The sequence below is a fragment of the Benincasa hispida genome, chromosome 6 (genome assembly GCF_027475165.1).
Source record: "Benincasa hispida cultivar pf3 chromosome 6, pf3_genome.v1.1, whole genome shotgun sequence".
NCBI lineage: Eukaryota > Viridiplantae > Streptophyta > Magnoliopsida > Cucurbitales > Cucurbitaceae > Benincasa > Benincasa hispida.
The window spans coordinates 16,678,356-16,750,444 of NC_143483.1; the positions used below are offsets into that span (position 1 = coordinate 16,678,356).

The 72,089-nt window shown below is 32.2% G+C and overlaps 2 protein-coding genes and 1 non-coding gene across 4 annotated transcripts; 1 reads left to right on the top strand and 2 right to left on the bottom strand.

The window, feature by feature from the left end:
• Positions 1 to 29,253: 29,253 nt before the first annotated feature.
• LOC120080649 (U12 minor spliceosomal RNA) lies at positions 29,254 to 29,406 on the bottom strand. Its single transcript, XR_005482601.1, has one exon. It is a non-coding gene; the product is annotated as a U12 minor spliceosomal RNA (small nuclear RNA).
• A 1,561-nt stretch (positions 29,407 to 30,967) lies between these two features.
• PPL1 (PsbP-like protein 1) lies at positions 30,968 to 34,590 on the top strand. Of its 2 annotated transcripts, none has more exons than XM_039034288.2 (8): positions 30,968 to 31,201; positions 31,303 to 31,408; positions 32,333 to 32,413; positions 32,586 to 32,668; positions 32,795 to 32,917; positions 32,995 to 33,066; positions 33,861 to 33,957; positions 34,260 to 34,590. In XM_039034288.2, exons 1-8 carry the CDS (start codon positions 31,139 to 31,141, stop codon positions 34,361 to 34,363), a joined length of 729 nt encoding a protein of 242 aa, XP_038890216.1. In that variant the 5' UTR covers positions 30,968 to 31,138; the 3' UTR covers positions 34,364 to 34,590. The 2 variants fall into 2 exon arrangements, with proteins under 2 accessions (XP_038890216.1, XP_038890215.1); XM_039034287.2 differs by having other exon boundaries at positions 30,998 to 31,201; positions 31,303 to 31,439; positions 32,337 to 32,413.
• Positions 34,591 to 35,051: 461 nt separating this feature from the next.
• On the bottom strand, positions 35,052 to 37,187 carry LOC120079856 (large ribosomal subunit protein uL23). Its single transcript, XM_039034289.2, has 4 exons — positions 37,072 to 37,187; positions 36,825 to 36,869; positions 35,537 to 35,900; positions 35,052 to 35,229 (listed from the first exon to the last, which is right to left on the bottom strand). The coding sequence occupies exons 2-4, from the start codon at positions 36,835 to 36,837 to the stop codon at positions 35,145 to 35,147; spliced, it is 462 nt and encodes a 153-aa protein (XP_038890217.1). The 5' UTR covers positions 36,838 to 36,869; positions 37,072 to 37,187; the 3' UTR covers positions 35,052 to 35,144.
• Positions 37,188 to 72,089: the final 34,902 nt, after the last annotated feature.

Sequence of the window (72,089 nt, forward strand, 5' to 3'; positions counted from 1 at the left end):
GATAGACATAAATAGTAGTTTATCGTAGATAAACGATGATATTTTGCTATTATTTGTAAGTTTTTTTTAGTAATTTTATTATTTAAAATAATTTTTCTTTAAAAAATGCATTACCTTTTTTTCTTTATAATGAAGTATACAAATGGACCCTACAACTTACTATGTAGATTGAAAGACGTAAAAATTATTGTTACTCGATTTTCTACACATTCACAAAACAAATTTTACACACTATTGGCCATGTCTTTATCTAAATGATATCAATAATGTGTTTCAATATGTATACTTATATGTTGTCAATTTTCCTTGAAAAATTCTCTTAAGAGTGTTTTGTTTGGAACAATTTTCAAGATGCAAGAGTGTTAAAACTTATCTTAGGATATGTTGTATTATTTAATCTTGTTATTTCTCATTTGAGTTTATTGAGGCATACGTGAATCTCAAAAACATATGTATCACCTTTTGTCCTTATCTTTTTTGTTTTATAGTACAAATTTTTTAGGGAAAAATACAAAATATGTTAAATGACTTATTGAAGATATAAAATAAAATTTAAGGACGACAAGACTCGTAAGCATGATAAGCCTTTATCAAAAAGAAAAAGAAAGATCCCACAAGCAATGGCGTATTTGATATAAATTGACGAGACGAGAAAAAATCTCATTAGAGTATAGCATGTTGCAAACTCTTGCTTTTAATCAAGAATAATACTTTCAAGAACATCCATGAAATGACGCTGAAACCCAACTGTCGTCAATCTATGCCCTATATTTTTTTGAGTTAAATCTCACAAAGTTTTCACCTCCATCATTAACTTGGTTAAATTTAGAACCTTTCACAAACTATATCTATGACAAACAAAATAAGGTAAAAATGATATCAAGTCATCACACTCATGGGTTATCTAAAAATTATCTACTACAATCTAAGCACGATATAATGGTTAAGACAAATATAACACTTACTACCTTCCTGGTTGATTATGTAGTGTTATTTTATTTTATCAAAATACATGTCTAAGAGCCAACGTGAGCATAACCCTATTGGCATAAGACGTATACTCTCAACTAAGAGTTGAAAGTTTCAAATCTCTCACACTCATATTGTTGTATGTACTAAAAAAAAAGAAGAAAAAGAATATATATGTAATGTCCCAAGTCTGGAGATGAACCCTATGAACATGATAGTATGATTAAGAAACACTTAAAAGAATGAATAACTACTACCTATGCAAACATTTTTGGTAACTCAATCATAAGAATTCCAAAGTTAAGAATGTTTGGTTCAAAACAATCTCATATTGGATGATTTCCGAAAAGTTTTCCCAAGAAACATGTAAGGGAAAAGCATGCTAAAAATCTCTGTTAGTTTGTCGACAAATCTTCACTCTTAGATGTAGCTTAAGATAAGTAAGAATGACTTTGTGGTATCACAAGAAAATATTGAAGCCATTAATTTCCAATTTCAAATTTCGAATCATGGTCCCAAAATATTACTAACATGTCTAAGAAGGCATGCCTTTGGCAAAGTAAGTTGTCCTTTCCTAAAAGGTAGTTTTGAGGTATTGATAAAGATGTCCATTAATCCTATGAGGATCCGTCCCGAACGGAACTGAAATCTCCGGTTAGACGGAGAATAAGGAAGGGAGCGGGGATAATTTTTTTCCTGTTGATTAAACAAGGATGGGAATTATATTCCCCATCCTATGAATATAATAATAATAATAATAATTATTATTATTATTATTTTTAAATGGAATATGAGTTCATAATTATAATTATAATTACAATTACAATTATTTATTTATTTATATACACTACACAAAAATAGTGGTATAAAACATTAGTCATTTTCTAATTTTCATTTCAACTTTTTTTTTTTTTTTTTTTTTTTTTGTACTTTAACACATTTCTGAGTTGTTTTAACATTTAAGATTTTCTTTATAATGATTATAAATGTTGTAGTATTTAAATGAAAGACTAGACCATGATATTGTAATATTTAAATTTTAACTTTTAGAAATTATAGGTTTAAGTTATATTTTGCACTAATAGTATTATTCCTATTAAAAAAAATATAGTATATATTTTTCTTTGAATAAAAAATATGCTGAAAATAACCCATTTGATATATAAAATTTATTTTGGTTGAGAATAAACTTAAAAATTACTAAAAATGAATATATAAAAAAAGAAAACGAAAAAATTTCTCAATGGAAACCCGAATCCTCGCGAAAATCTCCACTCCGATTCTCACAATTTTTTTTTGTAAGAATGGACACACAAATAGGTCCCCTCACCCCCTAGATATCTCTAGGGATGGATGCAAAATATGATGATTTGATTAACCCTACCTCTTAAGATTTCAATTATATTCTTTTTACCCATCCCCTTTTTAAATAAAATACCCTTTTCACTTCAAAAATATTAAATTATTAAATTCGGGATTAGGGTCAATAATAAAACTTGGATCTATTTTGACAATATAAGCCTGTCTAATAATTCAAGTCGTGTCACTCTCTTTCATGCTACTTTTATTTCCTTCATCTTATATTCTAATCATAGGTATTTTCATTATTTGGAAACAAAAAAACAAAAAAAAAAAATCTGAATTTTGATCAAACTCCAAATCATGTTATCAAAGAGTCAATCTAACTATAATTTAGCGGGTTGAGGCTATACTATACTCTCGATCAAGAGGTTATAGATTTGAATTTCTCGACTCAACATGTCTCTAGAAAAACAATGTCAACTTAAGCACAACTCAACTAATTAATGCATATACTCTTGATCAATAGGTCAAAAGTTTGAATCAACCAATGTTGCATGTTAAACTACAAAAAATGATAATAATTAGGTGCTATCTATCCTATGCAACCATCTTTTATTACATAGGGGAAAAAACAATTCAATCTTTATTGAAAAAAAAATGCAAACATTTACGGAGGTTATACAAAGATAGATGCAAAACACCCAAATTATTTTAAAAAACGAAAAATAGGGGTAGAAAGACATAAAAACAAGAGGTTGTTGCATATATAATAACCAGACTCAAACTATTAGTAAATATAACACAATACAAAAAATTACAAATACGACAAAATTTACATCTAGCTTTCAAGAGTCTATCCATGGAGAACTATATCGCTTGTAGGAGTTTGTTATATTTATCATTATTTTAAAATGTTGCTGTACACTTAATTATTAACCTTAAGAGACTATCACCGATAGATTTTGTTATATTTTTATAATTATTTTAAAATGTTACTATACACTTGACTATTAGATTTAAAATCTGATGGGCAATAACTTAGGAACAAGTGACCTTGAAAGGAAAAGAAAATATTGCATTTGAGATTATAACCAGAAAGGCAATAGAAATATTGAGGTTTAAACAAGGAACTAAGAATGGAAATTGCAAAGGGGCAGAATAAAAAAAAAAAAAAAAAAAAAAAAAAAAAAAAAAAAAAAAAAAAAAAAAAAGAGAGAACAAATTTTAGAGAAAAGAATAACTGGGGAATTTTGGTTGAATAGGAATTGATGCAATAGTTTAGTTGAACAAAGTAAATAGAAAAATTAGAAGCCTCGTACTTTTTGTCTTTGCACTTGTCCTTATTTCTTTGCCACCAAATTCAAAAGCCAGTATTGTCAACATCGTAAAAAGAACACATAGACAAAACATAGAATACGCTGATACATTTCAATTAATCACATTAAATTAAATCAAAAAACATAAATACATATGATGGTTTCACTAATTAAGTCTACCAGGTGAACAATCTTCTATTCATTTTAATCTACGAAATAAAAAATAAAAATAAAAAAATTTAAGGCCCGTTTAGATTGACTTGAAAAAAAAGTTTTTTTCTTTCAAAATATTCATTTTTATTTTGATGAAACGTATACATATGTTTGGAAAAAAAAAAACGGATCTAAAATACTCTAATTAGGTTAATTACAAAGGATAAACATGCAATTAAAACAAGTATAAAAGGCAAAGTAGAAATACAATCTTTGTAGTCTCTAGTCTTTTAGCTCCAACCTCCTCACGAATAGTTCGTAGACCACCACGAGAGTCTTCCTGACTAATCTCTGGCCTTAGAATGGGATGGTGAGATCCGGTGAGTGACTAATTTGGAGAGGAAAAAACTAAGTATTTGAGAGAAAACAACTCATGAGATTATCACATAATCTCATCAATTTTCCACTTGGCCAAGAGTTCTAAACAAACAAGAAACTCTTCCTTTTAAAGATCATTACATGCAAAACATGCACTTTTGAGTTTAATGAGATTTGACGCTAAAAAATCTACTAACTCAAAGTGGGATTTAGTGAGACAAGTGTATTCAAATGAAGACAACAATTAGCAATGTAAAAGTTGATATTTTCCACTCACAAATATTAGATCTTTCCACTAACTTGGTCAAAGGTCAAAGCTTGACTCTAAAAGCCCAAAGTCAACAAATTTGATTTTTTAACTTCAAAGTCAAAAGTCAACAATTTGACTTTCATTTCGTTTTTTGACATAGTCAACAATTTGACTTTTAATGCAATTTTGACCAATTCTATTTAAGTTCAAAATTAATTCTAATAATCAATTTTAAAAATTAAATTAATATTAATTAATTTAATTTAATTTAATATTAAATCCAACACTATCCCAATCAATATGAATCACTATTCATAATCTTGATGTTTAAATCTTATTTAAATAACTCATATTTTCTCTCTCTTTATGTTTAATCCATAATTAAATATATCATATATATTTAACGCTTTGCTCCAAAAATCGAATTTGAACACTTCAAATTCATTCGTCGCACGTTCTAAGGTTTAATTTGATATGGGCTAGTAGGGACCTCATGGACCTATAATCATGGGCTCCAACAATCTGCAATTAACCGGCTAAACTCTTTAACCTAATAAACCACCATTCGTTAACTACCAGGTCACTCCACTAAAGCCCAATAGTTGCACTCTCCTCACTGATATATTATGTCCGTTCGATATAACCATGATTAGTAAGTTAACTCTTCATAAGTTGTTTGTAATAACGACTAGGCCAAAATCTGTTTGACCCCCGAGATTACATCTTGCTCTTTAAGTCCCACTGATCCCCTAATGAACAATTGGTTTGTGATCCAATCACTAAATCGAGTCCCTCTCGGACCAATGAGAGGGTGGAGTCCCTTGTTCAAGACTTGGAGTCAGCACTTAAGGGAACAACATCTCTACTATACCTAAAAGCGAGTAGGAGTGAATTCCGTCTTGCACCTTATGTCCCCAATTATCTACTCGATTTTACCCTTGAAATGGGAGACTTATTGAGTCGACGTTGTTGAGCAAACCCTCATCCATGCAAATAAGGATAATCATGAATAAACAGGAGTTCATAATTAGCTAAAGATTAAGATCAAGTTATCTAGGTCATTGCTTTGAAATAGTCAGTTTTAAACGGTAAACAACGTTATAAAATAAGAGTGACTTAATTCTTGGTCCAATCTTATGCAAACTCATTGTATAGGATGCCCTCACTTCTTATATCAATACATGATTAAATCAGGATCACTTCGTTTGTAGCACTTTACAATAAATTGTAACAACTAAAGAGTGGGTTGGATCCGATAGTGTTACCGCATCCGATAGCCTTATTCGTATATAGACCATTTTGGCTATTTACTGAATTTGATCCACTCTTATGTCTCTACATAAAGTTCATGTATTCAAATAATAGCCATAGATCTTTAGTTTATTGGATATAATCTTTATATGTGCAATTCACATATTTAATAACAGTTTTATTGAATAAACGTCAATAACATCTTTATTGATAATAAAATATGTTTAACATTACAAACTGCGAGTTTTAGGACATACAACACAATATATTTAAACATTTTTTTTATAAAAACTGATTAAAATATACTTGAAAAACTATTTTGAGTGGTTACTCAACACTCAAATTTCTTGCAAAATGACTTATCTTTTAAATTAAACTCTTAAAAATGTAATCCAAATACACCTTTAATCTACAAGAACAAATTATAATCCATGACGAAAAAGAGAAAAACTTCAATGCTTAACAACTCACATAAACCCAAAAACTTACCCATTTTATAACAGCAAACACTAAGAAGATGTTTGGAATGCTGGATTGGTTATTATATTTAATAGTTATTATATTATGTAGATTATAATAGTTTGAGTTTGAGATGTAGATTATTTTAGTTTGAGTTATAATAGTATTTTAATTTGGATTTTAATAGTTAATAGTATGTGTTTGAGTTGTAAACTATTTTAGTTTAAATAGAAAATAGTAAACATTATAACAAAGAATAAAAAGGAAAATTGCTATTTTTAACCTAAAAGAATTTTCTTTTCAGATTAAAAAATTAACATCTTTTCCAAAAAATACCTTTTCTAACATATTTTTTACTTTTTAATATTTTAAGTGGAGGATTCCAGAGGATGAAAATACCATTTTATCCCTTGTCTTCAATTTTACCTTTTTCTAAAACAACTTTTCAAACCCAATTTCAATTTTAAACCTTAAACTTCATTTTTTTCTTTTATTTTTTTACCATGTTTTTGCCCATTTTCAACCGATATTTTGTGGTAGATCTGTTGTTATTTTTAAAATAAAAATTGATTTTTTTTTTTTTTTTTTTTTAGATTTCTGAAATCTTGTGTGAAATTTTCCCAAAAATTTTAATTTTTACCATAAATTTGTGAGTTTTTTTTTTTTTCCCAACTCAAGACTAGAATGGTAAATAAGAAAATTTTTATAAAAAAAAACTTAAAAAGTTATCTCCTCAGAAGAATCCCCGTAAATTTAAGTTTAAAAAAATAACTTAAACTTACAAGAAAAATTGGAGATGAAATTTACCATAAAATATTGGAAAATGGAGAAATTTTCGTAAATTTCATTTGATATAGAAAATTTATGGGAGTTTTTTTTTTCTCTAACTAAAAATGTTAAATAAAACAATTATTTTTTTAAAAAAAAAAAAACCTTAAACTACCTCCATACAGAAAATTTCCGTAAGTTTAAGTGAAATTAAAATGGATTAAGTTTACGTAATTGGAATTGGTTAACTTGAACTAACTAAATTTAGGTTTAAAAAATTGGAATTGGTTTAAGTTAAAAAAAAAAATGAAATTGGCTAAAAAAATCAACAAACCTAAACTTATGGAAAAGATTGGAATTGGAATTGAGTAAAAAAAATTAAATTAACTTAAATTTAAAGACAAAAAATGTAATTGGTAAAAAAAGAAAAAAGAAAAAAAAGCTACTGAAAAGTTTTCAATAAGTTTACAATGAAAATTTTAGTTAGGCTTAGGTTTAAAATTAAAGAAATTTAACTAGTAACCATTCTTTGAAACTTTTCCTTAAAAAAAAAAAAAAAAATCAAAGTGAAAGTCAATCTTATAAGACTTTCTTGTAATATTGACCTTCTCGTAAGTTTGACTTTCTCATAATGTTAACTCTCCCATAAGGTTGACTTCTCGTAAAGTTGACTTTGACTTTGATCAACTTTTTTTTTTTTTTTTTTTTTTTTTTTTTTTTTTTTTTTTTTTAAAGAAAAATTTCAAGGAATGGTTACCAATTAAATTTCTTTAATTTAAAACCTAAGCCTAATAAAATTTTTCCTTGTAAGCTTAATGGAAAATTTCCAATGAACTTCTTAGGAGGAAATGAGCTTATTTGAAATTTTCCACTAGTTTTTTTTTTCTTTTTACCAATTCTACTTTTTGTCATTAAACTTAAGTTAATTTATTTATTTTTTACTCAATTCCAATTCCAAATTTTTACTGATAAGTTTAATTTGGTTTAGTTTTTGGTAAGAATAGGAATTTTATTGGATTTCCCCCTATTTAAAATTTTAAGGAAAATTTAAGAACTTTTTTTTCCTAGAAAATTTTCAACCTGTACAAGAAATCCCAACAAAACTTTGTTTCCAATTTTTATTTTTTTTAAAAAAAAAAATAGCAACAAATCTACTGCAAATATTGATTGAAACTTAAAAAATATGGTGAAAAACAAAATGGAATGTTAAGTTTAAGGTTTAAAATTGAAATTGGGTTTGAAAAGTTGTATTAGAAAAAGGTAAAATTGAAGATAAGAGATAAAATGGTATTTTCACCATGTAGGACCCTTCACTTAAAATCTCACCAAGTAAGAAAGATTAGAAAATGTAGTTTTTAGAAAAGAGGTTAGTTTTGTCAGATGAATTTTTTTTAAAGTTAAAAATAGCAATTTTCCGAATAAAAAGAGAATGAATGTAAAATAGTAAAAACTGTAACAAATAGTAAATATTATAGTAAGAAAGATTTTGAAGTAATGTAAATTGTAACTAATTGGAGGATTACAAAATAATATTTATAATAGAAATGGATGGTTTTAATAGTTGGAGCCCCAAACGCTCTACCAACATGTAATTGAGGTCCAAACGGTCCCTAGGACTTAAAAAATCAACATAATGCTACTTCATATTTTCCAATGTTTGGGTTACCATCTACAGACTAAAAAGTTGGGCTTTTATATAGACAGTTCATATTAAGACTCATATTTTAAGATGAAAAAAATTTGGGTGCAATTCATCTTTTGCTATCCAAGTTGTTCCAATAAAAATATATCATGTGACAATTTTTCTAAAATTATTATTATTATTATTACTACTATTTGTTTTCACTATATTAGAAAAATGGAACATTAAATTAGGTGCAACTAGCCAAAATGTAACATCCCGAGTTGTGGTGTTTTAGTTTTCTTTAGTTTTTGGATTTTGGAGCCAACTTAAAACAATGGAGGAATTAAATAATTTTATGTGATTTAAAAAAAATCAAATATTTAAATCAAATTAAAACCACATAAAATTAATTATCTTTTAAGTTACTCCAAAATCTAAAAATTAAATGAAATTAAAGTCCAACAATTTAAGATATTCAACCCAATTTATTCGTAACTTGAGATGTTAAACAAAACCAAAAACCGCCCTTTTTTTTATAGAAAGATATTGTAATTAAAGTGTGACGAGATTAATAGTATGAACACTATGCTAGTTGAGCTACGTTCTATTTATTACGGCAAATAATATAAAATTTTCACTAATTATTACTAGTAGCCAACAAGTCTTAACTATGAAGTGGTTCCATTTACTGTTTAGCCCTTTTTCAATAATTTAAAAGTATACATATTAAATATAATCTAAATAAGCTTTCCCTACCGAAATTTTAATAATAAGAAACGTTCACCGACATATTTCTTAAAGAAGATTTCAGAGAAGAAAAAAAAAATGTCAAATACCGAGAACCAAACCGATAATAAACTGAACCAAATAAAAATCAATCCATTTGTTTTGTTCCTATTGGACATTGATTTGGATGATTATGTTTTATAAAACCAAGGGTGGTTTTAATAATTTTTTGAGCTGACAAATTGTATTTTCCTCAACTTACTGTTTTCAATTGCAACTTACCATTGATCATATTTATGAGCGGTGAGTTTTAGACTTTAGTTGAATGATGTGAATGCAATGAGGAAAGAAGGAGGAGAATATATATATGTAAGGGCTTTTAGGATGTTTATTGTGCTGCAAATGATTATTGTTTCATTCTAACTTGTTTAGATGTATCCTAAAAATAGCTTAATAGAGTAGAGAAGGAAAAAGGACTCATCCTTTGTTGCATCTGGCACGAGATGATAAAGAGAGAGCTTCGTCTATCAATGAACAGAAGATTGACGAAACTCTTGGCATTACTTTGTTTTTCTCTCCTTTTCTATCAGCGAGTGTCGGAACGCTAAGAAAGAGAAAACATTCTTTTCATTCACTTTTTTTTGGTATGGAAGAGAGACTAAAGACAATAAACAAGTTGTTCTCAATAAAAAAAAAATGTTTGAGGTTCCTTACTTTCATTGTTTTTTCTTTTGTCTCCATATTTATGCCTTATGATTGCATAGTTACTTATTTTTTTTTTGCTTTTCATGGTTAATTTAGTTAATCTGGTTAAACTCTACTTTGAGTAAGGAAGTTGAAGTGGAAATGCAATTACTAATGAGTGAAATGATTGAGAAGAAAGACATGAAAATTTCATTGGAGAAATTAGAATTCCCAAACAAGATAGTTAGAACAAAATCTCAATAGAAATTTGGGCCTTTTTTAGGGATTCAATGATATACACACATTGATTTTGTTAGCTTGTTTATGTTAGTATTTTGCTCATTTTCTGTTGTTTTTTCTTGAAGATTTTGAGAGTACTTGAAGTTTTCTCCAGTTCAAGTTTTGAGTTCAGCTTTATGGTTGGAGATATCTTGTGAGGTTTTATGGCGTCTCACTCTTTAAAAAAGATAAAAGTGTAGCTACGACTGTAGTAATCTACCATATTGTAGTGACTACAATGATCTACAATTTTAAATACACTTACTAAATTTTGTATTTTGAGAACTAAGTTATGTTGGATTACATTTTGTGAATATTTTATCTTGTACCGTTTGAATAACTTTTTTATTCTAGGAAATTACTCAATACTATTTATTTGTTAGTGTAAATAGATTATAAAATTTCAATTAGGATAGAAGTTATGTTATTTAATGTGTTATGAAGTATTTCATGTGCTTACATTTAGTTAAAAGTGAGTACTTGAAGTGAATTTTATCAAAATGTATTTAATTTGAGTGATATTTTAAAAATAAAGTGAATTTATTTCTAGCACAAAATGTAAATTATATATATATATATATAATATATAGTTAAAATAAAAGTTATGCCTTTTATAGCTATTAGTGAAAGTTATAACAAATTTATATAGTGAAAATGTAATGCTGTAAAAGGCTATTGCAATAATATAGTAATTAGAAAAGACTAAGTAACTTTATTATAGCATCATATTAAAGCTATAAATACTATATTATAGCATTAAAAATACTATTACAAGTTATAGATAGCACATATTTTAGCTATATAAACATATCATAGCTTTAATAAAAAGACTATAAAATGTTTTCATAGTAATAGATATAAGCTATATCTTATACTCTATTATAACATCTATTATAGCTTCCAAAAACACTATAAAAAATCATAAACTTTTAATAACATAAAGACTTTAAAAAAAAAGCTATAAAAAGTCATTTTGCTATATTTGAAAATATTTTCAACGATTTTATCATTTAAAATAATTATTTATAAACTAAATAAAAAAAATGAAATATTTAGGATCTTAAAAAAAAACTTACAACCCCAAACCCAAACCAAAAAATCATAAGAATGGATCACACTCATTGCACCACTAAAAATTATAATTAAGATGTCATTTTCCTACTTTGGAACCAACTATACAATGTCTAATTTCAAAGCAAAATGTGAACTTACTAGAATAGGGGATGGAGATCAATAGTACAATCAATGGACGTTTTCGATGTGAATGTTTGTGAGCCATTTCTGGTTAATATGGATGCACTCATCCTCTTTGTACATCCCTTCTCACTATTCACATTAAAAAAAAAGGTTAAGATAATCTTAAAAAAAGAAAATTTTCCATATAAAAAGTTATAGTTGGACAATTTAGTGTGATGTACAAAGATAGATACAGTTTAAGATGCGCCTAAGTATTTTCCTTTTAAAATAGTTAAAATCATTTTTTTTGTTTAAAGTCATTCTAGAAAACACACCTTTAATCATTCAAAATAAATTTAATATTTAATTTTACACTTTTAAACGCATTTTTCATATTATTAAAATTGATTTTTGAATGATTAAAAATATTTTAGTACTTTTTAGAGGCAGTTGGAAATACAATAATTATGCCCAAAGTATAACAAACATAACACGATACAAAAGAATTTGTAGATATAACAAAATTTAGATGTAACTCTTGGACTCTGTAGATTGTATCGCTAATATGGGTCTATTAAAACATTGTTATACACTTAATTATACACTTAATACATTACCATCTTGTGTCTTCAAGGAAGTATGTAGCTTTAGGAGTTTAGAAGTCTTTTGGTTGTTGGTGACTTCTCTTGGGCTCCCAGAAATATAGAATTTTCTCTCTCACAAATGAGGGGAGCTCCTTTATTTATAGAGTTCTCCGGTAAGCCTCATGGGCTTGGGCTTGGTTGGCCTAGAAGGTCTGATTAGTTGGACTTGGGCTTAATTGGTCCATGGGTCAGGCCTTTATGCCCATTTAATAGGACTGAGATTTGATTGGTCCATGGGCCTGATTTGATGTTTAGGTCAAATTCAACCTACTTTCAGGCATAGTTGGACTTTAATCTAAATAATATTAAATTAAACCAAATTAATTTTATTTGATTCAACGGTCATGATGAAAATACGGGACGTCATCAGAACTTATCTTCAATTTCAATTTCAGACATATGTCATCTCCTAATTGGTCTCAAATTTAATGATTTGGAATTTTGTCATTAATTTAGGAAATAATGTGGAAATTTGTGATTGGCAAGAAATTTATCCTTAAACAAATTGATGGGGTCGATGTCCTGAATCTCATAGGGTTCTTGTAGTTTGTAAACATCTATATGAACAAACAGTTTTGTGATATATAATATGAGATATTTTATTCACTTTAGTCTATGAAATATGAGTTATTTTAGTTGCATTAACCCAAACCAATAAACTAAGATAACTGGTTATCGTTGTAACTTAAGCATGTAGGTTATCGTTGTAACTTAAGCATGTATGTGGAGACATACAAGTGGATCGTACTTTAAGTGATAATCTAAATGGTATGTAGTATATGGATAAAGGTGGGAAACCTTATCCTGGTGACACTATGAGTGTGGCCCGCTTTGTAGGTGTTACAATTGTTGTAAAGTACTACAAATGGTCGGATCCTTATCATTTGTGTATTAGACATGCGAGCGGGGATACTCTATACAAAGGAGTTTGTATAAGACCGGACCACAAAATGTTCAGTCTTTTTATATAACAGCATTCATGACAGAGACTTTCATTTCACTAGGATGACTATAGGTAACATGACCTTAATCTTGAGTGAGTTGTGAACTTCTGCATATGAGGAAGGTCCTTTGATTTGCATGGGTGCGAATGGCCAGATCGCCGATTCAAACCTACCACTTTGGGGATTCTTTGATTGGGGAGCTGGGAACTCAGCTACACAAGACGGAATTCACTCCTTCCCCTAAGCAGGGGTAAGTAGATAAATTGTTCCCTTAAGGGTTGATTCTGGGGCTTGAACAATGTGATGCCACACCTTTTCTTGGCCCGAGAAGGGTTTAGTCATAGTGGGACTGTGATGTATTATTTATTAGAGGGATCAGTGGTACTTAAGGAGTTAAATCTAACTATAGTGGAAAAACGGTAAATTGGCCTAGTTGTACTTACGAGCGATTTGTGAAGGGTCGTCGTACTGTTGATTGCTTATATTCGATAGACACTGAAATATATTTGTAGTGTAAAGAGTGAGTTGTCGGTTTTTAGTGGAGTGCCTGACAGTTAACAAATGTTGTATATCATGATTAAAGAGTTTAGTCAGTTATTCACATACCATTGGAGCTTAGCTATAGGTTCATAAGGTCCCCTTGGTAGCTCAATGGATTCAAGTTGAGAATTAGTTTTTGGGTTAGTTTGAAGTATTCAAATTAACAAGAGGGAATTCGATTATATATGATATAATTAAATTAATTCAATTATATGTGATATAATTGATATAATGTATTTAATACATTATTTGATTGGAGGAATTAATATAAATATGATTTATATTAAATGCCATAAAGGAGAAAAAGAACTATGGTTTATATGTTGCTTATGATGTGATATTAAAACTATAGGTTATGAATATAATATGATAAATTAGTTATTATATTTATAATAAATTAATTATGAGATAATTGATTTTCAGTTTTCTCCAAATAACAACCTTAGTGGGAGGTTTTAATCAGTTTATGGCAACTGTTGGATAAAAATGAAATTGTTTTCATTTTTTCATATACGCGCAAAGAGATCAAGTTATCAAATAACTTGTTGAGAGAGTAAACGATCAGTCGAGTTTTTCTATACAATAGTTACCCGCTACTAAATGATCAAGTACTTAAGTCTATACGATAGACTTCTTTCTACTGTCGCCTACTCGATCGCTTACTCGATCATCTAGTTCTTCTTCCCTCTTCCCAAATCCATACAAAACCCACAACTCCTGGATTCTCACATCAAGAATACCTAAGTAACCGAGTGATGGTGTCGAGTTTTTGTTCGAGGGTCGAGGATCGAGTTTTACTCGATTGTGATCGAGGTTCTACTAGTTCGTGTTGTTTGCTGATTTGCTCGTTTTGTTCGTGCTGATCAACGCGTTCGAGTTTGATCGAGGGAAATACTAGAAGAAAAGGATTCTTTAAAGGTATTGTACTCGATCCCTTTGTGTTTATTCTTTGATGCATGCTGTAATTTTATTCTTGATGCATAACTGTTATGTTTGATTGTAAATGTGTATGTTCTTTCATAATGGGGCTTGAAACGATCTTCTTCTCTAGATTTATAGTTCCTTCATAAATACCCCCTTTTCGAGATTTATGCACATTTACGGGTGGGTGAATCTCGAAAAAGATGAGATTTGAACCAAAAGACAAGTTATATGTTCTTGATTTTAATTGTTACAAAAGTTATAAAGTGTTACAAAATATTTGATCGTAATCTTTTATATGGAAACATGCGAGAAGGGGTATCCTATAAAAGGAGTTTGTATAAGACCAGATCGCAATATGATTAATCTCTCTTTATAACACAGTTGACTGAAGAGATTACCATTTCATAGAATGAACATAGGTGACTCGAACTTAATCCTGAGTAAGTTATGAACTCATGTCTATGAGGAAAGTCTTTTGATCTATATGGGTGAAAGTGCCCAGATTCGTCGACTCAATATACCCACCATTTTGTGGATTTTTCTGAGTAGGGAGCTGGGAATATAGCTACAGAAGATGGATTCACTTCTTTCCATCTTTAGGGTAAGTAAATGAATTGCTTCCTTAAGTGTTAACTCCAAGTCTTGAATAATGGGGCCCTTCATTAAGCCGATTTTACATCGTCCATAAACTCAAACCTAAGCAAATATATTTTTAATACTCCGTTTCTCCCGACAAATACTTAAAAAAGGTAATAAAAGTAGAAAGAACGAGTCGATCCACAGATGACCAATTGAATAATTAAATCAACAACAAATCTCGGAGGTTGGGGGGAGGGGGGATTTAGTTTGTAAAAGAAATAAAAAAATAATTTCAAAATCTTTAATGTTTTGTAGACATATAAAAATCGAGCACAAAAATATACTTGTAAAATCTATAGAAAGAATCTTGGGAAGTTAATCAATAGGTATAGTTCTATCATTGAATTCAAACACATTATGAATTTTACACAACTCACAACCTATCAAGCATAGCCCAATAGCCCCAAGTAGTTAATTAGGGAAATTCAATTCCAATTAACCCTAAACTAGTCAAAAACACATCTTTGAAAGCAATTATCACGTTTTTGTCTTAATTCGCAATAGATCAAGGGTACTTTATTGTGACATTCTTCAAGATGGAAATCCTATTCTTAAAGATCGACTAATTGGATGGTTCTAAACTAGCTTAGTCATGCAAGAACTCAAAAAAAGTCTTGATTCAATGCAAGAAAACCTAATTTTTTGCAAGCTATTCTATTATTATGCAAAGTAACCTAGTAGAAATTGCTAACAAGAAATTAAGATTTTCAATTCATCAATCCATCACAATTAACTTCTATTTAATATTTAATGCAAGAATCAATCCAAAAATTGAAAAAATTCATAGAAAAATATATAAGAATTCTTAAGAACTAACCTAATTGACAAAATTCCCAATAAATTGAACTTACCTAGCCTTGCATAATATTGAATTCTTCCTTCAATCCAATGAAATTACAAGAAAAGAATTAAGGAATACAAAATTTGGACAAAATTTCCCTAAGGTGCTCTAAATTTTTTAGAAATTTGGTCTCCCCTTCATGCAAAAACTAAATTTTGGCTTTTATATTCAAGTCGCGGTGTTGCAATGCTGAAGAGAGCATTGCAACTCTCTTATCAGCATAAGACCTCGAGCGTTGATGCAGCGTTGCGACTGTGGCTAGCGTGAGGCGCGTGTGCGCATTTTTTAAAAAAAATATTTTCGTCATTTTACATAGCATTACAACGCCACGGGATAGCGTTATGACGCTGCACTGTTTTAAAGCTATTGCCTTCAAGTGTTGAACTGAAGCATTGAGGTGGGTTGTGACATTGTTCCTATTACCAAATACTCCAATTGAGTGGCATTTTGATAATTTTGACGACTCCTTTGATTTAGATGCTTTTAGGCTTTATTTTGACACCATTTTGAGGTATTTTTCTTCTAAGTGACTCCATTGGCCCTCGAGATGATTTTACCTATAAAACAAACATATTATGCATAAGAATTGTATAAAATAGGTGGAATTAGGGATAAAAAAATAGCTCTTTTTAGAGCTATCACCTTTCCCTCTCATTGGCTCGAGAGGATTTTGATGATGATAAATGGGTTGTTGATTAGAGAATTAGTGGGACTTAAGGAGTTAGATGTAATTACAGGAGTAAAACAATAATTTTGACCTCAGTTATAAGTACGAGCGATTTGCGAAGCGTCAACTTGTTAATCGGTTATATCCATAGACACAAAAATATATCTACAGTGCGGAATGCACCTGTGGATCTTTAGTGGGTTGACTTACAATTAATAAATGTTGAATTAATATAATTAAAGAGTTTAGCTAATTAGTCTCATATCATTGAAGCTTCTAATATTTAGGTCCATTAGGTCCCCTTGCTAGCTCACTGGGTAAAACAAGAATCATCTAATTTTAGATTAATTTGATTTTTTTCAAATTAAATAAGAGAGTTAATTGTATGAGATACAATTAATATAATATATATAGATACATTATAATATAAAGTTAATTTTGAATGAGATTCAAAATTATACATTATTTTATGAGAGAGATAAATATTTGAATAAGATTCAAATATTATTTAAATATGAATAAGATTCAATCAATATAATATATATAGATACATTATAATATAAAGTTAATTTTGAATGAGATTCAAAATTATACATTATTTTATGAGAGAGATAAATATTTGAATAAGATTCAAATATTATTTATATGAATGAGATTCATATAAAACTATATATTAAATTTAATATGAACAAGATTCATATTAAAACTATAGGTTATATGAAAGAAATAAATATTTGAATAAGATTCAAATGTTATTTATATGAATGAGATTCATATTAAAGCTATACGTTATAATGAGAGGATATTATTTGAATTTGATTCAAATATAATTAAATATATGGTATTTAATTATTTATTTATTATTAATAATATTGATTTAATTATAAATTAAATAGGATTTTATACATACATACATACGTACATACATATACACACACACACACACACACACACATATATATATCCATATTTCTCTCTTTTTTTTTTGTTGAGTATGTCCTAAAACTCGCAGTTTCTAAACATTAAACATATTATATTCACAATAAAGTTGTTGTTGAAGTTTTTATCAATAAATATATTATTGAATTACATTCTTTTATAACATCTAATAAACGAACCCATGGCTATAATATGAATACTTAAACTTTATGTAGAGACATAAAAGATGATCAAGTTTTAGTATATAGCCAAAAAGGTCTATAAGTATATGGATGAGGTTGGGTACCTTATCCTAGGGACACTATGGATGCGGCCTACTTTGTATATTGATATAAATGATGTGATCCCAAAATTAATCATATGGAGACACACGAGTGGAGGCATCCTATGCAAAAGACGTTTACATAAGACCGAACCACGAAATAGTCATTTTTCTTTATAGCAACTATTTATTGTTAAAACTGACTATTTCAAATTGATGACCCAAGGTAACTCGATCTTAATCCTGAACTAACTATGAACTCTTGTTTATTCAGGATCATCCTTTAATCTGCATAGGTGAGAGTGGTTCAATATCATCACCCAATAAACCTCCCATTTTAGGGGTAAGACGAGATAGATAGTAGGGACATAATCATGCAAGAAGGAATTCACTCCTACCCATCTTAGGGTTAGCAGATAGGTTGTTCCTTTAAGTACTGGTTTTTAGTCTTGAACAAAGGGGCCTCGACTTCTCATGACAGAGAGGGATTTGGTTTATTGGTTGGACGATAATCCAATTTTTCAATAGAGGATTAATGGAGATTTAAGAAGCAAGATGTATTACAGGGGTAAATGGTAATTTTGACCTAACTATAAATATGAATGATCTGTGAAGGATCGACTAACTGATTATGGTTAAATCAAGTGAAAAAAAAATATATCTACAGTGAGGACTAGGAGAGTGCAACTACTGAGCTATAGTGGTATGTCTTGGTAGTTAATGAATATTGATTAATTTAGTTTAAAGAATTAGGCAATTAATCTCAAATCGTTGAAGTTCATGATCTGTAGGTCCATTAGGTCTCTCTACTAGCTCGTAAAATGATTAAACCTTAGATTAGAATATTTAGTGAATTTGAAATGTTCAAATTCAAATTAGGGTTTGAATAATTATATTCGATGTAATTAACTTTTAAATTTACTAAAATTAAACGTATTTAGAGAGTTCAGTATATTTAAATAATGATTTAAATATTGATTACATGAATATGGATTCATGTGTGAATTAAGTATTTTTATCAAATTAATATTTGAATTTAAATCATTATTATTTAATTAATTAGATTTGTTTAATTATTTATTTAATAAATTAAATCAATTTCAATTTCAGAAATTGAATTTAGATTGTATTTAATTTAATTATGATTGAAAATTTTAAATAAAATTAAAATTGAAAAATTGTTTTTTTAAAATACATAGTGGATTTTCCCCAAATTGAACACCTAGCCCACTAATTTGGTGATATTTGAAGTGTCAAATAGTTAGTTAATTGATTTTTCATGTTTAATTTGATTAAATACCTTAGAATTCATTTGAATTTGAGGCATGAGAAATTGGTTTCTGTCTAACCCTCCAATCCAATCCAAATTCCCTCTCAATTAGAATTCCATCACTCAATCCAAGGTCTGAGATTAGTAGAGAAGACTTTTGTGGAGGTCTACTACAAAGCTTGTGTTGGATTTTATGTCCTAAAACTCGCAGTTTGTAAAATTAAATATATTCTATTATCAATAAAAGATGTTATTCAATATTTCTTCAATAAAGATATTGAATCTATTAATTACATTCATAAAATCTAAATCCAATAAACTAAGATCCATGACTATTATATGAATACTTGAACTTTATATAGAGACATAGAAATGGATCAAGTTCGAGTAAATAACCAAAATGGTCTATAGTATATGATTAAGGTTGGGTGCCTTATTCTGGTAACACTATTGGATGCAGCCTACTCTGTAGCTGTTACAAGTTGTTGTAAAGGTACTACACACAAAGTGACCCTGATTCATTCATGTAATGACATGAGGAGTAAGGGCGTTCTATGCAATGAGTTTGCATAAGATTGAACCAAGAAATAAGACACTCTTATTTTATAACGTTGTTTACTGTTTAAGACTGACTATTTCACTTAGATGACCTAGGTAACTCGATCTTAATCCTGAGCTAACTATGAACTCCTGTTTATTCGGGATTATCCTTAGATTTGCATAGGTGAGGGTTGGTTTAACAGCACCGATTTAATACCCCTCCCATTTCAGGAGTAAGACTAAGTAGATAGCCGGGAACATAATACACCTCTCCTAGCTCTTCTTGGCCTGAAAGTATGTAATTCTCAGTTAAACCACTTAGAATTCTTAGCAAAATACCTCAAATAGTTCATTTACTAATGGAAATTTCATCATCAAAGACAGCTTTACTAGCGAGATTCTCCTCATGAGCGAGATCAAGCTTTTCCTAGCGATACTCCCTTACCAGCGATACTCAGCTCAATTTCTAGCGAGATTCCCTTCTAGAGCGAGATCCACAACACAAAGTTAGCGAGATTGCCTTCATAAGCGAGATCCTCCTTCTCCAAATGAGCTATTTGCTTGTTCCTCCCAAGCAGTTGTCTATTTATGCACAGATCCTCTGTTACAAATTCAAAAATTTATAACTCAAAATTCAGCCCTCTTTTGAAAAAACTTCCTTCTACAAACATGTTTAGAATTGAGTTAGCAACATTACCTTAAAAGCTCAGCTCAAAATTCCTCGTTATTTAATCTAGAGATTCAAAACTTCATCATTGGCCCCAATTTAAGCAGCTGCCTACTTGTTCAATAATTTCTAGTTCGAACTTCAAAATTATATAACTCGATTTCCAAGCCTCATCTTAAAAAGTTTCATTCTACAAAGTTGTTTATAAATGAGTTAACAATATTACTCAAATGTTTAGCTCAAAACACTTTGTAATTCGTCCTGGAGCCCCAATTCTTCACTAATGGCCTAGATTCACCCGAGAAACGAACCCATCGTATTTATTTTGCCCCTCTGACCTTATTCCAGCGAGTTTTCCTTCCAGAGCACAGCCACATAAAATAGACACATAGAGCTTTCAAATGCCACTGAAATTACACAAATAGCCTAAGTAGTTTGTCCAAACCGACCCAATGAATTCGACCTTCTTACTTATATTACCGCCCAAAATCCAGCATGAACCCTCCTTATGCCACCTGGCCCACTATTGGTGATGAAGGGCTAGGATTTAGCAAATTTCCTTTTGCTAACTTCACTCACAATATTACTTCAGCACTACACCTCACTAGATGGCATGGTCTAATTCATATGCTTATTATGCATTCCATCATCAAGCTTGACCTTCCTTAGCCTAGCCAGGTTTTGTCCTACTTTTACACTTAGCTACCCAAGAGCCTATTTCTTCTTGCTTCCATCTTCCAGCCTTCCTAATACATGGTTTCATTTAGCTCATTAAGAAACATCTCATTACTTACTCTTACTTAAAGTAGTTAAGGTTTAGGTTTTACACTAAATCTTCTTGTAATCTCGTAGTTTGTAAACATTGTATAAATATATTGTTGTTAATAAAATAAGTGTTATTTTATAAGTATATACTCAATCCAATAAACTAAGATCCTTGGTTATTTTATGTAATTTAAATAAGTATGTAGAGACACACAAGTGGATCTTGTTTAAATAATAACCTAAATGGTCTGTAAGATGGATAAGGCTAGGTGCCTTATCCTTGTGACACTATGGATATGGCTCACTTTGTAGGTGTTACAAATGTTGTAACATGCTACAAATGATCTGATCCTGATCATTCATGTATAGACATGTGAGCGGGAATATCCTATATAAAGAGTTTGTATAAGACCAGACCACGAAATGATTAATCTCGTTATATAACGTTATGAATAATAGAGACCTACATTTCACTAGGATGACCATAGGTGACATGACCCGAATCCTAAGTGAGTTGTAAACTCCTGCTCATAAAGGCAGTCCTTTGATTTGTATGGGTGAGAATGGTCAGATTTCCAACTCAATAAGCCTACCATTTTAGGGATTCGTCTGACTAGGGAGCTGGGAACATAGCTACACGAGACAAAATTCACTCCTTCCCCGATGCAAGGGCAAGTAGATAAATTGCTCCCATAAGAGCTGATTCCAGGGCTTGAACATAGTGGCCACACCCTCTCCTGGCCAAGAGGGACTTGGACATAGTTGGACTATGAATTATTGTTCATTAGAGTGACCAATGGTATTTAAGGAGTTAGATGTAACTACATGGGCAAAACAATAATTTTGGTCCAGCTGTACTTACGAGTAATTTTTGAAGGGTCATCGCATTGTTGATTGGTTATATCCAATGGACATAGAAATTTATCTGTAGTACGAAGAGTGCAACTATCGATCGTTAGTAGAATGATCAGCAGTTAACGGATGTTGGGTAATTTAATTAAAGAGTTTAATTAATTATCCAAGTACCATTGAAGCTTCAATCTACAGGTGCATAAGATCTTCTCTGTAGCTCAACAGGAATTTAATTGAGAATTATTTTTGGATTAATTTGAAGTGTCCAAATTAATTGAGGAAATTAATTATATATGTGATATAATTAATATAATGTATTTGATACATTATAATATAAGGTAATATGAGAGCAATTTGAATATGATTCAAATACTAATTATATGAATGAGATTTATGTAATTAAATTTAATATAAATATGATTTATATTAAATACCATAAATAAGTTGAGAGGAATTAAATATTTGGATATGATCCAAATATCAATTATAGAATAAGATTCATATAAGTGAGTTTAGTATAAATGTGATTTATATTAAATGTCATGTATGGTTGAGAGAAAATATATCTATAGGTTATATTGTATTTGATACAATATGTAACTATAGATTATGTGTTATATGGGATATAATATATAGTTTATATACATATAATAAAGTTGTTGTATAATTATTATTAATTTAATTTTATTAAATTAATATTAATTAATTAAAGGGGGAGTTACAACTAGAGATATCCACGGGACGGGGCCCCCTATTTCTTTCCCCATCCCTGTGAAATTCCCCATCTGAATCAGGCCGCGGATTCCTCGCGGGGAATTCGTGGGGATCGGGTTCCTCACCGGAAAAATTTCTCCATTTGTTTTTTTTAATATATTCATTTTTAGCAATTTTGTTTATTCTCAAGAAAATAGAATTATATATATATTAAATGATTATTTCCAATAAATTTTTCATTCAAAGAAAATAGTATAAAAATAATATTATTATATGTGTAAAAATATAATTTCTAAAAGTTAAAATTTAAATATTATAATATCATAGTCAAGCTTTCCATTTAAATACTACAACATTTATGGTTTAAGGTAGAAAGTCTTAAATGTTAAAACAATTTAGAAATGTATTAAAGTAGGAAAATGTTGAAATGAAAAATAGAAAATAACTAACTTTTCACACCACAATTTCTGTAAAAAGTATATAGATAAAATAATAATCATTATTATTATTATTATAAACTCATATTTTGTTTATGTAAACAGAATATGAGTTGATAATAATAGTAGTAGTAGTAATAATAATAATAAGTAATTATTATTATATAATATATTTGGGGAGGGGTGGGGATGGGGACGGGGAATATAATCCTCGTTCCCATCCCCGTTTAGCCAACGAGGAAAAACTATCCTCGTTCCCTCCCCCATTCCCCATTTAATCGAGGATTTTCCACTCCGTTCGGGGCGGATCCCAACCCCACGGGGTAAATGAACATCCCTAGTTATAACTCCCTCCCCCTAATTTCTCTCAGAAAATACGTGATGAGAGGGGTCAGAGAAAAATGATGGTGCTAATTCATCTTCCTCCATGAAACACTGAGAGAATAGTTCTCTCTGGAAAAACGAAAAAAGAAGCAAAGTTCTTCACATCCTCTCTGTCTTCTTCCCTCTTCCAAAACCTTAAGGCAGAGTCCACACCTCATGCTATTCTCAATCTATAAGGAGAAAACAAGAGGCTCCATTTGGTGATGTCCTTTTTGGAGAAGGAGATCCGTTCGTGACTTGTTCGAGGGATTCTTGAAGAATAGTCTTCAAAGGTAAGGGTTTCTGAAACTCCAAGTTTTCTTTTATTAATTCATGCTATATTTTATTTAAATGCTTATCCTGTTCTTAATTTACTGTAAAACTTACATTCAATAAAAAATGGATTTGGGATAATCTTGCTTCCGCACAAAGGTTCTCCTCATAGAGTTCCTTCAGCTATGAACTTACTTGACATGGATAAAATTTCGTAAGCACAAACCTATAATATGGGAACTTTTTTTACGCATATAGTATTAACAAACAGATTAAAGTGAAATGGAAACGAAAGTACATACCTGGAATGCAAGTGCAAATCCCTTTATACAATAATATGAGGCATGATGAGCATTTTCTGCTTTCTTTGTCTCATATGCCTCCTTCTTCTTGCTTATGATAGTCTTTATGCTATGCAAGGTACGTTTGAAAAAGATGGACGACCAGTCATAATGTCTAAAGACTTCAAGGTCATCAATAATCCCAAATATCTTCACATCAAATTGGGTTTTTTTGTCTTTTCTAATCATTACTGTTTCGATGAATAATGCCTATGCAACCTTGACGGCATCTTCATCGCCTGTAGAATGCATCCTTCACGTTCTTGCAAGAACTATCCTTATCATTTGGGTCCTTCGGTCCAAAAATGAGTTGTCGCAGTCTTTCACCGCTTGTTTCTCTTTCTACAATTTCCTTGGCCAACCACAACCTAGTTATCAGATTAAAATCATCTTAGGAGAATGTGACCTTTTTCCCCAACAAATGATATAATGTCTGGGTTCACATCCGTTACCTCCCTCAACAAAAAATGGTGAAAAAATTTCCCATTAAATACAAGATCTACGTCCAACAGTGGACCAAAGGTCATTGTCCTAAACATTCTCATCTGCTATTCTGTTAACTTATTCTTAATAACGGATGCAGTTTTGTGGACTTGGCAAGAAACTATAGTAGGAAAATATTTCTCAGCAGGGATGGTCATCTTAGCAACCTGTAACAAACGCATACATTACCACAATAAGCGAACAATCACATAATAAAAACTGAATGATCGCATAACAAATAACTAAACGATCGCATAACATAAAACAAAACGATCGAATAACAAACAACTAAACGATCGCATAACAAATAACTAAACAATCACATTACAAACACCTAAACGATCACGTAACAAACAACTAAACAATTGCATTACAAATATCTAAATAATCGTGTAACTAAATCACATAATGTAAAACAAAACGATCGAACAACGAACAACTAAACAATCGTAAGAAACAACTAAACAATCACATTATAAATACCTAAATGATCGCGTAACAAACAACTAAACAATCGCATTGCAAATACCTAAATGATCATGTAACAAACAACTAATTGATTGTTTAAAGAATACTAAATGCTCGCCTAGGATTATCTAAGTGATCTCTTAAGAACAAATACACATCATTTAACAAAAACTGAGAGTCCGTTTAACAAATGGTAGGCATGGACCCTTTGCGAACCCTAAACGATCGGCAAGAATCCTAAACAAATATCAACATGCATTCAAAGAGAAGAGTCACATACCTTTTAGAGATAGACGATGGCGGAAAATGTGTACAAACGACCAGTGAGAAGTGGTCAGATGTTCGAATGAAGATGAAAGGCAACGAGTCAGGTACAAGAGCAAAAACAAGAACAAGAGTTAAAATCGCATAATGAGAGAAGATGTAAGTGAGAAAGTGGGGTGAACGATGCTTCGTAGCGCAGTTTGAAGAGTTTTTTAAATTGGGGGTAAATTTGGTATTTCACAAGGGCAAAAGGTCAATCATATATAAGATTTTAGGAAAAGGTCATCCATAGAAAAGTTTTTGAGATTTGGATCATTTCCTGAAATTTTCCATTTGGGATTGCGTTTGAAATTGTAAAAAACTATTATGGGAAAATCTTAACTACCTTCCTTGTTTGGTAAAATGAATTATTTAATAATCTATCAGAATCACATCTTAATTTTAACTAACGTGTAAAAGTTAAAAGTTAATAGATACTGTTATTGAATTTGAGAAGCACAATGTGAATATGAATGTCAATAAAATATAACATTGAAATAAATAAATATAATATAAATATATGGAATAAATAGATATTAAAATAAGTTAAACATAATATCTATAAATATATAAAATAAAATAAATAACAAAAGTAAATAAAATAATAAATTATGGATTTCTCCACTTTCTTCAAATTTTTTTGAATTTGCCTAATGTATGTCTTTCAAAATCCATCAAATGCCACTATCTATAGATAATTTGACAAGTAGAAGGTAGATTACATGGATACTAAGAATGAGTATTTACAAGACACATGGACAACACTTTGGAAAATGGGGGCATGACATGGTCAATGGACACTAAGCATGAGCATTTAATGGTCATTTATTTTCTATGATATTTATAATACTCCTCCTTAGATGTCCATTATATATATGTAGAATATGTCTCGTTAAAACCTTACTTGAATAAACCAATTGGGAAAAAATCCCAGAGAAGGAAAAAAGTACATATTTCATATAATCTAATACTCTTAAAAAAGAATATAGTATATTTACTCCCCCTCATGGAAACATCGCTTGAGATCTCCAAGTCGTCGTATTCCAGTGTTGTGCACCAATTTTTCATTGGTTGTTGTAGGTAATGACTTTGTAAATAAGTCCGCCAAGTTATCTTTTGAACAAATTTGTTGTATAGCGATGTCATCATTTTCTTCAAGATCGTGAGTGTAAAAAAGCTTTGGTGAAATACGTTTTGTTCTATCTCTTTTAATATATCCTCATTTGATTTGTGATATGCATGTTGTGTTGTCATCATATAATATTGTTGGAATATTTTTACTAGAAGACAAATCACATGTTCCACAAATGTGCTGAGTCATTGATCTTGTCATACACATTCTCGACTAGCCTTGTAAATTGCAAGAATTTCAGCATGATTTGAGCAAGTGGTTGTTATGGTATGTTTTATTGATAGCAATGGTATAGCAGTTCCTCCACATGTGAATAGGTAACTTGTTTGAGATCTAGCTTTGTGTGGATCAAATAAATATCCAGAATCTGCATAACCAACTAAATGAAATTTTGATTTATTTGAATAAAACAAACTCATATCAATCGTTCCTTAGAGATAATGGAGTATATGTTTAATTTTGTTCCAATGTCTTTTAGTTGGAGAAAAGCTATATTTTGCTAATAAATTTACTAAAAATGTAATATCTAGCCTTGTATTGTTAACAAGATACATAAGTTCACCATTTGCACTAGATATGGTACTTCAAGACCAAGAAGTTCTTCATTATCATTTCGAGTCAAAATATATCTTTCCTCACATCTAAGGAACAAACTTCCATTGGAATGTTCAATGGATGTGTTTTGTCTATATAAAATCTTTTCAAAACTTTTCTTGTATAAGTTGACTGATGTGTTAATATCTCATCCGTTAAATGCTCAATTTGCAAGTCAAGGAAAAATTTTATTTTTCCGAGATCTTTCATCTCAAATTCTTTCTTAAGATATTCTATTGCCTTTGAAAGCTCTTCAAGAGTTCCAGTTATATTTAAATCATCAACATATACAGTTATAATAGCAAATCCTGACTGTAATTTCTTTATAAAAAAAATGGACATATTGGATTATTTTGATATCTTTTTTCAACAAATATCCACTCAGGTAATTGTACCACATTCGTCCGGATTGTTTCAATCCATATAAGGATCTCTGTAACTTTATTGAATACAATTCCCGAAAATTTGATTTATATGTTTCAAGTATCTTAAATTCTTCTGGGATTATCATATAAATATCATTATCAAGAAATTCATATAAATATGTTGTGATTACATCCATAGGATGTATGTCCAGATTTCATACACGGTCATATCAATTAAATATCTTAATGTAATCGCATCCACCACCGAAGAATACATCTCCTCATAATCAATACTAGGTCTTTGTGAAAAACTTTATGCAACTAGTTTACTTTACATCTTGTGACCACATTATTTTCATTTTTTTCTCACAAATGTATTCCACAAGTTTACATCTTATGGTGTTCAAACTACTAATCAAAAAACCTATGTTTTGAAAGTGAGTTTAATTCTTCCTCGATTGCTTCTTTCCACTGAAACCAATCTTTTCTATGTTGACATTCTTCAACAGATTTTGGTTCAGAAACCTTATTTTTAGATATAACATCAAGAGTAACATTATATACAAAAATGTTGTCAATAACTACATGATTTCGGTTCCATCTTTGTCCCATACAGATGTAGAAAGCTTAGCTCTCATAAGCAATGGTCTAGTAATTAACTGCAAACGTCTTATGAATGATTCTGCTAAATTGTTTTGTATATGAATATGAGTTACAGTATGTTCAACACTTATCTTAATTAACATACAATAATTATCAAAAGTTTGGGACGAAAATTCACCAACATTATCGAGATGAATGGTCTTTAATTGTATGATCAGTAAATTATGCTCTTAACTTAATTATTTGAGTAACTAATTTTACAAATGCAAGATTTTGACTTTAATAATAAGTACACGTATGACTATCTGGATGCGTCGGTTAATACCATAAAATATTTAAATGGTCCACTTGATGAGTTAATAAGTCCATATATATCAACATGAATTCGTTCTAAAATCCAGGTGATAACATCTCTCAATAATTTTTCTCTACCGTGAAACACTAAGCATGACTTTCTAAAAAAAATTATTGATCTATCATGTCATATGAGGTCCGAGTCCAACATACAATTGCTTTAATTTAAATTATTTGAATGCCTTACTATAGATGGAAAACCTATTTCTTGAAATCCGAAGAGATAAATAGGGTCTTGGGGGAAAAAAATCCGCATTTTTTTCTATCAGAAATTTCATAAAATGGAGTCATCTTCAAAGACTTGCATGGATTTGCTAATTCTAAAGATCAACATTAATTCCTTCAGGACAAATATGAAGAGATTTAATTAATAAAAAATTCACAGGGATTGCAAGAGAGATAATCGTCCGATTAATCGGAGAATTTCTCGATTCATGGAATAATCATCTGCTTCCGGAAGAAATGGAGAATTTCACGGGAATCCCTTTCCTCTAAAGCCCCCACATCACATTTGTTATTGTCTATTTTCAAATTCTAATTTATTATTTTTTTAAAAAAAATTATCATTCTAATTTATCCAATCATTTTTTTAAAAAATTATCAAATAATTTAATAATAAAAAATAGTTAAAAATTTAAATCACTTCTGTGAAAATAATTGAAAGAAATGTTCTCTGCAATTTTCAAATAAACAAAAGAAAACGGCTCTTCTATCTCCTATCTACAAATTTCATTTTGATACTGAGAATTGACAACAATAAAGATAAAAAAAATTAAGATCAACATATTTTCCTGAACTTTGGAAAAATAACAATCTTAACAAATAATGTAAACTTCATATACCACAAAAAATATATATATGTACATTAAAGTATAGAATATACGTTTCTAATTAATTTGAAGAACTAAATTATTAAGAAATTAAGAATTCAAGAATGTTGTAAGTAAATTTAACCCAAAAAGCATTTAGAACTAAAATTGGGGGTGGGTAAACTGGGAGGCCAGCACGAAAGAGTTCTGCAAAGTAAGCAGCGTCAACAATCGGCCGGCCTTTAACCCCTCCACAAATTAATGCGCAAAATCATCGTAAGCGCTGCGGCCGGATCCCCCCGGCCACTTTGTTTTCCTTACTCATTAGTTTAAGGCAATTTGATCTTGTCCGCCAATGTTCTATTTATAGCCCACGCCCCAAGTCTCTTTTTCCGCCTCTTCGATGTGGGATTTCTTTATCTTACTTTAACCTATTTTAGTGAGTCTTTCTGAAACATACCTATCATTAAACTTTTAATGGTTCCAAGACTTTGTTATTGTGTCTCAATTTTCAATTGAAATGTTTGATATTCTTTTTTTATTTTAGAAATCTCTTAGAAGAGATACTTAAAGCTTTAAGTTCTCATATAATTTAATTTGATATTTAATATATTAGTTAATTTTATAAAGTAAATAGTTCAATGTAATTGACATGATCTTTTACTATAAAGATTAGAGGTTTGATCCTCCATTTTATTTTTCTAATTGTTGTACTAAAAACCAAAAAAAAAAAAAAAACACATTTGGTAACTATTTGTCGTTTCTTGTTCTCTAATTTTTTTTAATTAAAATGTAAATATTTTACCAAAAAACATTATTAATCTTAAAAAAAATTATGTGAGATATTTATTATGTATTTTAGAGGATAAGATTTTTTTAGTACGACTAATTGTGAAAATGGAAGATCGAACCTCCAACTTTTAGAGATGAAAGTCATGTCAATTACCATTGAACTAGGCTAAGTTTAACATTTGGAGGAGTTATTTATAAATGATTTCTTCTATCATGTTTGGAAAAAATGAAAACAAAACGAGAGAGAGAAAAAAAATGTGAAATGAAAAACATAGGTATTTTCCTAGGCGGTTTGAAAATATAAATTTATGAACAATTGATTCAATAAAAAATAGGATTGTATTTCATGTTTAATACCGTATTCATAAATTGGACTACAAATTAAATAATTGTTAAGTGTGTTTGATAATATTTTTATAAATCATAAAACTAATTGTGATCTATCAATTGAAAACTAGAATATGACAAAACTAAATAAGTAATTTACCTCGCCAAACAAAATTATCAGCCTCTAAACCTTATGAAATCCTCTAAAATCCAATCATTTTAGTATGAAATTTCTTTTTTTTTTTTTTTGTCATGTAAAGACAACATTCAAAATACTTCAATGGTAGAGTATATCACTTTAAGAAGCATAGAACCTGATACGAGATGTAAATACGATACGACACCGACACGGTGGCGTGTTATCTTTTAAAAATTTAAGACACGGACATGGCAAAGACATATTTATTAAAACATATCGCTTGTAAACTATATATCATATTTAAATAAGAAGGAAATTTAAAGTTAACGAGTTTATTCATTTTTATGCTTAAAAAATAGTTTGATGTATTTTTCTCTCAAATTTTATTATTTTTATCATATATGTTTGAGTTAGTATACGTAAGAAGTGTTTGATGCATATATACCGAATGTTAATCCTATTTTGATTTTGCACCACTAATATCTAACACATTTATTGTACTAACAAGTGTCGAAAATACCCAAATATCTGACACGTAGGATATGGACACGCTAGCGAAATTAAAGTATCCATGCTTTTTAGATATCATTAATAAATTTTGTTATTTAGTTTAAAAACTTTCTCAAATTTTTAGGAGCGATATATAAATTGAAGAAATAGTGGGGGAAAATGGGTAAAAAAAATGGGTGAGGGGCCGACGCAAGAAATGTGGCTGAGGGAGCCCGCGAAGACAACGGATAGGCAAAATCCAATGACAACACCAAAAGATAAGGTCATCACTCATTAACGAAGCACAAGCAAAGGGACCTTCAATGGCTTCTCTGCATTGCTCACCCTCTCTCCAAAACTCCCTCTTCGTCAATTCTCTTCCCCAGGTTCACAATTCCTTCCAAAATCTTTCCAAAATTTGGCTTCTCTTTTCTCCCCTTCCCCTTTTCTGATTAACGATCACTTGTTTTTCTTTTTCCGCATGCAGAAACTCCATGGAAGATTTGTTTGTTGCAGAGCAGGGGTTTCATTTCTTCTCAGGGCTGAGCAAGCACACGGATCTTCGATTAATGCCCATGGGTGCAGTTCTGAAGGTCACTTTACCGAATTGAGATGGAAAATTAGGTGTCACTTGAATTAGAGTAGTGATTATACTGGCTTTTAGCTTGATTTTGCGAGTTAGTTGAATGTGCATGCTATTCAGTGACTGTCTTAAGTATCGAGATGAATTGGCGCAAGTAAATTGAGAGTGTAGAAGGTTTTAGAACATACTGATACATTGAACTACTAGGAAGAAACCACATAGCAAAGTAGTAAATTGAATGGAGATTGAAACGAAATGAGATATGTAGGATACAAATCTGTAGGTACCATGGTATTACAGAGTCTCATTACCCTAGAAACGATATTACTTAAATAATTAATGCACCATATGGATTTTGTTGTGTGAACCAAGGGGTTGAATATCAGTTTCCTCATTGTCATGATTAGAAACTCATTATGTGGACTGGTAATAGCAAATTAATCTCAAACTAGTCTGAATTATTGTTTTAGAAGAGACATTAGTTCAAACTAATGTAAGAATAAGTTGATTGCGTTGTGTCCAAGCACAACAACCACGACACTAAGAACATGGAAGCAGATGATGGCTAGAGATTTTAATCCCATATTGCCATTTGGTTAAGGATGAAGGTTGTTATATGTGTGGAAAAGAAATTCTGCTTCAAGGAAAATTACCTCAGTCGTGATGGGGTACTATGGATGGTTTTCTTTGCTAGTTTATCATGTACTGTTTCTTCAATTCTTAACTTAAATTGCATTATGGATTGTGTTCTTGCTAGCTTACCGTGTACTGTTTCTCCAAACTTAAATGGCATTTTCTGGCGTGTATAATTTTATCACAATTCAAGCATTTTTATGCTGCTTTTGATCTCTTCCCATGGAGGATCTCACTTAATTCTTATCAGCTTTAGAAGCAAAGAATTTCATTGTTCAATAGTTGCTCTGTCTTTTGGCAGATAGACTTGGGAGACGCCAGCTGCTAGCTGGCAGTGCTTTTATAACTTGGATTTCTCTAGCAGACATGAATTCTATGTCATGTAAGATCTATCTCTCTTCTTACTTATGAATAACTTACGTTTCTCTTTCATCTTTGTTGCTTCTTTTCAAGAAGTTCAAGTCTGAAATTAGCACCTCTAGCGTGCACTGTATTTCTTTCTTCCAAAATGAAGGATGATGATATCCTAAGGGTACCCGCTTGATATTGCTCAGTTGCTGCAGAAACAAAGAAAGGGTTTCTATCAGTTTCAGACAAGAAAGATGGTTACTCATTCGTTTATCCATTTGGGTGGCAGGTACAGTAATTGTTCAGCTTTTTGTTTTCTTCACTCCTTACTTTTGCACACACAATACACTCTAAATTTAACGACTTCGCACACGATGCAAGTTTTAATGTCTTTTTTCACTCGAGGAGAGAGCAGGAAGTAGTCATTGATGGTCAAGATAAGGTATTCAAAGATGTAATTGAACCATTAGAAAGTGTCAGTGTCAATATGATTCCAACCAGCAAGGAAGATATTCGAGATTTTGGGTCCCCTCAACAGGTTAGCATTAAACTGTTAGAATAATGCATTAAGTTGGTAATTTAATTTTTAGGTAACTTCAGTATCTTATCGTTCAGGTTGCAGAAACTTTGATAAAGAAGGTTCTGGCTCCTTCTAATCAAAGAACGAAGTTAATTGAAGCATCAGAGGTTTGCCCATTTATATACTCTTGGCTGAGATTTTATCGTACTAGTAATTATGGAGTGAAATAAATAGTAGCTGCAAATGAACTTACCCATTAAATCTAATGCACAAGCATCACTCAACACTACAGTGGAAGGTTCTTTGGGATATTTTTCCACAATTGTCCCTTAGCAACATTGTAAATCAATCATCTAAAATGAAAAATACACCCAAATGTAAAACCAATTCATTTGTGCAATCTGTAAGTGAAATCCATTGGTTCATCCCTTTAGTCCAAACTCATGGCTACAAATATTGATAATACAACCCATTCCAATGAGGCCGTGTGCATCTCTTCTTCTTGGCCATCTTACCTTCATTTTTCTGTAGGTGATATGCTTTGAATTACATTTTACCAATATGCTACTTATTAACTTGCTTTCACGTTCAAAAGTTTGACACCCAAAATTGTCCACAATTGTCACTTAGCAACATTGTAAATCAATCATCTAAAAAGAAAAATACACCCAAAAGTAAAAAGCAATTCATTTGTGCAATCTGTAAGTGAAATTCATTGGTTCATCCCTTTAGTCCAAACTCATGGCTACAAAAGTTGATGATACAACCCATTCCAATGAGGCCGCTTGCATCAGTTCAAATTTTTCTGACTTTTCAAGCTTATGTGGCTGTACAATTTTTCTAACTTCAGAATTACAATGAAAAACATATTTGTTACGCTAACCCCCACCCCAACCACAACATAAAAGATGGTAACATTTTCACCTCTGCTATGCTGATTGGTTTTTGTTGAATGATACAGCATGACGTGAATGGAAAAGCATATTACACATTTGAGTTTGTAGCTCAAGCTCCAAACTACACTCGCCATGCTCTTAGCACGATTGTTGTTGCCAATGGTACGGAACTTCGTTAGTCTTATTTTACTGTTGCTGGGGAACTTGAGTTTTCCTTGTTCCATTCCATCCCAGTCCATTGGGCCTGTCCAACAAATTGTATTTTAGGACAATTTTATTTGTCTTATTTAACTGTCAAACCATATAATCAAAATGACATTTAAACTCGTAGTATCGTACAGATCCTCAAAGTAACTTTACTTTACTAACAAACATGTTTTTCTTTTTTTCTTTTTTTTTTTCTCTTTTTCTTCTTTGTTTTAACATTTTTAATGTCGATTATATCTGTCGTTCTTGTATGACAGGAAAATTCTACACTTTGACAACAGGAGCAAATGAAAGGAGGTGGGAGAAAATGAAAGATAAATTGCGCACAGTTGTTGATTCCTTCACAATTTCAAACGTTTGATGAGACTCCCCAATGAACAACAAATTTACCATTATTCATTCCAATTCCCAACGCCATTTTGATTCTCCCAAGTTGTTTAGAACTAAACTTCACTACCTTATCACACCTTTTGCCCTTCAGTTATTTTCAACGAAGCCCCTTGTATTTATGGATGACTATGTAAAAGAATGCAAAGACACCAAATAGCTTCATCGGCATAATGACAGTCAATTGTTTTGCTTGTTCAATTCTTTTGTATGAAAAGATTTATTGACAAATTAAAATAATGCAACGACACCAATTAGCTTTATCGGCATAATGACAGTCTATAATTATTTTCTTTGTATAATTATTCTGTATGAAGAGATACTCATTGACATATTAAGAAAATACAAAACTCCTGCTATTGAAAATGGTTAAAGAACATATCCCTAAGGTTCAAGGAAGAAAACCAAAATCTCAAAGTTACTAAAATTAACGTACCCGACTGGAAATACAGAAAAGTTGGTTAAAATTTCTTAGTTCAAAGAGTAAAACTAGCAGGTTTAGTTGCAATCAAGATGCAAAAAATCTCTAGATTGTATTGTAAATGGAAAGGAGTGGAGTAATTTAAGCTAAAGAAATGCAGACTTCTAAAATATTCAAGCACAAATCCTACCATTCACAAGTCAACAACGTTGCAGCAGCTTAGTAAAAAACATCATACCAATTTGCTGGAGAAAATAGAGGTCATTCCATAAATCAAAATTGTCATTGCAAAAAGATAAATCAATTTTCTCAAATAAAAACAAATGTTTGTATCTTAGATGATTCCAATCTTGTTTGCAACATCCAAAGCATCGTAATCTGGAGTCAGCCGGACATATGCCTTCTTGGTTCCATCAGGCCTGCATTTGTTGTATGAAGCCCGTTGTCAGGGTGTGTATCACAGTGCAGTAAATACGCATAAAACCATGACATAAATAAACGTTTCATGATCATAATTAAAGTGCTCAAGTTTATAGATAAGTTGGCACAGAAAGGTGTGACTGATAAAATAGGACAGCCTAATCATTTATTGGATTGCACAAGAAATATCCACAAGATGTTGGATCATTTCAGTCAAAGATAATAGTTAGTTTAAATTGAGATCACATCTAACAGTACGAATCAATATTCTAAGAAGAAACTATAGGAGTGTTTGACTAAGATTACCTGATCAATGTGTTCACTTTCTTGGTCTGGATGTCATACATTTTTTTCACGGCATCCTTGATCTTTTTCTTATCAGCACGAATGTCCACAATGAAAACCAAAGTATTATTATCCTCGATCTTCTTCATTGCAGACTCAGTAGTCAAAGGGTATTTAAGAATCTGATACTGGTCCAATTTGTTCCATGGTGTAACACTGATGCGTGGATACTTAGGATTTCTTTCCTTCTTCAAGGTTTTTGGACGGTGAAATGTGACAGATGTCCTGATCTTCTTGGCTTTCTTCTTAAACGTTGGGCCCGATTTTACTGCCTTGGCAGTTTTCAAGGCTTGAGCCTTAGGGTCGGCCTTCTTGGTGCTGTCAGCTGAAGGGAAGAGAGTATCAAGACTGATTAGTTTATTCACTTAAAACTAATCCATTATCAAATTACTTTGTTTGTGAAAGTGTTCTTGAATCAAGTCTTAGATACATACAATAAAGAAAATTGTCACCCAAATTCAAATAAATTGAGCCAAATTCTCCCATCCAGACGTAGTATTTCATTTGAAAGTTACGGCGTTTACAAACGATGCTTTTCAGAATTGGAAAGATATCAGAGCTGGAACTTGGCAAAGTTACATAAATAAATGAAGTGAACATTAAAAATCAAGATGTCAAAACATGATCAACCCAAACAAGATCGAATCACAATACATAATACTAATTTATCAAATGAAATCAAACTTACTTCACCACGTCACAGGCATACATCCAAATCACTAACCGCATAACAGTATTAATTATCTCACATACCTACCCTAATGTAAAACGCCTATCTTCTACAAATTCTACGAGCCTTCTAACACAGTTCATAAAAATGATATCCACACCAATAATAACCTCATAATCACCATTTTCTACTTTTGACCTTATACAAGCTATTTAGCAATATGGGCTCGCCAGACCAAACAACTGAGACCAAAAAATAAAAAATAAAAGTAGTGGACCTGAGACATTCAAGCAAATCTTTCGACCGTAGATTACAAGTTAGTAGCCAGCGGATAAAACTCTAAACAGATTATTCAGATCTTGTAATTTTGTTTTAATTACATCTTTTTCTCTGAAATTTTAACTCAGTTTGTTTTAAACAACTGAGTCTAAAGAACCAAATCGCGACTGTTTAATGATTACACCGATTAAATACCGAACCGAAGTCATGAGAAATGAAATAACACGGAAAGGAATTTGAATGCCCTGTGCATAAATGTGTAATCAATTAATCGTTAGATGTATAAATTGATAAGCTTACCTTTTGGAGCCATTGCAGAGCCCTCTACCTAATCGCTACTCCGACCTGTTGATGATCGAAAAACGAACACAGATATCAATGAATGTAGAGAGCTACAACCAATTTCCAAGTGAAACGGGAATGAAATCTCAAGCTACGAATCGAACTAATGGTAACGCATGTAAACCCTAACCCTAACCCTAACCCTAAATAGAAGGGACAAAGAACATAGGTTGAGAGTTTTGAGAGGAGAGTGAAGCAATCTTACCCAGACGAACAGCTGCTATCGGAAAGCTAGGTTTCCGCAGGGGAGAAGATGATGCGCTTATATATTAGGGTTTTATAGAGATATACGTGTGTATAAAGTACACGCGGAAAATAATTTAAATTGAATATCATTTTTGCCCACAAATTTTAAAATTAATTCAACTTTAACATATAATAATACATCAACTTCTAAAATGGTTTATTTTAAGTCTCACTTTATTTCAAAAAATGCATTTTTTAACTTTAAATTTTATTTTCTTTCTTTGATATGTATTTTATAATGTACATTTACAAAATAGTACTCGGACGTATATGACTTAATTAGTAAGGTATTCATTTTCTTTGTGAGGACCTATCTATAACGGAAATTTTTTTTATTAATATTCTTTTTAGAAAAAAAAAACATATTATAATTATGTGGTTGATTTGAAACATATTGAAATATTATAATTTTACTTATCTTTATCTTTTGAAGAGATAATATGTACATTTTCACCAATAAATTGGTTTTCACTCAAGGGCATAATGGACATTTCATATACCCATTTGTCCCAAAAAGATTTGTATCGAAAACTCATCTCAAAAGTCTTTAGTCCCAACCTCTTCTATCTTCTTCTTTTTATTATTTTTTGGTATATTTTTCTACTTTCTCTTGTATTTGTTGTTATTATAATTTTATTTATTTTCCTTCCATGTTTATTAATTTGTGACAATTGGTTTATTTTTAAGCTAATAGAACAAATTGACATCTAAAGACAACGCTTCAAAAACTTCAAGTAACACTTACACAGGACCAATTACTCGTGATCGCTCTGAGGAACTTTAATAATCTGAAAAGGGAGCAAATCCATGAGATTGCAAAGAATATATGAGAGTAAGTGATAGAACAAGTAAAAAGTGGGGAGTGATAATCCCTTATTAAACAAATCTAGTTCATCTTCTGAACAATCAAGCCAAAATGTGATGTCAGTCATGATGGTTGACGTGGGTACAGATGAAGAAATGATGGTTGTGCCCCTTCATTGAAATGAGACATTCTCAACCATTAGATAGAAACAACACCTTGTCACTACAACTAACAGTCATCATTGTTTGGTCCAGAATTTGTTAACAACCTTAACAATTCTTGTAAGTGTAACCCCTCATTTTAGGTTCTAGAGTTTCGCCCCAATGAGCCAACTATAGGAAAACCCGATTGGGACATGAAACTAAAGCAACCGTATCCATTTTTAGAGATTGAATAAAGCATATTGAAAAGAAGGTTAACTTGTTGATGAAGGCAATGGGAGAGAGATTATGAAATCGCATCTCTGAAGAATGACTTTGAAAGTCATGATGTTGTTGAATCAAGTCATACCCTTGTAGCCAAGAATAATGACAAAGGGAAGACTATCCTGCAAGAAAACCAATCACAACATTTAACTTCAATTGTTTTATTGTTTGTCCAACAATTCTAGGATATGATTACAAACTCTTTCGGAGCTCAATATGGCAGTCATTCTCAAAGTTCTCTCTTGTATTCTAAACCATATATAAAGAGGATTGATGATTTAGGATTGTCAAATAGATACCGGCTAACTAAGTTTCAATATTTTGACGGGAAGAGCAATCCAAAGCAACTTGTTGCTCATGTCATCGAAACGTATGAAAATGTTGGAACACGATGAGACTTATTAGTCAAACAATTCATTCAAACATTGAAAGTGTATCGATCGAAAAGCAGAGCGGCACAACCCCCCTTTTGACCAGTACACTGATCTAGAGTTGACTCAATTGGATATTAAATTAATTAGAATTAATTAAAATGTTTAATTGATTATTTATTATTAATTTTATTAGAAAAATGATTTATGAAATTAATTTTGTAAAATTAATAAAAAAATTAAATTAAATTGATCTTGAAATCAATTTGAAACTAGAAAATTAGAAAACACAAATGTTGGAAATGTTGGATTTCTCCACTATCAACCAATTAGCTCACTTAACATCTACTTGACTCTAACTTCAATACTCCAAGCATGAACTGCATCTCATGCAGCCTTCTTCTTTGCATGAATGTCCTGCAATAAATAAAAAAGATAGAAATGGAATTGAGGCATGCATTAGTTGAATTTTTACAAAAAAAAAAGTGTTGAAGAAAGTGTTCTTCAAGTGGATGGTGTTGTGAGTTCTTTTCCAAGTTCTTTTCATTCAAGCTTATTTTGAGTCTCACAACTCAATCTAATACTCCAAGAGAATAGTAGGGAAGATTTTGATGTGGTTTACAGAGAGATTTGGAGAAGATTTGCAGCTGAGAATTGTGATTCAAGAGGTTCTACAAAGGTATGACATGCAACCCTCTTATTATTGTATGAGCATGCTTTATTTACAGCCAAATTTGATGAATTAGAATGCTTATTGATCCTTATTGCTTCTGTTGCATGCTGATATACACCTACAATTGGTATTGCAGTTAGAAGCAACTCGAAAACAAATTCTAAATTGTTTATATTACGAATGGTCAATATGTTCAAGCTTACCAATGCCAAGTAACAAAAAGGTGAACTTGTTATCGACTACATAAATTTCTAGAGAGCCACAAGTCTGGATTGCAAAAGATCGCCTCACTATATTATTTGCGATTGAGATATGCATTCAAGGCATGCATTTGGGACTTCTTTACATTCTTTAAGGTATAAAGCCTCGCACCTTTTAAGAACTAGCAACTCAAACCCATAATATGGAACTAAGTATTGCTAGTCGATGAGACAAAAACCTTTCAATCCCTAACATAAATAATGAAGAAAATGATGTAAATGTGTGACTTAAAAGAGTCTGCGACTCTGCGGTTGTCAATACACCCCTCTTAAGTCAACTTCCAAAGAAAAAACAAGAAGACGGGAAAAAAAAGATAAAAAAATATGAAATACACCACTTAACATTGAAGGAAAAACAATAAAAAGTTTTATCCTTTTTCCTAATTCAGAAATTCTTAATACGTTAGAACAACTACTGAAAACATGGCTTATTCAACTTCCTAGAGTCTAAATGACTGGAAGAGATGCAGAAAGTCAATAATTCCCAATATTGTAAGTGTCATCGAAGTATCAGTCATCCATTGGAGAAATGTATTATTCTAAGATTAACTAAATAAGGAAAATTTGAGTTGGATCTCGATGAAATAGCTTAATCAAATCAAATTGCAGTAACAACAAACAAATGCAGTCAAATATGTTGTAGTCAACTCCATCATCAAGAAGCGTGCTTACTCCAATTTGGAACCTTGGAACCTGTATCTGTTTGGTTTCAGCATGAGGTGCCAAAAAATAAATCTAAACGTGTGATTGAACCTATCATTGATGAAGATGGTGGTTCGAATTTTATAACTCGTTTAAAGGAATAAGAACATCTTGTTCAAGAGTTATGCTCAACACTCAAAGAAATAATATACATCAAAGAAAACAAAATCCAAGAAAACTGAAACGTGAAAGGAAGAACAACTTTTCTCAATCTCGCGCAACCGATGACATCGAAGGAGTTTTACTTTAGAAAATTTCTTCACATATATAAGAATGAAACCCCACAAGTTCATATTATATTAACATTGAAGAAGTCGACAAAAGAAATCAAGAAAAGAGCTTCTATCTTCAATTGTATTAAGCCTTCAACTACTCACTCCTCAATTTTTCAAAGATTGAGTATGGTCACGACGAAAGCAGAAAACTCATGTATAATGCTTACTTCCACTCAAAATTCAATTACTCCATATTGAAGTTGGAATCAAGTAGAGCATGAATTCCACTTAAGTTCAATTCAAAATTTTATGCCAAATAAGAAAATCAATCTTGGACTAAAATTCATATCTTGGTTAATTGGCATGAAAACGTGTGAAATATGCAAAATTCAAACTCAAATATGGGAAAAATTCATATTTTGATAAATGAAGTTGAAATTATTACTCAAATCTCAATACTTCCGAGAATCAACCACCACATGTGTGCGCATAAAATTTCAAGGGCATTTATTGTTGAAGAAATTTTATTAAAGTTAGAATCAATTAAGAATTATTGTGCCAAGATTAAAATTTAGAAATAAGTAATTATAAAACTAAAAAAAATGTTATGTGTCTCATTTCTAGACATTTGAGCACAATTATAAGCTTATCAAATTCAACAATGATCAAGCCTAAATCACAAAAGATAAATTTGGCTAGAGGTCTGATTGGACCTAAAATTATAATTTGGATAATACCAAGTAATTAAAGTCATTTTGGTTCAAAGTCCAATCTAATTCAAACCCATGGCTGAAATTTGGGCCATAAAAAAAGATTGGGTCCAATCCCAACTTTAGCCCAAGCCCATGTAGCCTATGAAATCCTCTATGAATCCCTTAGTAAGAAAGATAAATGAGATCATTATTTGTTTTAATATCATCTTTCCTTCCTTGAATTAGAAGTGAGTCCTATATATCAAAAGTTAAGTGTGAAATTTGAATGCTATGGATTATTTCAAATTTAAACTAGTAGTTGAATTTACTAATTGAGGATACATAAAATCGAAGCCAAAACAAATATATTTTAATAAACAATTGAGCTGAAGCCCATGTAAGGTCCATGAAAACCTCTATGAACCCCTCACTAAGAAAGATAGATGAGATCATTGTTTGTTTTAATATTATCTTTCCTTCCTTGAATTAGAAATGGGTATAGATATCAAAAGATAAGTGTGTGCACACACACATACACACAAGCTTGTGAAGCCAGAAGTTGTCTCACTTAGGAAGTTTTTGATAAACTTGGAAGTGGTTCCAAACATGTTGATGTCAATTACACATACACACATAGGTTGTATTGTTGACTCTACCATGGAGGCAGAGTATGTAGCTACTTGTGAAGCTGCTAAAAAAGTTGTCTGACTCAAAAAGTTTTTTTACAGACTTAGAAATGATTCCAAACATGTCAATGTCAATCACCCTTTATTGTGACAATAATGGTGTTGTGGAAAACTCTAAAGAGTCTCGAAGCTACAAAAGAGGAAAGCATATTGAGCACAACTATTATCTCATATGAAAAATTGTGCAACGAGGAGATGTGATCATCACGAAGATTGCTTCGGAGCACAATATTGTTGATCAATTTATGAAGGCTCTCACGGTTAAAGTACTTAAGGGTCACCTGAAAAGTTCGGGTCTACGGAATATGTGGCATCTTATCTAGAGTAAGTGGAAGTATTATGGATATAGAGTATTCATTCCCCTTTTTAAAATTTCAAAATTCAAAGCTTAATTTTAATAATAATATATATTATATTAAACCATATGTTATATCAAATATAACATATAACCTATAGTTTATATTATATCACATATAATATAACCTATAGTTTTTATATGAATCATATTTATATAGATAATACTTGAATCATATTCAAATATTTATTTCTCTCGCTAAACTTTATATTATAATGCATCATATACATTATATTAATGTTAGGTATTATTGGGTTGTATGTCCTAAAACTCGCAATTTGTAAAGTTGAACATATTTTATTATCAATAAAGATATTATTTAACATTTATTCAATAAAGTTGTTATTGAATCTATTAATTGCATTCATAAAGTCTAAATCCAATAAACTAAGATTCATGGCTATTATATGAATACTTGAACTTTATTAGAGACATAAAGATAGATTAAGTTCAAGTAAATAGCCAAAATAGTCTATAGTATATGATTAAGGTTGGATACCTTATTATGGTAATATTATTTGATGTGGCATACTCTGTAGCTGTTACAAGTTGTTGTAAAGATACTACAAACGAAGTGATCTAGATTCGTTCATGTATTGACATGAGGAGTAGGGGCATCCTATGCAATGAGTTTACATAAGATCGGACCAAGAAATAAGTCACTCTTATTTTATAACGTTGTTTACTGTTTAATAATGACTATTTTGCTTAGATGACCTAGGTAACTCGATCTTAATCCTGAGCTAACTATGAACTCTTTTTTATTCAGGATTATCCGTAGATTTGCATGGGTGAGGGTTGGCTCAATAGTGCCGGCTCAATAAGCATCTCATTTCAGGGGTAAGACCGGGTAGATAGTTAGGGACATAAGGTGCAAGATGGAATTCATGCCTACCCGATTTAGGGATAAAAGAAAGGTTGTTCTCTTAAGTACTATATCCAGGTCTTGAACAAGGGGTCCCACCCTTTCACTGGCTCGAGAGTGATTCAGTTTAGTGATTAGATCATAAACTAATTGTTCATTAGAGGATCAGTTGGAGTTTAAGGAACAAGACGTAATATCGGGGGTAAAACAACATATTGACCCAACCGTTATTATGAACAACACGTGAAGGATCGACTTACTGGTTATGGTTAAATCATTTGGACACAAATATATCTACAGGAGGGTGCAACTATCGAGCTATAGTAGTGTGACTTGATAGTTAACGAATACTGATTAATTTGTTCTAAAGAGTTTTAGCCAATTAATCTTAAATCGTGGGAGCTCATGATTTGTAGGTCCATAAGGTCCCTCTACTAGCTCGTAAAACATGAACACCTTCAATTATTAAATTGAGTGAATTTGGAATGATATCAATTTGGATTGTTCAAATTGAGTTTCAATTTGAATATGTTCAAATTGAAATTAGGGTTTGAATTTGAATGGGTTCAAATTCGAATTGGAGTTTGTATAATTATATATGATATAATTGACATTTAATTTATTGAAACTAAACAAAATTGGAGAGTATTTAAATGTTAATTTAATATTAATTACATGAATAGGATTCATATTTAAATTTAGGTGTGTGATTAATTTAATATTTGATAATTAATTAATTAATTAATTATGTTTAATTAATTAAAATTCAAATTAATTTCTAATTTTAATTCAATTTGAGAAATTGGATTTTGATATTTTGGATTTGATTAATCATGAATTAATTTCATTTTTAATTAATTTTTGAATTAATTGGTTTTTTGAAATGAAAAATTGGAGTAAGTGGGTTTTGCCCACAAACACCTCAAGTGGAAGATGTTCTTCCCACAAACACACATAATTCCCACTTGTTTTCTGAAAGAGCTGCTGGCATCGATGGTTTGTTGAAGTGCTTGCATGCTGAAAGTTATTAAAACACATAAAATGGAAAAAAGTTGGGACAGATGTGTTTGGTAGTAAAGTAGGTGTCGTTAGTTCTACCTAACCCGAAACAAACAATATTTATAAAGCTCGAACAACAACCTAACTAACTCGTAGTTAAAGTGGAAGTAAGAGGTCGATCAACAAGGAAGGTTTTAGTTCTTATCATTTTTTAACTAATCTTGACTATCAAAGCAATAAAATGGGGGACTAATAGAATTGAATGAAAAGTACTAGAAATAAAAAAATAAAAGATGAATGTAAACAAGTAAGGAATGATCTTGCTTCTAATTCAAGTTAGATGTTCAATGCAATTTCTATCATCGAATTCTAAAAGTTTATTGACAATCGAATTATGCTCGCAATTACTCGCTCAACTCGATCAAGCTAGCCTCTACAAAGGCCGATAACTAACAATAACCTAGTCGAGAGAGCTTTTTAATCATTGATTATGCCAAACCCTAATCAACCTACATGCTCCTACTTCTATTGGGTTCGATAACGGTCATATAGAATAAAAAACCTGCGTATTAGGTTCTAGGATTCAATTGCGTTGATTAATTATTAAGATAGCTTACTCACTTAACCAAAATTTCTCTAAATCTAATAGTTAGTGCATCCTAGGATAACCATCAAACACACAACTCTATTGCCTCTTGTAAATCTTGGTTAGACATTCCATCAAACACATTGAAAGCAACGTATTTAACAATGATTGTGACAAAACCAAGCATCTAGGCTATTCATGTTCAAGATTCAGATCATTCAACATGCTTCAAGAATTAAAATCAGATTCAAGAAGGCATAATTCAGATTGCAATTGATAAAGAAAGTATAAAACTCAAAGGAATTTACAAGAACCCTTGAAATCGAAACAAGATTCAATCAACTTCACAAGTTCATTGACAAATTGTATGAAGAATTACAAGAGTTTGTTTAAAATTCAACAAAAATATAAAATATAACCTAGATTGGAGCAAGAATTACCAAAGAAGTGAAACAACTCGGAAAGAGATCCCAACCTCCATGATTTTCTTCCTCCCCCTTGCAAAAATGAAAGAAAAGTCTTTTATAGTACACAGGTGATGCGTTATTTTATATAGTGGAAATATGGATGATATATGTTGATGAATTTGCGTTGTGCACTTAAGTTTCCCCAGCGGAATTCAAGTGTAAATTCCTCTGAGTTTCCTGGTAAGTCCAGGGTCGAACACAAGGACTTGTAAAAACAGTTTGCGTTGGTGATTTTTATGAAGACTTGCGGTAACTAGTTAAACAAATAAATCATTGGGTTTGTTGTTTGCGTTGATGAAAAATAAATAACAAATGTGGCGGAGTTTGAAAAGAGTTGGTAAACGGGAGATGCGATGAATATGCGGTGAACGGTTGCAAAGGGTTTCGGCTAACACTCCCTGGAATGCGTTCATGCTTTGTGATCATGCAACATGCATATAATAGTAAACCACCTCTCGGCATGAATGCTACGACTTCTAATACTAGAATGCATGCGATGTATGTGCAAAGGTGTCTATAGAGCCTACACATAAACGTCTAATTCTTGCCTATGCGATGACACACAAACAAGACGACCACATATCATCATACTTATTCCTAGGATGCATGCGATGCAAGTTGACAAACAAACCTATCTCTAAGTCCCTATCTATTATTTATGCAAGTCTAATCTTGCTCTTTCGAGTCCAGATTCTAACCTAGATCTCTCGAGACATTAGGTTCTTTCTTTAGACTCTCTCTCGAGTAACTCTAAAGGGTATTTTACACAGCGTAAAACAAGACAATCGTAAGCAATGTACTTCCTAGGTAATGTTAGCTTAGTTCTTCTCAACCCATTCGACTAGTTTAGTTACTCATGCGTATTAAGAGAGTGAATAGATACAAAAATAAAACTTCTATTGTATATATATGAAGATGGAGTACAAATAACAATGCAAGTATAATAAAGAGCCTAGTAGCAATTTCTTGCTATCAGGCGTTTACATTTATTCTATTGGTGCTCAAAATATAATCTCATTCTCGTGAGAGTCGGCCCGCTCTCTGCTCTTACGCCCCAAGGTTCTCTCTCAAGTTGCCCTGAGTGATCTCCAACGCCACCACTCTTCTCTTGCTCCGCCTTAAAAGAGACAGGAAGATTATGGATAGAGGCGTGAACTAAACGGTGAATTGATCAAATTCTTAACCCGTTTTTCTAAAGAATGCACTTGGTATTTTTAGATCATCTATGATGAAAGATGGTTTCTCTCTTCTGATTGTACAGATGGGACAACTTTAATTTCTGACTGATGCGTCGGATAATTGTCACCGATAAAGATGAATGTACTTTGTGACCATTATCGACTGTCAACTTAATTTGGATCCGACTGTCATCAGCTTTCTGTCCCATCGCTCTTAATTGTCCTTTCACCCAGATGCGGCCACCATGTTGCACTGACTAAGTTGCGGCAATTCTTCTTGGATGAATGTTTGCGAGCAAGATCAACATAAAGCCTTGCAGTGAAGTTGCGCTCGACCAGTGAATTCCTATGATCGCCATCTTTGCATTACGTTAACGTATATTCTACACAAAAATATAAAGATAAACTATTCTAATACGTTAGACGCATGCGACCGCAATATTATAGAAATGCTTAATGGACGCAATTTAACATATTTCATCAACGCAATCCAACATTGTTTAAGAACTTAGCACTATGATAACGTGCATTTCTGTTCGTTATTAACAAGCTAACGTCACAACGCTGAGGTAGCGTTGCAATGCTAAATCGATGAAAAGCCTCAAAGCTTTGGGCTTGCGTTGCAACATTATCCCCTCAACGCTTGTCAAATGCAAGGTGCACACGCAGGGTGATACGCGTCAAAGTCCAGAGCATTGCAACGATGTGGGGAGCGTTGCAACACTGCCCTGTTTTGCAGCAAGATTGAACATTCTTCCTTCAAGTTTTGTGCAACGCCTCTCCTAGGGTCGTGTCGCTGCAACTCGATCCTCGATGGCATTTTGGTAATTTACTCAATTCTTTTCAATTTTGTTGAATTTCTTGGCTATTTTAGATCTTTTTTGGCCTGATCTTCTCTTAATGATTCCTAAATGATTCGGGGACCGTTTTACCTATAAAATAAGCATTTAAAACAAATAATCAACTCAATTTTGGAGAATTTAAATATGCATCCTTTAAGAACCTAACAAGATGCAGCTGGAGAAATCAGTTTTGCTAGTTTATCTTATTCTCACTCTCAAACCTAGAAATTCCTTCACCTAATTCACTAAAATTCGAGTTCCACCACTCAAATTCAAGGTTAGGAATAGTAGAGAAGATCTCTTAGTAGTTCACTATCAATTTGGAGCTGAATTAACATGAAGAACAACTTAGATAAGGGAGAATTCATCAAAGGTATGTGAAAAGAAACCCTTTTGTGTTTTTCTTGCAAAAACATGCTTTTAAAACTCAAATTAAACATAATTAGAGTGTTTATTGATCTATTTGCTTCCGTTGCATGCTTGTGTATTTCATCAATTGGTATCAGAACGTGATTTAAGCACTCAATTAGTGTTATTTTAAGTTTTGGTGGGTGAATTTCTGAAGTTGCATGTTTTGGACTGATATGGATGGTTTTCCAACTTTGGCATTAGATTTCTCTTTGATTTTCAAGTTAAATTTGTAATTGACTGTTGATTGATGAACTTATATGTGTGCTCTAAAGTCTATAATTTGTTTGGAGTCATTAGAGTCTGTATTAAGTTGTAATTTGGAGATTGAAGCAAGCAAGGTCGAGGAGAAAATTCTGCAGAATGGCTTCTATCCAGGCAGCGTTGCAACGCTGCCCTTGAGCATTGCAACACTATTCTTCGTGGCTACCCAGATTTTGGTGTTCTTCCCACAACATTGCAATGCTGGGATGAAGCGTCACGACGTTGTTCATCCCAGCCCATTGAGCAAATGAGTTTTCCAACCGAGTGTTGAGCGTCTAGCATCGTGACGCGAGTTTAACCGGACGAGGAGCGAAGAGTGAGGACTGAATCGGTTTTTTGAGCGAGGACGATCGAGGAGGGCCGGTTCAACCGATTTTCTTTAGTTTTGGTCCGGTTCAACCCCAATTCGGTCTGGTTTGACCATTTTTGGACTGGTTTAACCCATTTTTTATGCTTTAGATGTACAGTTCGAGCGGTACGTGTTCGGTTCGAGCGGTTCTACACCAAATTGAAGCTCTTTTTTATCCTAATTTGTAATAAATTAGTTATTTTGCTTGAGAAGAATGCCAAAGTTGAACCATATCAGTATAATTTAAATAATTATGCATGTGATATATGTTGTATTTAAATTTAAACATGTTTGTGCATATAGTATGCCATTTAGATTTAAAATTCCACCATAGGAAGCATGTTACATGCATTATGTATATGTTATAAATTGTTATAATGTATAAAATGCATGTTTAGTGTTTCATTTTTTTTAATATAACTGTTATATTAAATTGGAATTCCTTTGATACTTGTTGTGGATGTAAGAGTATGTCTATTTTTTATAAGTTGTTATAAAATTGAGTTAGACATTAAAATCTATAACAAAGATAAGATACATGCTCATGTAAGTTAATCACCCATTTTAATAAGTTAAAATAGATCGATATCTTGTAAAATGTGGTTACAAACTCAACCGGTATATAACCCTGTCTAAGGCTGAAGGTACTTAAGTTGACGGTCTACGGAACACCTCCTACCTAGGGATTATGGCCTTATAATTGAGTTGTTGTTAATCGGTTTTATAAGCGGTATGAGGTAGTAAAATGGTTTTTCACCTAGACATCGTAGGTTTAAAGCCATTTATAAGTGTTATACTTGGTTAAACCATCTAAGCGATGTAACAAAAGTGATCAAATTTACTAAGAGTCCTAAGTATATGCTTGATAACGAATATTGTTTTAAATTTGGGGGTGTGATAAATTGTAGAAATACAAGTTGGTCTGCCTCTTTTATCTAAAATAGTTTGGAAAAAGCTCTGAAAATGCAACAATTTTCTAAGAAAATTCATAAAAATAATTGCAACATGTGATCGCACACAATCAATGCCTAATCTATCTATTTTAAAGCTGAATTCACTTTGTTTAAGTGCAGAATGTCTACTGATGTGATCAAATGAGAATTCTCAACGCTTACACATGATTGCATAGTTGGCCAAGTCGGTGACTCCAGGCGATGAGATAAGACATGACATGTGGGCGATGGAGGTCAAATCAAAGATTGAGTTGGTGGCTGATAAGAAAGCTTCTCTGTAGAGCCAATGAACTTCTGACGCGCAGCAGGAAACACATCAGATATGGAATTTCACTTTATCAACACAATCATGAACGAGAGAAGAAAAGATATCCTTGGAAGTCTATAAATAACCATGAAATTTCCATGCAAAACGTGGACTTTCTTAGAAGAAAAAAAAATAGAACTTTGTCCAAAATTCTTCTCTTACATCCATTAAAAAAAAAAAAAAAACTTAGTGAGAGCTTCGGTTTCCTATGGAAGTAGAAGAGGAAATTCATCTTTCAATACTTGCAGTGAGACAATCATTGAGGAAGCTGAAGGAAATAAAAGATCGTGCACTGGCTTGACTCGTTATCGCTATTCCTTACCTTAAGTGTATTTGTATTGTTTAAACATTGAAAAAACTCATTTCTTCAATATGAGTACATACTCATTTCATCTTTTATCCATATTCTCCATATTTATTATGAGCAACTAAATTATTTACAGGTTGAGAAACATCTAACTAATATGAACTAAGTAATATTTAAACCATGCATTTTACTTGTTTTATGTATGCCTGATGAAATACTTGGATAACTCGAAAGATTACTCTAAGTAGATTAAATCTCAGTTAGAACTCATAAAACAAAAAGGGAGGTTCCTTAGAATTAAGTAACATCCTTTGTACTATACATTCATCGCATGCATCCTAGAGATGGGATAATGTGGCTATGTACACTGAAAAGTGTAAGTTATAATTTCGAGTACCCTGCTTGAATACATGATTCATATATTTACTTAGGGATTGTTAGTGAATATTCTTCTCAACCCTATCATTGCATATCTGCATTTCACAACCATCGCATATACTGTTTCACTCAAAATACAATGCCATCATACATAACTTAGCGTTAAAGTAGTACCAAAATCAATCATCTGATTAGTATTCAATTGCATCAAGATCAAAGCATTAGTTTTCATTGCATACTTGTAAAGCAATCGCTGAGTTCAACCTTGGGCTTACCAGGACTCTAGTTGAATGTGCACTTAGGTTCGACTAGATAAAACGATGTGTTATAACCTCACAATTAATATTCATTTCATTGCATGATATGATCACATCACCTACCTTACATGCATTAGAGAAGTTCTTTCTTTTCTTGGAAGTGCAGGTTTTTATAGGCGCTTTATCAAGGACTTTTCGGAATTGGCTCTCCCTCTATCCACATTGCTGTAGAAAGATGTTCAATTTGAGTTTGACAAGGAATGCTAGAAAGCCTTTGACACTTTGAAGGAGAAGTTGACCACCACCCCACACAAATATATTATACTAAAACTAGCTAATATCTTTATTAGACGGAGCCACACGTATACCTACATAATACCTTATAATGGCTAAAATCATTGTCAGATCACAGTACAACAAAAAAAGTTTTCATGACTCTAAAAAACTAGCATAAGCACATTTCTTGACTCTTTATTAGTCTTTGAATCTATCATCAAGTAAAGTGTATAGATGACTCATGAAAAAATCTGTCATTATTGGTTGTTTCATGACATTTCACTTCAATCAACAATAAACATTTATTGACGTTTATTACCTATCATAGTAACATTTTCTATGACAATTTTTCATTGTCAATAAAAGGCCCAGAAGTTGACTTATTCTGTCAATTAAATATTTACCTCGACATTGAAAATTTGTCAAAAAAAAAAACATTAATAATGACATATTTAGAGTGACAGTGATGCCTTAATTGTGACATTTATTTATAGTCATTGAAGTTTGATTGATGACAATACTCCAATGTTATATTAATTTATCTCATGACATTTATGAAATGTTAAACAATTGTTTATAGTGATGGATAATTATTTGCTTTATATCTATTATTACACCTATGTTTCATTTAATTTTTACAAAAATATGTACACAAACATAAATATAAACTTTCATATATAACATAAGGTTAGTCAATTATATAAAGAAACAGTATACAAGAAACTAGTAACCAAACTCTGGTTAAGATATTTACAAAGAAACTAAATACAACAAGTGTTGCCAAAAATAGTTTTAGCACTATCCAAAAAAAATGTGCATGTATAAGTAATTTACTAGGCAGTTTCTTTACTTCAATGGATTTGTGCAAGTCGACCCAGTAAAAAAAACAATATACATGTTAGAATTCAACGCAATCCATCAATGTCAACAATACTAACCCTATTTTTAGGGTAAATGTAACAAGCGAAAAAAAAAAAGAAGATTTTTTTTAATCTTTATATATATATATATATATATGTTATCTTTTCTTTTCTTTTAATTTAAAAGATTTTCATCTCATAGAATTTGTTAAATAAAAGTATAAAAGCATATTTATCTTTCTATTTATTTATTTAGTTGAAAAAAAAAACTCTAGGGCTTTAAAGTAGGGTTTCTTTATAAAGACCACTTAAAGCCCTAACTCTACTTTTAAAAGCTTTTGACATAAGAGAAAAAAAAGAAAAAGTGTTGGACTTTTCCTCCCAAGAATAGGAAAAAAACGTAGCTTTTAGAAACTTGACATTCAAGAGTTTGAACTTAAGATTTTGGAGTGAGATCGTGGGATTGGTAACGAAGGTAAGTAGTTTTTAGATCTTTTCGAAAATATAAATATTGATTGTTGTGGTTTGATGAATTTTGAAATATGTTTGAAAGTATGTTTGAACCATTTGAAATTGTTTGCATGTTTTAAATGATTTTCCTTTTAGAAAGCATATTTTGAGATTTGACTTAAAGTACTTTCTATATTTTTAGTTTATTTTATAAAATAAAAGTATATGATTTTTTTTTATGATTGAAAATGTTTTGACCAATCTTAAATTGAATGTGTTATTGTTTTGGTTTTGGTTGCTTTTGAAAAAATCTTAAAGTTTTGAATGATTTGATTCGACGAGTTTTGCTACTGAAATTGGTATTTGAAACTACATGTTGTGTTCCAAATGTTTATGACTAATATGACTAGGGCTATCTGGATATGCCAGTTTTGTGTTTTGAGGATTAATGGTAATTTGTTGTAGCTAATTTGGAATTGACGGTTTTTTGTTCTGACTGAGGCTTATTTATGAAAAGGCATAATTTTGTAGTTTGGTATTCTTATAAATGAAGATTCTTGTGTGTGTTCTACTTACATGGCCTCACAATTAAGAGATTTCTGTTCTTATTGGTTGCTAACCAATATTTCTGTTGTTTCTGGTCAGTTGTTAATTGACAAATTCTGTTGTTCAGATCGATTGATATTCAATGTTTCTAACTGGTTTTACAGACAGGTAACCATTTCTGCTAGGCCACACCGATTATACATCTTTCCTATTCTATATTTGAAAGTTCTAAATGACTGAAAGTTGTTTGATTTGAAAAATATGGGCCGATTAAAAATTCAGTTCGATTGAAAATATTGACCAATTGAAAGTTTGTATTTGAAAGTATTTAAAGATTTGTATTTTAGAAATGTATGAATATTCTATTTATTAAAGTTTTGAAAGCTTAGTTGAATGTTTAGGTTCTTTTAAAGACTATTTAAAAGTTGCAAGACTTTGACTAAAAAACAGGAAAAAAAAATGTTTTCTTGAAAGTTTAAACTTCCAAGTTTCAATACATTTTGATTTTTTTTTAATGTATCTTGAACTTGATGTGAAAGTTGCTTATTGAGTATTTTTGTACTCATCTTTGTTTTTAATTTTTTTTTTCAAATGAAAGTACAAGCGACAAATCTAGCAATGAATGAAAAATTAGCGTTCTGGCATAGCACAAGAAGCTAACTCATGACTTAGAAGTATAGACTTCTGTTAAATCTTTGGTAGTCATAATTGTTCTTAGTTGTTGGTCTTAGTGATTTCTAAATTTTTCTTCTTTAGACATTGGTTAAGTACTTGATGTTTAGTTGTTGAATTTTGGCTCGTGGTCTCAAGCCATAGTGTTAAGTTGTTAATGAGATACTTTCCTTTAGTTTTGTTTATGTTTTTCACATTTTTTGTTATAATAGCTGTATTGGAAAATACGGGCTGTTACAGTTGGTATTAGAAAAAAAGGTATAAGGTTCTGTAGACTCTAGACCTTTAAGTGTAGGTTCATGCCAGAACAATAAGTTTGATAGCTTGAGTTGATAATTGTTTTAATCATTGTTGGGGGTTAGTTGATAGAATTTTATTTAATGACTATTCTATCCTTTTGACTCTTAAGTGGTTAACTTGTGTTTCGTAGAATAATGCCGCCGAAAAGAACCGTAGAAATATAGGAACGAATGAAGTGCAGGATCAAGTTCGCACCAATCATCCATAAGGCCTACGGTCTAATGCACGTGCCCCAAGCAATGAGGGGATCAACTGTGTAGTGGAACAATTTAGGAAGCTCCATCCCTCATCATTCGATGGTACCGGCACCGACCCGATCATTGCTAAAGATTAGATTGAAGAGAATGAAAAAGCATTCGAGTTCATGGAATGCAATGACTGACAAAAAGTTACTTGTGTTGCCTACATGCTCAAGAGAGAAATAGATAAATGATGGAACATGACTTGTAGGATATGGAATGTGGCTCAGAACCTTTAAGCTGGGGCTGGTTCAAGGAACTCTTCTTTGAGAAATTCTTCCCTCCCACTGCGAGACAAGATAAGGAGGCTGAGTTTATCTAATTGGAGCAAGGAAACCTGTGTCTGATTGAGTATGAAAGGAAATTTTTTAGTATGAAAGTTAATTTAATAAACTTTCCCAGTATGCTTCTCATTTGGCAAACACTGATTGAAGGAAAGCGAGATGGTTTGAGTGAGGCTTGAGACCATACTTGAGGAAACATGTGGTTGCTTTCAAGTTGAGGACCTATGTCGATGTATTTCATACCGCACATGTTTTGCCACAAGAGTCTGACCTTAGTAAGTCATCTGTTAAAGAAGGACGCTAAAAAAGAAAATATTATGTTGAACAAAGTTCAAGTCAACCACAGAAGAAAACAAGCTCTACCACCTATGGACAAGCGACAAAGTGTAAAAAATGTGGTAAGAAACATTTTGGGGCTTGTCATAGGATGTTGGGAGCTTGTTTCCGTTGTGGAAAGGTAGGACACTACATTAATAGTTGCCCAATGGGTTAGGAGCCAGATCCTGATAGAACTCATGAGAAGTAACAGAAGATGAAGGGAAAAGTCTTTACCATGACCAAGCAAGAGGGTGATTATAAATCTAACATGGTGTTAGGTACTATTCTCATAATTGAATCACTGCTTTTATTTTGATCGACTCTGGTTCAACTCACTCTTTCATATCTGCTATTTTTGTTAAAAAGTTTTGAGTTAGTACCTGCGGATTTGAATTTTGTATTGCATGTTTCTACCTCCTCTAGGAATGTGCTAAAAATTGATATGGTAGTTAAGGCTTGTCAGTTGGGTGTTAATTGTAGAAATTTAGTTATTGATTTAATGCTTTTTTACATGACCAATTTTGATGCAATTTTGGGGATGGATTGGTTGTCTATGAATTATACAAACATTTTGTATCACGAGAAAGAAGTTTTGTTTGCCCCTCTAGACCAACCAAAGTTTCGATTGAAAGGGACGAAGGTACACCCCCTACCAAAGATCACCTCAACACTTAAAGCATCCAAGTTAATTGAGAACAGATGTTGAGGGTACCTAGCTAGTATACTCAACATTAAAAAGATGGGTAAGCCATTTGTGTAGTGTGTGATTTTGACCAAGTTTGCCCCCTAATAGGGAGATTGAACTTTGACTTAGTGTCAGAAACTACTCCCTTATCTAAAGCACCCTATAGAATGGCCCATGTTGAACTTCAAGAGCTTAAGGAACAAATTCAGGAGTTATCGGACAAGGATTTTATTCGTCCAAATGTTTCTCCTTGGGTGTTCTAGTGAGAGGAATATGTAATCTCTTTTGATATGCGTTGATGGTCATGTGTTGAACTAAAGAATTTGTGTTCATCATGTATGCAATGATCATGCGTTCCTGTCACAAGTTTTCTTGCTCTCTCTCCAAACATAACGCGAACGCAAGTTTCTGGGGATAATCTGAGGTCGAACACAAGGACTTATAACTAAACGATGTTTGTAAAGTCATGCATTTGAGACGATGAATAAAAGTAAAAAAGAAAGAAGTTAATGGACTATGCGCTACTCCTACACCTAGCTAAACAGATTGAGCAATGAAAGTTTGATTATGAGAATTGGTAGAGATGTGAAAACTGTTAACACATGATAAGATGCATGGAGAAATAGAATTGTGAAGGGGATAAATTCACCACGTCATTAAGCTTGGTTGCAAGAGTAACCTCAGCTTGCCACACTAATGCATCGCACACCTCTCGATGGTCAGCCACATGCTTATATCTCTATAACGCATGGTTGCGTTGAGCATAAGATTATTCCTATCTCTAGGAACATTGTTTACTTTTCTTAGTGCGTTCCACTACTTACCCTATCGGGCAGTTGGTTGTAGCTACTCAGCTCATAGACAAGCACTGCGATAGCCTCACACCAAGCAAATAGGATTAACCCATTATACTTGTGCTACGCCCACCTCTCGGTGGTTTGCTACATGTGTCATATCTCTAGGCCAAATGATTAAGTATGTGATAACTCTTGCAATCAACACTTAACTAAATGATGAACATAAACGATAATAAAGAAGGGGAAGATGATGAAGATGGTGCTGAAAGAACTAAAGAGATGTATTGATTGCAAAATGTATTAATGTTTTAAGCCAAAATATAATAAAATACAGAGATAAGAATAGAAGTGGAGGGTTAAATATAGGCAATCTCTTACTTCTATTAGATGTACGTCAAAGCGGCCAGTGGTGCCATAGATGGGTGTGGAGAAGTCTCTCTCGAGCTCTATCTTCGGCAAAGCTCCGGTCATCACTCGGAAAGGGTTGTGGAAGTGAAGAACTCTCAAAGAATGTCTTGCTCACGCTCTCATCTGTGATCACAAGAATCTGCCTAAGGCAAAGACTCGAATGGTTTGAAGTTTGGCCCCCGATGCATTGTAAATGGTAATGCAATTATGGTGTGAGTTTGCGGTGATGTGTTATGCATTGCACATACAAGTTTTTCTAATAAGACCCAAGTATAAGCCTCACTAGGTTTCCTAGTAAGCCCAGAGTCAAACACAGGGACTACTGAGTAAATATGCGACAGTAAATTTGATTCTCTTACGGTGGCGAAAACAAATAAGTTCAATGGTGTTTTGATTAAGAATATTTCCTATGCGATGGAGTTCGAATAAAGAGTTGATGAAATCGAGAATTATAATGAGTATGCAATGAACGGGTTGATAAGGGGTTTAGTTAACACTTCCTAAGATTGCGTTCAAGTTATGCGATCATACTACACACAAACAACGACACGTCATCTCGCAATGCAAATGCCATAACTTCTATTTCTAGGACATATGTGATGTATACGAAAATGTCGATAGGACTTATGTCTAAGCCTCTATTCTTGTCTATGCAATGATGAGTGATACACATACAAACAAGGTGACCACATTACTATCATATCCTATTTCTAAGGAGCATGCGATGTGTTAATAGCAATAGAACTTATATCTAAGTTTCTATCTTTTGCTTATGCGGTTCTAATCTGACTCCCTCAAGCCTAGATTCTAATCTGACTCTCTTAAGTCTAAATTTTATCTTTAGACTACTCTCTTAAGTATCTCTAAAGGGTGAATGACACATACATAAAACAAGATGATCGCATGAAATGTAAATCTTATGTCATGCTAACTAAGTACTTCTCAACCCATTCGAAAATTTAGCTACTCGTGCGAAGTATGGAGAGATTGAACATAAGTTGAAATGAGATTTCCATTTTCTATAAATAAAATGCTGAATACAAGCAATGAAATGTAGAGATAAGAAGCCCGGTAGTAATGTCTTGCTTCCCGTGGCCTTTTGCACTGTCTTTTTCACTTCAACCCTGTCTAGGTGAATATTCTTGCTTTCGCAAGTGTTAGCCCTCTCTCCCTTTGTAGCGCTTCCTGACAGTCTCTCGATCTGTCCGGGAATGATCTCTCTGCTTCTTCGTCTCTTAGCTCATCTCCGTCTTCTAAGTATAAGTATGAATATGAACAAACTAACGACTCTCCAACTTGTATCTCTATATGATATATGGCGATCCTCAGTACAATGGTGGCCTTTGGTATTTATAGAGCTCAAGGTGAAGCAGTTTTTCTCTCTAATGATTGCAATGGCTCTCTAACTTATTCTCTATTCTATATGGCAATCCTTGGTACAATGGTGGCCTTTGGTATTTATAGAGCTCAAGGTGAAGCAGCTTTTCTCTCTAATGATTGCAATGATGGGTGGTCATTAAATCTCATGCTCTGATGCGCTGATTAATGGTCACCGAAAGTTGAGTGTACTTGCTACAGTGTGGCTTTAACGACTTGTCAACTAAATTTGGATTCAATCGTCATCAGCTTTCCATCCCATCATGATTTATTATGTTGTCACCTTGATGCGCAGTCTTTATGCGGCCACCGTCTTGAGCAACTTCTCACGATCGCATACAATCGTATGACTTTGCGATCGCAATCTTTCAAGTGTGCGGATGCCTAATTCCTTGGATCGCAATTTTACTTGTGCCAACGCATTTTTCCTGTACAAAATAAGTAAATTAATTGCTTTTATGCGATGGGCGCATGTGATCGCAATTTTCTCAATTTAACACTTTTGGGCATAATATTGTTTATTTTTACTGTCACATTCTCTCATTGTTTTACTTATTTGAGCTATGATAACGTGTATTTCTACCCGTTATTAGCTCCAAGGCTCTATCAATAGAGCTCAAACGCCGAGAACATTGGTATTCTCGCTCTAAATCATTGCCAATTATGACGCGGTAGGTGAAATGTCAACATCATCTTATCTTTTTTATACTCCCAAGGTATGCGATCATGATCGTTTCTTCTGAAGTATCAACGCATTCTACCCACCTTGCAATCAACCTTCTATCACGATTATCACTCTGTAGCTGCAGCATTCCATGTGGCAAATTCGTCTTCATGAAGATTAATGCATGCAATCAACTTTGCGAAGATCTGGGATCAACGCATGCGATCATTCCTGCAATAGCTACAAAAAATAGACATTTTGACGCATAATAACGTGTGATATAGAGTTAGCGAGGATTTTCAATGCTGGTCAACGCAAGCTCACTTTTTCACATGAATTCTTAGTATTATCAACGCATATTCTGCTCGTCAACTCTCATAATTCTAAGTAAAATGCTATAATAGCTTATATTTCTACAAGCTATCATGTTCCAATCCTCTTTGTGAAAAAGAAGGATGGTTCCCTACGTTTATGTATCGATTATAGAGAGCTTAACCGTGTGACTGTAAGTACCCACTCCCTCGAATTGAGGACTTGTTTGACCAGCTTTAAGGTGTTAACGTTTTCTCGAAGATTGATTTTGAAGGCATGAAAATCCTAAGGCACAACAGAAGCCAAAACACATAACCATTTCATTTTTTTCAAATTGGCATTTAAAATCAAAACAATTTTGCATTGGAATAAAAGATAATATCGATTAAACATACAATTACCAAAAAGACTAATTATATAGGGGGAAGAAATGCTAACTTGCAAACCTTTTGACAATTCTGTATAATTTCTCTGTTGAATTGGGATTGGGCACCACCACTTCGAAACCCCCTATTCTTGTAGGGAATTGAGGCAATGGAGATTTATGAGATTCTCTCTTTTGGGATTCGGGAACATCACAGAACGATTTTTTTTTCTTTTCTCAAGAAGAAGAAAACACACACAGAGCTTGAGAGCCTTCTTCTCCCTTTGCAAAACAAAACCCTTTTGTTAGAGAGGGAAGGATGGTGAGAGAGGGAGAGAAAAACGTGGGATCCATCCCACGTTTCTCGTAACTTCGTTAAAATTGGAAGTTAATTTGTTTAATTAATTTAATTTAATAATTAAATCATATTTAATTAAATGATCATTTACATCATATATAAATGATTTTCTCTCACATAACCTATAGTTTTAATGTGCATCTAATATCCATTAATTTTAATCTATAGTTTTGATTTAATCAATTTAATTAAAATTAAAATTAAATTAAATTAATTAAACTAATTAATTAATTAATTAATTATTCAATTAATTAATCATCAAATTAAATATCACATATTTAATTTAATTTTCCATTTGAATCATATTTAAAAACATTTCTCTAATTTAACCTATAGTTTTAATGCACATCCAATGCACATTATTTTTAACCTATAGTTTTCAATATTCATATTAAATTAATATTTGAACTCCTTTCAAAATATTTTGTTCTCTCATTTATTAATTTTGAATCATATCCAAAATTATTAATAAAGTCTAAAATTAAACTTTATATTAAAATGTATCAACATACATTAAAAGATCCCTAATTCTGAATTTGAACATTTCAAATTCAATTGAATGACAAATTACCTTAATACCCTTTACAAGCTAGGAAAGGGACTTAATGGACCTGCAGATCAGATGCTCCAACGATGTGAGATTAATTGGCTAAACTCATTAACCAAATTAATCAATATTCGTTAACTGTGGGTACACTCCACTAAAGACCCACAATTGTACTTTTCTCACTACAGATATGTTTCTATGTCCGATATAAACCAATAACAGCAAGTTAGTCCTTCACGAGTGTCCGTAACACCAGCTGGGTCAAATTATCGTTTTACCCATGTGTTACCTCTCCATTCTTAAGTACCAATGCTCCTCTAATGAACAATCTATTTATGGTCCAACCATTAAACAGAAACCCTTCTCGAGCCAATGAGAGGGTATGACCCTTTGTTCAAGTCTAGAAAACACCACTTAAGGGAACACTCATCCATTTACCCTGATGTCGGGAATGAGTGAAATCCATCTTGTATGATTATGTTTGCAACTACCCACTCGGTCTTATCCCAAAAATGGTAGGCATATTGAGTCAGTGAACTGGTCACTCTCACCCATACAAATCAAAGGACAATTTCTCGTGAACAGGAATACATAATATACTCAGAAGTAAGACTAAGTTGCCTAGGTCATCCTCTTGAAATAGAAACCTAACTAGTCAACGGAGTTACATCTAGTGGTTACTATTTCGCAGTCCGATCTTGTGCAAACTCATTGCACAGGATACTTCTGTTCGTGTTGGATCACTGCGTTTGTATCAAATAAAAAATGGGCCATATCCATAGTTTTACCAGGATAAGGTACCCAACCTTATCCCTATACTATAGACCCTTTAGGTTGTATCTTGAACATTGATCCTTATGAAGAAACTCTTATCAAAGAGTACCTTTGAGAGGAAGCAAGATCGTTCCAAACTCATTGTGACAGAATTATCGCATTCACAATCTAACATACTAGATATGCATTTCACTACAAATTACAGGCATGTCTTGAAAACTTAAACAACAAAGAGAACGAAATACGTACTAGTTGAAGAACCCTTCTTCGCCTCAAATCTCGTTCTCGTCCAAGGATTGCTCCTCTCACTCTTGTAGAGATTGTCCAAGCTAATCGTCTACCCACAAACGGCCTCCTCATGAATACGACAGCAAGGACGACACCACCACTTGGAACCCTCGATATTCTCGGTGTGAGAATCCAGGAGGTGTAGGCTCTATTGGATTTAGTAGAGGAAAGGAGGAAAGCACAATCGTATACCACGACCAAGCAAGTGGGAGAAGTAAGGTGTCTATCGTATAGACGATGCTTGATCATTTAGGAAGAGGTACACGATCGTTTAGTAAAAGGGTCGTGATCGTATAGACGATCGTTTAGTAAACGCTCGGGCGCGCGATTGTTTAGGAAAATGCTAGACGATTGTTTAGCAAATCCTATGCGGTCGTTTAATAAATTACGCACGTGTATACGATCGTTTAGAAATGTTGAGTCGTGTAGGCTCTCGATTTGCTATGTGATAGGCAATATACACCACTCGTGAGTGAATGTCTGATTCTTTTAAAAAATGAAAATAATTTTCATTTTATCCTTCAGTTACTAAAACTGAATGCAACCTCCCACTATCATTCAGTTACACAGAAAAAGCCGACACAATTATCCTATAATTGTCAAAAATTAAATAATAAATATAATCATATTATATTCATTAACCTTTGGTTTAATATCACATCAAATGCAACATATGAATCATAGTCTTTTCTCCTCCACTAGGTATAAATCATATTTATATCATTTTCCTCCAAATAATGTATCTCATACATAATGTCAATCATATCATATATAATTAACCAGTTCAATCATATCATATATAATCGAACTTCCTCTTATCGATTTAAATACTTCAAACTGACCCAAAAACTGATTCTCAACTTGAATCCATTGAGCTACCAAGAGGACCTTATGGACCTATGTCTCAAAGCTCCAATGGTACGTGAATAACTGACTAAACTCTTTAACCACGAGATTCACCATCCGTTAACTGCCAGGCATTCCACTAAAGACCGACAGTTGCACTCTTCTCACCACAGATATATTTTTTTGTCCATCAGATATAACCAATCAACAGTACGATAACCCTTCACAGATGCTCGTAAGTACAGCTGGGCCAATTTACTATTTTACCCCTGTTTTATCTACTTCTATCGATGTAGGGCGGAAATAACTGTTGTATTTAGCTACAAAGTTTATTTTGTATACTACGGGAGGTTCCATTTTTTTGTTAATGGGAGTTCTAGGTATCAGTTTATATGGTTCTCACGAGATTTAGCCAATTGTCTTGATCGTGGGATATCATTGAGAAATAGGAATCTGTGTTATCAAAGGATTTCCTGCGATTATTTCTAGTATGGAATGAGTCAATCATCCACTTTGATATCTTATTGAATAAAAATGGCGATATTGTTCCTCCATTGATTAAGAATTTCGATTTTTGGGAAGTATCATGATCATCCAATAAGAAGGATTTCAATTTTTTCAAAGTTACATCTAACTCCTTAAGTACCACTGATCTCTCTAATGAACAATACAATATAGTCCTACTATGTATAGACACCTCTCAGGCCATGAGAAGGTGTGTGGTGCCACATCATTCAAGCCCCGGAATCAGCCCGTAAGTGAGCAATCTATCTACTTACCCCTGCTTCGGGGAAAGAGTGAATTCCATCTTGTGTAGCTGAGTTCATAGCTTCCAAATCAGACAAATCCCCAAAGTGGTAGGTTTGAGTCGGCGATCTGGCCAGTCGCACCTAAGAAAATCAAAGGACTGCCCTTAAAGACAGGAGTTCTCAACTCACTCAGGATTAAAGTCATGTTATCTATGGTCATCCTAGTGAAGTGAAGTCTCTATCATGAACGACATTATATAACAAGACTATAACACTTCGTGGTCCAGTCTTATACAAACTCTTTTGTATAAGATGCCCCCGCTCACATGTCTCTACATGAATGATCAGAATCAGACCATTTGTAGCAAGTCACAACAATTATAACTATTCTACAAAGCGGGTCACGTTCGTAGAGTTACCAGGATAAGGTTTTCCTCCTATATCCATATACTACAAACCATTTTTTTTTATCACATTTGTATGTCTCCAAATACATGTTTAAGTTACAAATGACAACCAGGGATCTTGGTTTATTAGTTTGTGGTAAAGCAAATAAAAAATCCAATTTTCATAGACAAAAGTGAAGAAAATATCATATATTATACATCACAAGCGTTTGTTCAAAACTGTGTTTACAAACTATAGAACCCAACGAGAGTTTAAGGCATCATCCCCAACACCCTATATGTCTCTACATACAACTCAAGACTCATAAGATAGCCTAGGATGTTAGTTTATTGGATTTTAGAGTTAATAAGAAAAAATTAAATAAAACACAATAACACATATTGGTAAAACATTAATAACTATTTATTAATGACAGTCATTTAATTACATTCACTATCTACAAGTTTTAGGGCATAAAACCCAATAAAATCTCACTTGAACTAAAACTCTAATTAGTGGGATGTACATTACATGGAACAACGGGGATGTTACAAATACAAATTAAAATGCAATAAACTAGGGCATCCCATACCCACTACACATCTCCCACTTGCCCTGGATTACACAATGTATCTCATAGAACTAGATTCTCTAGATTACTCTCAAACACTTTAGCCAAGAGAGTTTTCGTAAACGGATTGGCAATGTTGTGCTCTGAAGCGATCTTTGTGACGATCATGTATCCTCGTTGCACAATCTCCCGTATCAGGTAATACTTCCTCTTAATGTGCTTTCCTCATATGTGGCATGAGGTTCTTTCGAGTTGGCCACAGCCCCATTGTTGTCACAGTATAAGGTGATCGACAAGTTCATATTTGGAACAACTTTCAAATCACTTAGGAACTTCCTTCCTTTACTGCTTCACAAACAGCTACATATTCAGCCTCCATGATTGAGTCTGTAATGCATCCTTGCTTGATGCTATGCCATACTACAACTCCCTTGTTTAGGGCAAAAACTGATCCATATGTGAATTTCCTATTATTCTTGACAGTTTAGAAATCAGAGTCTGTGTATTCCGTAAGGATCAAATCCTTAGCTCCATACACGAGCATATAGTCTCTCGTTCTCCTAAGATACTTAAGAATATTCGTAACCGCAGTCCAGTGGTCCCTGGATTAGACTGCTACCTACTGATCACTATTCCCATATCATAACAAATATCAGGCCTAGTGCAGAGCATAACACGCATTAAGCTGCCCACAGTTGAGGCATAGGGAATACGTCTCATGTCCTCAACTTCTTGAGGTGTCTTAGGACACTGTTCCTTAAACAAGTGAACTCCATGCCTGAAAGGTAATGAACCATTTTTTAAAGTTCTGCATCGAATATCGAATCAACATCTTGTCAATATAAGTTGCTTAAGACATAGCTAGCTTTTTGTTCTTACGATCCCTAATGATTTGGATCCCAAGAACATACTGCACCTCTCCCAAATCTTTCATTGAAATTAGGGTGTTAGCCACTTTTTAATAAGTAGGATATTGTCCATATAAAGTACTAAGAAAGCTACTTTATCGTTGATGATTTTCTTGTACATACAAGGCTCATCAACATTTTGGTCAAAACCAAAAGATTTTATCACAGTATCAAACCTAATATTCCAAGATCTGGATGCTTATTTCAAACCATAAATTGATCAATTCAGTTTACAAACTTTTTGCTCCTGACCTTGGGCTATGAACCCTTCAGGCTGAGACATAAAGATATTCTTTTCAAGATTTCCATTCAGAGAGGTTATCTTGATATCTATTTGTCATATCTCATAGTCATAATATGTGGCTATGAATAAGAGAATTCTTATAGACTTAAACATAGCAACATGGGAAAAAGATTCCTCATAGTCAATCCCGGGTACAATCCTTTCCTACGAGTCTAGCTTTGAAAGTTTGTACCTTCCCAGCTATATCGCTCTTTCTCTTGTAGATACATTTACATTCTATGGGTTTAACCTCTTCAGGTGGATCTACAAGATCCCATACTAAATTGATGTACGTCGACTCCATTTCAAGGTCTATGGCTTGACCCATTGGTTCTTGTCTACGTCATTCATTGCCTACCTATAAGACAATGAATCATCAACATCATCATCTGGTATGACGACTTGAGTTTCAGTTAAACCTAAGTAACGGTCAGGTTCTGCTACAATTCTCCCATTGCATCGAGGCACTCTTAACGATCGAGAAGGATGAGATTAACTTGAAGTGCTAGTTTCTTCATTAACTTTTGATGAAGGATCGGCATCATCATCAAAAACTCTTGTTAATTCTTCAGTACCTTCGTTTAATACTAATTTTCTTCATGGTACACGACATCTCATGTGGTTTTCTTCCAAGAATACAACGTTTGTCGATACAAACACTTTGTTTTCTTATGGATCAAAGAATAGACCACCTCTCGTTTCCTTAGGGTAACCAAAAATTTGGAATAATCATGAACAAGGTTCCAATTTCTTAGGATTTGTTACTAGCACATGTGCTGAACAACTCCAGATCCTGAAGTAGCACAAACTAGGTTTACGCCCCCTCCATAACTCGAAAGTTGTTTCAAAAACATTCTTCGATGGAACGTTTTTGAAGATATGGACTGCAATCTCTACTGCATACCCCCAAAACGAGCTAGGCAATTGAGCATAACTCATCATAGAACAAACTATGTCTAATAAGGTTACGTTTCTCTTTTCCGATACACTATTTTACTGAGGTATACTAGGTGCTGAGAGTTGAGATTGGATTCTATTTTCTATCATATAGTCTTGGAATCTTAAATTCATATACTCTCCACCTCGATCAGATCGAAGTGTTTTAATAGTCTTACCTAACAGATTTTCAACTTCCTTGAACTTTTCAAGGGCTTCAGATTTATGTTCTATTAGGTATAAGTAACTATACCTCGAATAATCATTAATAAAATATATGAAGTATTTGTACCCTCATCAGACTTTTACATTCATTGGACCATAAAGATCCTGATGTATAGTTATAAGGGCTCTTTGAATCTATAACCTTTCCCACTAAAAGATTTTTTAGTCATTTTACCCTCAAGACAAGATTCACATGGAGATAATGAATCATCTTCTAACTCACTTAGAAGTCCATTCTTTACCAATTTCCCGATCCTATCGAGATTAATGTGACTTAATCTTAAATGCCAAAGATAAGTATTATTTTTACTTAGAGAAATTCTTTGCCTTTTAGTTTGAATATTAGCAGTCTTAAATATCTCATGATTTAAAAGTGCTTTTGTTTCGGTTGGTCTTAACACATACAAGTTGTTTTCTAATTTAGCCGAACAAATATGTACCCCATTTTTTTTAAATGAACGCCTCATTACTGGTAAAAAAATATTGAATACATATGTTCAATTAAGCAAGAAATAGATACTAAGTTCCTTTTCATTTTAGGAACAATATACATAATTTCTAAGAAAAGAAATCTATTTCTAAAAATCAACTTCACAGCTCCCATTGCACGAGCTGAAATGGCGTTTCTAATACCAACCTTGAGCGTCATTTCACCCTCAACAAGCTGCTGGAAGGAACTAGTTCCCTGTAAAGAAGAACAAACATGATCAGTGACTCCTGAATCAAGTATCCAGGCATTGTGGTCATTTTTCACTAAATACGTTTCTAAAACAAGTAAATCACATTTACCTTCATTTTCCTTCTTCTTCTCAACAAAGTAATTTGGGCAGTTTCGCTTCTAGCGACCTTCCACATTGCAGTGGAAACATTTGCCCTTTTTTACCGCCTTGGCCTTTCCTTTACTCTTCCCCAGCAGAGGGAGCCTTCCCCTTTCCTCCTTTCTTGTTCTAGACTTTCTTAAAGACCAGAAGATGAGGGTACAGACTTAGTTCTTGAGGATGAACCCTTATGAAAATTTTTGGAATTGGCAACATTTGCCTCTCCTTCTACCGTTCTCTTACCTTTCATAAGAACTGATAATTCTGCAACTCCTTCAGGAGAGTCGATATGGTATACTGGATTTTATTCATAACTTCATTGTCGCGGAATTAAATAAAGCTCTTTGAAAGAGATTCCAGAATAAAAGACACCTGATTTTGCTCATGAATGACTACCCCATTAATTTTAGCCACGTTGAAATGGACCATCAGGTTAAGATCATGTTTTTTAACTGAATGGCCTTCCTTCATACATGCATTATAAACGTATTTGAGGGCTTCATGCTGGATCTGAATGGATGGTTGCCCAAAAATACCTTGAAGGGACTCCATGATCTCACAAGCAGTAAGCATGGCCTTATGCTTCTTATTGAATACATCAAATAGACTCGCCAAGATATAGACTTGAGTCTTTTCATTGGCCTTTGTCCAACGGTCATATGCATCCCTAACATTTAGGGGTGCATTTCGAGCGAGGACCTAAGAACATTCCTCAGCTAAGACAAACCGCAGATCATTGATAACAAGAATTGTATTCAAGTTCGATTTCCACATCATGTAATTTTTGTGGTCTAATTTCTCGTTTTTAAGTAAAATGATAATTGAGGAAAACATGTTGAAAAACAAACAAACAAATGACAATTTTAGTTATTTTTACTTTAACCCATCACACAAAACATCCAATCAGTTTAGCAAATCAGGCAACCATAAAACCCTAAATAAACTATTGATTTGATTTTGTAATGATACTTCAAAGGTTTAAGACAACAACCTCCAAAGAATGATCAACTATCCCTCCTTTGAATTGAGACCATCACAGCTAATTATTAATTCTAGAATAACTCTTATTCCTATAGCTCTTAGCTATCGTTAATTTGGTCAAGGATTCATTAACTCGTTTAATTCATCCTGTAAGTGTGACCCTTTCGTTTTCGAATTTTAGAGGTACACTTCAATAAGTTACCGTTAGAAAAGAAACTGTTGAAAATTAACCTAAGAAATTCTATCCATTTCTAGAGTTTGCGTTGTTCCGAAACCTATGATCGAGCCTTCCGAAGGGATGGTTGCTCTAGAACGACACGCAGGCGAATTATAAGAATCTCACGGTGCAACCTAATGAAGGAGAGTAGGATACGTTGACACGTGACCTTCTCCCACTTACTCTAAACATTTTTCCTATTCACCTTGATATTGACCCATGCAAACACTTTTCGAAGGGAGGCCGCACCCAATCACAGTGTGAACTCTTAGGGACGTGAGAGCGTAAAAATGATATATTTTATATACCATTTTTCTCCCACTAAAATGTTCTAATTATTTTAGGATTTTGTTATACTTAGCTAAATTTTGGCTAAAGAATCTATCTAAGTTTATGCCTATTATAAATTTTGGTTAAAGAATCTATCTAAGTTTATGCCTATTATAACTCTTATAATAAGATCTGTATACTAAAGTTTTAGGTGTATTAAACCATTTAATTTATCTAGGGACATGGCATGCTAATAGGACCTCGGTTAATTAAACTCAAGTTCCGATCCAGTTCCCAGTTAGGAGGTGTTACATAAACCGTCAACTTAAATATCTCCAGTCTAGACAGAACTGTATCGGATGAGTTCCTTTATAACCTTAATCCTATTTGTTCTACTTAGTCAAATTTAAAACTATTTTAAAAGAAACTAAGTAATTATTCTAATCTAATTAGAAATGTTATCTTTGGACTAATTAATTTTAAATAATTTAAAATTAATATATTTTTCCTAATACCATATGTCTGCATGCAATTCTTTGTTATAGGTAAATGGTTGTTAATCATTTATTTTTATAACTATTAGAAATTTTTATGATTAGTCCTATAACATGCTCACTATAATTTTAATTAATTAACGATCATATTCTAATTAAAAAATTAAACCATATTACAAGCATTTCATGACTTTAATATAACCATTATATTAAGTTATGGATGTGTCATGCTCAATGCATATTGATTTTCAATTAAATATAACATTTATATAATATTATAAAAATCAACCGAGTATATTCATATACATTAATAAATATAACTAATTATATTTTCTAATTAATGTCATGCAACGTGCTTCTCCAATTTCATATATTTAACATATCACATATATTAAATAAATCTTGACATTGTAAATCATGCATTTTATACTATACATTATAATACTTATAATATACAAAAATGCATGAACATGCTTAAACTAAGGTGTGATTTCTTTAAATGACATCCGCAAACCATTTAAATAGCAATTGAACCTGCAATTTTGGTCCCAAGGATAAACTAATGAAGTAAATAACACTAATTTAGCTTTATCCTGAAATTTCTTCTGTCGCTCTAGAACCGGACTAGACCAACCTGAACCGGCTTGAACTAGATCACCAACCTGATAACCAAGCCAACCCAAACCACCAACTTAATTGCAGTCGAACCGAACCCGCTTTGCTAACCTTAACTCTATGCATAATTGTGCACGGATGTAGAATGTTAGCATAATTGCAATTTTTGGCCAAATTGGTCTTGATCTTCATCAACACGTACCATAATTCTAGACTCGATCTTACAACGATTTACAAAAATAATGCCTAAAAAACACAGAGGCCTTTACATTGATCATATCAAAATTGTAAACCTAAGGTCAAATATTGCAGAAAACATTCAATTGCAAACTATAACATTCAGTAAATCCCACCAAACCAAAGTTAAATGGCCATATTGATAATACGATTTGGCTCTGATACCAATTGAAGGGGTGAAAACCCTAAGTCCACCGAAACATAGAACCATTTCATTTTTTTTTCAAATTGGCATTTAAAATCAAAACAATTTTGCATTGGAATAAAAGGTAATATCGATTAAGCATGCAATTCCCAAAAAGGCTAATTATACAAGGGAAGAAACCCTATCTTGAAAACCTTTTGACAATTATGTATAATTTTTTAATTGGGATTGGGCACCACCACTTCGAAACCTCCCTATTTTTGCAGGAAATTGAGGTTATGGAGAAATGTGGGATGCTCTTTTGGGATTTGGAAATATCATAAAACGACTTTTCTTTCTTTTCTTAGGAAGAAGAAAACACACATAGAGAGTTTAAGAGTCTTCTCCTGCAAAACAAAATCCACATTTTCTCGTAACTTCCCTAAAATGGGGAGTTAATTTGTTTAATTTAAATTAATTTAAATTTATTAATTGAATCATATTTAATTAAAGGATCATTTAAATCATATTTAAATGATCTCCTCTCACTTAACCTATAGTTTTAATATGCATTAATTTTAATCTATAGTTTTGATGTAATCAATTTAATTAAATTTAAATTTAAATTTATTTAATTAATTAATTCTTCAATTAATTAATCATCTAATTAAATATCACATATTTAATTTAATTTCCCATCTGAATCATATTCAAAAACATTTCTCTCATTTAACCTATAGTTTTTATGTGCATCCAATACACATTATTTTTAACCTATAGTTTTCAATATGAATCTTATTTATATTAAATTAATATTTGAATTCCTTTCAAATATTTCGTTCTCTTATTTATTAATTTTGAATCATATCCAAAATTGATAACAAAGTCTAAAATTAAACTTTATATTAAAATGTATCTAACAAACATAAAAAAAAAAAAAAAAAAAATCAATTCTGAATTTGAACATTTCAAATTCAATTTAATGACAAATTACATCAATACCCTTTACAAGCTAGAAAGGGGACCCAATGGACCTGTAGATCAGAAGCTCCAATAATGTGAGATTAATTGGCTAAACTCATTAACCAAATTAATCAATATTCGTTAACTGTGGATGCACTCTACTGAAGACCCACAACTGTACTCTTCTCACTACAAATATGTTTCTGTGTCTACGATATCAACCAATAACAGTAAGTAAGTCTTCCACAAGTGTTCGTAACACCAGTTAGGTCAAATTACCGTTTTACCCCTTGGTTACCTCTACATCCTTAAATACCAGTGCTCCTCTAATGAACAACATGTTTATGGTTCAACTATTAAATAGAAATTCTATCGGCCTAGTGAAAGGATAGGGCCCTTTGTTCAAGCCTTGGAGACACCACTTAAAGGAACACTTATCTACTTACTCTGAAGTCGGAAAGGAGTGAAATACATCTTGTATGATTATGTTCCCAGCTATCCACTCAGTCTTATCCCCAAAATGGTAGGCATATTGAGTCGGCGACTGGCCATTCTCACCCATAAAACTTAAAAGACAATTCCTCATGAACAAAAGTTCATAATATACTCAGGAATAAGACTAAGTTGCCTAGGTCATCCTATTGAAATAGAAACCTAACTAGTCAATGGAGTTACATCTAGTGGTTAGTATTTTCGGATTCGGTTTTGTGCAAACTCATTGCACAGGATACCTCCACTCACGTGTCTCCTACACGAACGGATTGGATCATTGCGTTGGTATCAAATACAAAGTGTGTCGTATCTATAGTGTTATCAGAATAAGGTACCCAACTTTATCCCTATACTATAGACCCTTTAGCTTGTATCTTGAACATTGATCCTTATATGTCTCTAGATACAATTCAAGATTCTTAAGACAACCTAGGATGTTAGTTTATTTGAATTTAGGGTCAATAAGACAAAATTAAATAAAATATCAATAACACTTATTGATAAAAACATTAATAACTATTTATTAATTACGGTCATTTAATTACATTCACTATCTACGAGTTTTAAGGCATAAATCCAAAAAATTTAAGGTTAAGGTACCATCAGCTAAAAATTAAAGATTATGATATTTAGAAGACCACTTTCATGACCCGATATGGTCACTACGATTTCTTGGTAATGCCCTTTGGATTGACAATGCTCCAACTGATTTTATGGATTTGATAAACAAAGTTTTTAGTAATTTCTTAGATAAATTTATTATTGTCTTTATGTTGGGATGTATGCCCTTAAGCCCTATAGTTATATGTTATATGAATCAATGGATGATTATTTTATATGGAATAATCCATTAAAGAAAAATCCAAGGTTATTTCATGTAACTTAAATATGTATGTGGTAGATATAGAGATGGATCATGTTTAAGTAGTAACCTAAATGGTCTATAATATATGGATAAGGTTGGGTGCCTTATCCGGGTAACACTACCGATACGGCCC

Coding starts and splice junctions, on each gene's coding strand:
- PPL1 (XM_039034287.2), top strand. CDS start 31,139: ATGGCTTCTCTGCATTGCTCACCCTCTCTCCAAAACTCCCTCTTCGTC. Junction 32,918..32,994: donor ATTTTGGGTCCCCTCAACAG/GTTAGCATTAAA, acceptor CTTATCGTTCAG/GTTGCAGAAACTTTGATAAA. Junction 33,067..33,860: donor AGTTAATTGAAGCATCAGAG/GTTTGCCCATTT, acceptor TGAATGATACAG/CATGACGTGAATGGAAAAGC.
- LOC120079856 (XM_039034289.2), bottom strand. Junction 35,230..35,536: donor AAAGTGAACACATTGATCAG/GTAATCTTAGTC, acceptor CAACAAATGCAG/GCCTGATGGAACCAAGAAGG.